General features: G+C 32.3%; 8 protein-coding genes across 14 annotated transcripts; 4 read left to right on the top strand and 4 right to left on the bottom strand.

Moving 5' to 3' along the window:
* Positions 1-7,522: 7,522 nt before the first annotated feature.
* LOC105768887 (uncharacterized) lies at positions 7,523-9,345 on the top strand. 4 transcript variants are annotated; one of them, XM_012589155.2, is made up of 5 exons: positions 7,532-7,760; positions 7,859-8,031; positions 8,472-8,728; positions 8,821-8,854; positions 8,953-9,345. In XM_012589155.2, exons 2-5 carry the CDS (start codon positions 7,870-7,872, stop codon positions 9,151-9,153), a joined length of 654 nt encoding a protein of 217 aa, XP_012444609.1. In that variant the 5' UTR covers positions 7,532-7,760; positions 7,859-7,869; the 3' UTR covers positions 9,154-9,345. The 4 variants fall into 4 exon arrangements, with proteins under 4 accessions (XP_012444591.1, XP_012444609.1, XP_052489252.1 ...); XM_052633292.1 differs by having other exon boundaries at positions 7,543-7,622; XM_052633291.1 differs by having other exon boundaries at positions 7,544-7,657.
* Positions 9,346-24,193: 14,848 nt separating this feature from the next.
* On the bottom strand, positions 24,194-27,301 carry LOC105768912 (pentatricopeptide repeat-containing protein At2g13600). Its single transcript, XM_012589183.2, has one exon. The coding sequence runs from the start codon at positions 27,076-27,078 to the stop codon at positions 24,892-24,894; it is 2,187 nt and encodes a 728-aa protein (XP_012444637.1). The 5' UTR covers positions 27,079-27,301; the 3' UTR covers positions 24,194-24,891.
* A 6,853-nt stretch (positions 27,302-34,154) lies between these two features.
* LOC105768922 (high affinity nitrate transporter 2.7) lies at positions 34,155-36,539 on the top strand. The gene is made up of 2 exons (XM_012589194.2): positions 34,155-35,702; positions 36,183-36,539. The coding sequence occupies exons 1-2, from the start codon at positions 34,576-34,578 to the stop codon at positions 36,421-36,423; spliced, it is 1,368 nt and encodes a 455-aa protein (XP_012444648.2). The 5' UTR covers positions 34,155-34,575; the 3' UTR covers positions 36,424-36,539.
* A 913-nt stretch (positions 36,540-37,452) lies between these two features.
* On the bottom strand, positions 37,453-40,014 carry LOC105768925 (sirohydrochlorin ferrochelatase, chloroplastic). The gene is made up of 6 exons (XM_012589209.2): positions 39,847-40,014; positions 39,552-39,769; positions 39,389-39,450; positions 38,757-38,867; positions 38,556-38,648; positions 37,453-37,808 (listed from the first exon to the last, which is right to left on the bottom strand). Exons 1-6 carry the CDS (start codon positions 39,894-39,896, stop codon positions 37,683-37,685), a joined length of 660 nt encoding a protein of 219 aa, XP_012444663.1. The 5' UTR covers positions 39,897-40,014; the 3' UTR covers positions 37,453-37,682.
* Positions 40,015-46,746: 6,732 nt separating this feature from the next.
* Positions 46,747-52,292, top strand: LOC105768932 (glycosyltransferase BC10). Of its 2 annotated transcripts, XM_052634053.1 has the most exons (12): positions 46,747-47,353; positions 48,022-48,135; positions 48,796-48,896; positions 49,036-49,107; positions 49,717-49,798; positions 49,938-50,018; positions 50,331-50,369; positions 50,495-50,560; positions 50,829-50,978; positions 51,271-51,399; positions 52,047-52,099; positions 52,168-52,292. In XM_052634053.1, the coding sequence occupies exons 1-11, from the start codon at positions 47,111-47,113 to the stop codon at positions 52,086-52,088; spliced, it is 1,119 nt and encodes a 372-aa protein (XP_052490013.1). In that variant the 5' UTR covers positions 46,747-47,110; the 3' UTR covers positions 52,089-52,099; positions 52,168-52,292. The 2 variants fall into 2 exon arrangements, with proteins under 2 accessions (XP_052490013.1, XP_012444693.1); XM_012589239.2 differs by having other exon boundaries at positions 52,047-52,292.
* Positions 52,293-55,688: 3,396 nt separating this feature from the next.
* Positions 55,689-62,758, top strand: LOC105768947 (zinc finger CCCH domain-containing protein 41). Of its 2 annotated transcripts, none has more exons than XM_012589252.2 (5): positions 55,689-55,935; positions 57,292-58,095; positions 59,252-60,427; positions 60,752-61,066; positions 62,079-62,758. In XM_012589252.2, the coding sequence occupies exons 2-5, from the start codon at positions 57,352-57,354 to the stop codon at positions 62,430-62,432; spliced, it is 2,589 nt and encodes an 862-aa protein (XP_012444706.1). In that variant the 5' UTR covers positions 55,689-55,935; positions 57,292-57,351; the 3' UTR covers positions 62,433-62,758. The 2 variants fall into 2 exon arrangements, with proteins under 2 accessions (XP_012444706.1, XP_012444714.1); XM_012589260.2 differs by having other exon boundaries at positions 57,241-58,095.
* A 276-nt stretch (positions 62,759-63,034) lies between these two features.
* LOC105768960 (oleosin 18.2 kDa) lies at positions 63,035-63,844 on the bottom strand. Its single transcript, XM_012589271.2, has one exon. The coding sequence runs from the start codon at positions 63,757-63,759 to the stop codon at positions 63,253-63,255; it is 507 nt and encodes a 168-aa protein (XP_012444725.1). The 5' UTR covers positions 63,760-63,844; the 3' UTR covers positions 63,035-63,252.
* A 1,128-nt stretch (positions 63,845-64,972) lies between these two features.
* Positions 64,973-70,118, bottom strand: LOC105768969 (uncharacterized). Of its 2 annotated transcripts, XM_012589284.2 has the most exons (16): positions 69,977-70,117; positions 69,783-69,895; positions 69,442-69,550; positions 69,254-69,318; positions 68,523-68,561; positions 68,221-68,317; positions 68,052-68,148; positions 67,866-67,929; positions 67,724-67,800; positions 67,537-67,618; positions 67,070-67,134; positions 66,865-66,949; positions 66,517-66,585; positions 66,370-66,437; positions 66,224-66,272; positions 64,973-65,642 (listed from the first exon to the last, which is right to left on the bottom strand). In XM_012589284.2, the coding sequence occupies exons 1-16, from the start codon at positions 70,041-70,043 to the stop codon at positions 65,259-65,261; spliced, it is 1,530 nt and encodes a 509-aa protein (XP_012444738.1). In that variant the 5' UTR covers positions 70,044-70,117; the 3' UTR covers positions 64,973-65,258. The 2 variants fall into 2 exon arrangements, with proteins under 2 accessions (XP_012444738.1, XP_012444746.1); XM_012589292.2 differs by lacking the exon at positions 68,523-68,561 and having other exon boundaries at positions 69,977-70,118.
* Between the last annotated feature and the right edge of the window lie 833 nt (positions 70,119-70,951).

Below are 70,951 nucleotides of genomic sequence, written 5' to 3'. Positions count from 1 at the left end.
ATCTAATAATTACAATATTAATGTACTGACGCCCTAACCATCACCTTTGAGTTCACCTTCACTCACACCTTCCGGTCACCATCACCTTCGAGTAACGCCCTAACCCGATAGCTCGAAACACTCACCATTGTCCAGCGTCCACCACCAGGTCACCAAATCCCCCTACTTTTCTCTGTTGATTATGTTATTCTCTTTGTTGAATTATTTGTAGGTTGTGAAGTTTAAGGAATTTTTAATGTCTCTGACTTTTCTCCTGCCTTTTGTTGGAACCTAATATGTTTTAAGCATGGCGGAAGCATAACCTTTTCTATTGCCTTTTGTCGGTCTTGTTCTGGTTTGAATCGGGTTTGCTCTTTTGATTGGTATTTTGTTTGCTTTAATTGGATTTAGTTTTGTGTTCCTATTTAGGTGTGTAGTTGCTTTAATTCTGTAGAATTTTCTATAGAGTTTTTCACAATTGCATTGTTGTAGTCCGTTACTTTTTATTAGTGAAAATGATAAACATGGCTTCAACTGTTCTATTTACTTTATTTTAAATATCATAATTATTAAATCATTTGGTTTATTTAGATAAAGCCCAAATTACTCAGTATACTACACTTTATTAGTTAATGTAGAGAATTAACCCACATATGCAATAAACAAGTAAATATAATAAAATCGAAAAGATTGAATTACACAAATTTTACTTGGAATAACACCACAAAAGGATAAAAAACCATGAGAAAAGGAGATTTCACTATAATAAAGGAGAGTAAAAAAAATAGAGAGAATTAAAAGAAAATCCGAAGCCCCACAAGAAAAAAACCCTTCAAAATAAAGAACAAATTCTCTCAATCTAAATATTTCTGTTGTGGTAAATCCTAGAGTAACTAACCTATTTATAGGTTGAAAATTGTAGCATATATGACTACAACAACTCTAGGTTAATCAGGGTTTAAGTGGGAAACTAAAAATAGAGTTTAACTGGGAGAAGAAAAGCCAAAAAACTTGGACTGCACTTCGCCACGTCGTGATGTGGCTTGATGTGTCATTGGGATGTGAAGAATCATCACATTTTTGGGACAAAGAAGTGTTGCTCGTCAGGACGTCACATACTATTTGGTTAAAATAAGAGGCATTCTCCCATAAATCTCTACCTTGACTCGTATTTGGACCAACTCCCTTGCCAAACCCTGCTACGAGCCTAACTGATTCTTCATCAGATTATCAATCTATCAAATCTGATTATGCATGCAAGAATCAACAACACTTAAACCAGAATCAGGAAGTCACACACCATTTTGACACTTATGTATGTAGAACGAAGAACACTTAAATGACTTAAAGAATAAACTAGGGTTCATCGATAATTACCAGTAAGCTAATACTAGCATATGAGTTAGCTGAATATTGTAAACCTTACTTCAAATAAGTTTTACGAACTTAAGTTTTCGAAGGGTTTTCAAAGAAAATCCGTGTTAAGAAAGACTACAGATATCATTAAATACTTAAGCTCAGAGATAATGATTAGTAGAAAAGTCAGATAATTCTACCAACTCTCTTGATTCTCGTGATTAAGTGATCTTAACTTAATTTAAGTCTTATCATCTACAGTAGTCTAGTTCCGTTTTAACTAAGTCTCAACTTAACTAGCCAAATTATCATGCTTAAATAATGAACAAATCTAAACAACTGTGAACTTACTGAGTTCGCCCAAAGCATCTAAGTTGAGCAAATACTTACATAAGAGTTTGCCAAAACAAAGAGTTCGCTAAATGGCGCATCACACCGAACCATATACTTAGTCAAAACAACACTTTACTTATTCATATCTATCCTTATTTTACCAATAACACACCAAACAGTAACCAAATACAGAGACTTCGTCGGGCAGGTTGTTATAATTCTCCCCCACTGAGAAAAATTCATCCCCGAAATTCATGCATGTGAATAACTTAGGATACTGCTCTTACATTACACTTTCTCTTTCCCAAGTAGCTTCTTCTGTATTATGATTTTTCCACAATACTTTCACTAATGGGATCCTCTTATTCCTTAGCTCTTTTACCTCTCTTGCCAAAATACGAATGGGCTCTTCTCATGATATAGATTTAGTTCTACCTCTAATTCTTCAATCCGCACAATATGATCTAAATTGGATTTATATCTTCTAAGCATAGACACATGAAACACATTGTGAATTTTTGACAACTCTGGAGGCAAAGTCAATCTATATGCCACTGGTCCAACTTGTTCTAATACTTCATATTGCCCTACAAATCATGGACTCCATTTTCCTTTTTGACCAAATCTAATAATCTTCTTCCAAGGGGAGACCTTTAAGAACACTTTATCCCCAACTTCAAAAGAAATATCTTTCCTCTTCAGATCAGCATAGGATTTTTGACGATCCTGTGCAACATTCAAATGACTATGGATGATAGTGATTTTATCTTCTATTTCACGCACTAACTCAGGACCTACTAATTTTCTTTCACTAAACTGAACTCCATCCAACATGTGGGTGTTCTGCACTTTCTACAATACAGAGCTTCAAATAGAGACATTTTCAAACTTGCATGATAACTGTTGTTGTATGCAAATTCAAATAGAGGTAGACACCTTTCCCAGTTCAGCCCAAAATATCCTCCAAAACTTGAGTACCTCTTTCAGATTGACCATCTACCTAAGGATGAAATCTAGTACTGAATTGCAACTTAGTTCCCAATGATCCCTATAGTTGCTTCTAGAATCTTAAAGTAAATCTTGGATCTCTATCTAAAACTATGGAAAATGGGATTCCATACAAGCGTACTATCTCAAAAAAATAAAGCTCAGCTAACTTCTCCAGAGAATAAATAATGTTCACTGGCAGAAAATGAGCTGACTTTGTAAGCCGATCTACTATTACCCAAACCGAATTTTTCTTTGAAGGACTGAGGGGTAGCCCTGACACAAAATCCATGGTGATTCTATCCCACTTCCACTCTAGTACCTCCAAAGGATACAACTTACCCGAGGGAACTTGACTAAATTCCTTTCTTAACTTAGATGAATCCATTTTGTATGTCAAATAAGCACTGGTGCCCTTAACAATCAACTTTCTGACGGATACAACAAAAATTATTATGTTCTCCAAACCATTCTGTACAACGAGCATCAATACTTACTTACCTCAGCAATTATCAGACGTACACATCTAGCAAGATAGTCAACCATAGCATTATGTCGATTCAACCAATCCAATCCCAAAATAGCATCGGATTTATGGAAACTCAATAACAACAAGTCTGCCAAAAATGTGTGCTCACCAAACACTAATGGAAACTTTTTATCATCTTATTCACTACAGTACTCTAACCTAGTGGATTAGTTACTAACACATTCATTTCAGAATATACCACTTCAAGACATAAACCCTCTACAACCTTAGTACAGATATATGAATGAGTGGATCTTGGATCTATCAAAGCATAAAAACTATTTTTAAGAAAATAAAATTTACTCGTTATAACTTTTGGCAGATCAACATCCTCCTTTGCTTTTATTACATATGCTTGGGATGACACTCCAGACTTTGGCTTAGTAATTTTTTTCCTTGGTGCTCCCTATACTAAACCAGCTCCTTTGCTGTCATCCACGATTTGGTCTCTTTCTGAAACTTCTAAGGTCCTCGAACAAATTGCTTGTTGGAAAATTGGGTTTGAAAAACGCAGCAAAAAATAAATGTAGGGAAAAAACCAAAGTTTTAATTTTTTTTCTAATACTAGAACTTAGTTGAGATATCTAAAGAAATAAACACTTAATCAAAATTGTATCTTTTCGATTTATCTAGGATGAACGCTTCGACCAAGTAGTCTTCTCCGCTATCCTCAAGCTTACGTCTATCGACTGTGGGATCGCTTTAAATAAGAAATTTTTCACAAAAATTATCGGTTGGGTAATTTTGCAATTTCTCTAAATTTTTGGGTCAAGTTGTAAATATGAAAAATCACTCTAGAAATTTTTTAAAATAATTTCTTTAGAGAATTTTCTCTCTACAACTTGCTCTTGAATTCAAGTGTGTATGAAATAATAACCCAAGACTCTCTTTATATAGGGAGAGTTTAGAAAGTTCAACTATGATTAAACTTAATCACTTTAATATTAAATTAATATAATACTTATGAAGATAAATATTAAATTTAACTTAATATAAGATAATCACTTTAATATTAAATTAATAAAATATTATTAAGATAAGTATTGAATTTAATTTAATATTAAATTTATTAAAATAATATTATTTTTTAAATAGTTAATCTAAAATCCAATTCTCTGGTAGAGTACCAGTAGGAGTGTAACTCTTTCACTACTCAACCACCGAAGACCAATTGCCGCAGGCCACCTGGTCACCACTCTCGCTATCATCGGCACCGCCGTGTCCGACGATGCAGGTGTGAGACCCTTACGGCACCCCAAGCCGGTTCGGCTGCTGCTGGTTCAGTCCGAGTCAATAACGACTCGATCAGTCCGCTCTAACCACTGGTTGGACTATTGACCCGGTTTCACATACTAGGCCCAGTTCGACCAGTTTTTAGGTCTTGGTCTCAATTTTGGGCTCTCGTCCCCAATTTACGATCTTAGGTCCAATTTTCAAGTTCAATTACCCATTGGGCCATTGTCTGACTTGAAAATTAATTTCTAAAACTATCTCATTAATATTAATTAATTTGATTAATTTAATTTTACGTTATCAAAATTAATTTTCCCAAAAGTCACTTAGATTTTCCAAATTAATTTTTTAAGAAAATTATTTAATCAAATTTTCTACTTGAAAAATTCTCACGATCACCTAATTTAATTACACATCAAATAAATCGACTTAATTAAATTATTTCCAAAGTCATAAAATTTTCTTCTGATCCAAATGCAGTCCGATCAAGCTTTTGTTAAGCTAGCGGAGGGACCAATCAGACATATACAATTAGGCTCTAGTAATTACAATTATGTCCAAAAGCATTGTTCCGATAATTCACAATTACTTAATCATGGAGTCAGTCCACAATAAGTACCATGATTGAAAACTCACAGTATACTTTTTATGAAAACATTTCATCCAACTATTTTGTCCAATGACCTCGTCATGTGTGTGTTACCCTTATATGATATCCTTGATTCCTTTGAGTTGAATCCGTTCACTCAATACAATCCTATTTTATCACATTGTCACCATTGTGTCTTCTTAATGATTAATATGAACACTGTCAACAAATGACTGTGATAAATTACTCATTCGAGAACAAGCAACCCGTGGTCACGTTCCATATTTATCAATCCACACAATGTCAATGAGAGGATATCATTAACTCTTTACTTGAGTTATGAATTCCATTGTTGCTAGTAAAGTCATGCCATACACAAGTCATTTACCCAACATACCGGCTATAGGCTTGATCATCTTTAGAGCATAACCCTCCACTTATATCAAAGCACACGAGTTGCATAAGCATAGTTAGTGACTAACTCAGGATTTCGGTAAACCACACCATGAACATCACAAGTGAATTAATTAACAAACGGATTCAGAATTAATTCATCTTGGGTCCAGTCCAATGTATCATTCTACCAATGAATACATCTATGTCTCTACTCTTGAAGTCAACTGCTCCGATAGCCAAGACTAGTCATTTCCCAAATTGGAATTGTAGATGACATAATAATCCTTCTCAGTATTTGAATCAAATGCTCAATTTGATTATTTTATGGGATTACTGACTCATTTAGATTATCTACTGAAGTAAGTTGTCTTTCTCGCAATGTAAATGTTCTTACAATGTCAGTTATCTTCAGTTTGAACTTAGATAGTCAATGAGCTAATATTTGCTTGCCACAATTTAGCTATGCATGCAAAATATAAAATACAGAAATACAAAAGACTTAATAATGAAATGTGAAATTAACTTTATTAATTTATTCATCGTTCAAATAAATAGAATAATAATTCCTTATCATATGTAATTGGATGTTGAAAATGTGTTTGTGATCCAAACGAATTTGAGATATTGACATTTAAAAAAAATTTAAAGTTATGAAAATAAAAAAAGATTATAAAATAGAAAATTGAGAGAAATTGAATGAAAAGAATTGAGAATAAGAGCATTGAGAGAATATATTAATAGAATTGAGAGAATAGGATTGAATGAAAAAAGTTAAAAATAGGCAAGGTATATATAGGGAAAAAAAATGACCGTTGGAGAAAAAAATTTTGTTGGTCAACTAGCCGTTGGTCCCCAATGGTTAGGAAATCAACGGTTGTGATTTTCTAATCGTTGAAAATCTAATTGTTTATATATATATACATATTTAAATCAGACTTTGGGACAGGGCAACACCACATGACAAAAACGTGCCCTGTAGGATGTGTTTTCACCCTCTCTCCTTCACATCACCTTAAAACGCGTCCTATAGAGCACGTTTTTGCCTTGCCTCGTGCCACGTCACTTGAAAGCGCATCTTACACAACGTATTTTTATCTTTTTTCTCCATAATCGATTTATTTCACTAATTTTCAACAAAAGTAACCTAAATCCCTAATTTTTTTAAACCAATATATACGCCTAATTTTGCCCGATAGATATACCTTACCATATGTATGTTAGATACATACTGTGGGGTAATAAATTAATTACATGAATCAATAATTTAATGATATAGAAAAGGAATACATGCATAAACAAATCGTAACAAATGAGGAAAGAAGAAAAATGGAGAGTTGGAGACAGCAAGGCACGTATTTTGGACCCATTAAAAGTGTGTATATATATAGTATGTATATATGTCAAAATTACAAAAGAAAAACAAAATATAATAATAATAGAGTTATTTGTATTTCATTGGAAATTCCCCTTTTACTTCTTTTGTGCCCCTACTTGCAACCTTTTTAGTAAAATATGCCACAATTTTTATACTTTTAAAATTAAAAATTTAGTGTTGTACTTATATTTCATAGAATTTAGTCTATTTATTTTCAGATTTCAAATTTCAAGTCCATCTTTTAATACTATTAATTTTTTGATTAAATTCAAGTTAATTGTAAAGTCATTTTTTAATTATATGATTACCAAATGAGTATTTTTTATTTGAAAACATTGTAGTAACGAATTTAACAAAAGAAAGTTAACAGTGTTAACAAGTTAACTTAAATTTTAAAAATTAAAAATAAAGAGACTAAATTTCATGAAATATAATACATTGTGGCATATTTAAAAAATTGCAAGTAGGGGCACAAAAGAAGTAGAAAGGGGAATTTCAATGAAATACAAACTTTATGATTTTTTGCTTTTTGTAATTTTGACATAGATACATACTTACTATATATATATATATACACACTTTTAATGGGTCCGCCTTGCTGTATCCAACTCTCCATTTTCCTTCTTTCCTCATTTGTTATGATTTGTTTATGCATATATTCCTTTTCCATATCATTAAATTATTGATCCATGTAATTAATTGTTAAGCTAATTATCAGTACATGCCAAATAAAAACAAGGGCATTTTCCTATTTTGTTTCTCTACCTAGGTAACCCCCCCTCGGGTATATTTTTCTTAGGCATCATCATTTTCTCGTTTAGGGTATCTTTGTTAGGGAATCTAAGGTGAGTTGTCTGTGGATATGAAGAAGTTGAGGAAGGTTTGATGTGATTGCTTTCACTCCATAAATGCTTTCTTTTCTGTTACCCAACGGCTCCTTTCTCACTTTGTCTCTTCATTTTCCAGTATATTTTGGCTTTTAGGTGCTGAATTTCGCCTGGCTTCTTTCCTTTTTTTTCTATAATAATCTCTTTGGGGTTGGCTTTGTTTGTTTGGTCTGCTTACACCATGTCTGAACCAGGGCTAAATAAGATGGCAGTTGGTGACACCACTTACACCAAGATCTTTGTTGGAGGTTTGGCTTGGGAAACTAAAAGGGATACCCTCAAACGTTATTTTGAGCAGTTTGGAGAGATCTTAGAAGCTGTTGTTATCAATGATAAAAGCACTGGAAAATCAAAAGGTTATGGCTTTGTAAGCTCCCACATATCCCCCTCTCTTTTCTTTTCCTCTTTAATTTTGTTGAACGAGAATCAATTCCCTTGGTAAAAATCTTTGAACTATCATCTTTTAATTGACTTAAACCGTCAACAATAAAAAATATTGTAAGAACGAATCGTGTATGGTTTACAGAAGAAATACCTTAATTAATGGAGACTGATATTATAAAACTCGAAATAAATATTAAGATTTGACCTGAATGTATCGTAACTCGAATTACTAACCTTAGTCTTATAGAAAATTTATAAACAAATTTAGTAACACTTGAGCGATTCTCCGTGGAGGCTAGGGAACAAAATCCCGACCACGATATGATAATATTTTCGATTGTAGACTACTTTAAAAAATTTTCCAAAATAGCAGATGCCTCTCAACAAATTCTATTCTTTTTAACTTGGTTTTCAATGTTGTAGGTAACTTTCAAGGATGCTGGTTCAGCGATTAGGGCTTGTTATAATCCATTTCCTGTGATTGATGGAAGAAAAGCAAACTGTAATGTTGCAGCTTTTGGTGCCCACAAGAATCCTCCAACTTCTGCATCTCACCATGGTATTCAGCCCTTAATTAGCCCGCTACCACCATCTCGAGTGATGGCGCCTCCAAGCACTGGTACCCCCGCATTTTACCGTCAACTCGTTCCACAATACGGATTACCTTACTCGGCTTACGGGTTAGATCACTCCGCAAAGCATGATTTACTAGAAGTCGTATTTTATTCTCTAGTTTTTTTTTCTAAATGTCTGCTTGCGCTTTACCATTCAGGTATCCGGGTTACACACACAATAGTTATCCATTGGTTAGTCTCTTATTCTTTCTAACCCAGTTTCAATTTATGTTTAAATATTACAGATGATGGTTTGAAATTAGTTGGTATTGTTGTTTTTGTTTACGCAGAACTGTTACAATGTATATGGAGGGCAACATTTGGCATCCCAATACACAACTGGAGTCTACTTAACTTACTTCCCACTCTATCCCCAGTATCCCAAATACCGAGCATTGGCACCCTCTCCAGTTGCTGCCGCACCAGCAAGAGCGGAAGAAGTTAAAGGTATGGTAGGAGCTGCTTCCTCTGCACAAAGTTCAGCACTGTAATTATGCCAATGGAACGTAAACAGACAAGTTAACTGCTTATGCTTAATCTACACTCTCCAAAAGCAGAAAAGAAATGGAAGGGATTTTACTCTTTTCATTTTTATATTTTTTCTTTATTTTTATTATTTCGTAAAAATCACACTTCAATATGGCAAAGACTAGTTAAATGAAAGGACATAGTTATTTACCTAATTTTTGGGAATTAGAAAATGCAATCCCTCTTAAGACGACTTTTACCCATATTATTAATATGATGAAAAATCTGATATCTAGGCCGCAATAGTGGGGCTGAATTATGAAAGAGAAGGGCAAGATGGGTTTTGGCTAGCTTGTCAGGTCATCTTGGCTTTGCAACCTATGACGAGGTCATTGTCTGTCTGTCTCTGTCGTATCTCTAAAAGAGTCAAAATATCTGACTTCTTTCTTGGGGTTTACATCTTTTAGCATCATTCTTTTTATCTCTATTATCCATATTTTGCATATTCAGCTACTGGGATTCATGGAAAATGTCGTGAATCAATGCAACCGCCCTTCTTGTTTCAAATTCTAGCAAAAATCTCAAATTTAATTGTTTGTTATTCCTCACATGCTGTGTAGAAAAAGACCTTTAAACAGCTGAACCCGCTCGAGGGAGGACAGAAGGTTAAAAGGCAAATACCAAATTTAGTGGGTTGTTCCAACCGGACATCACCATCCAATTGTATCCGAAATTTTGGACAAACAACTTAAATAATTGGTACAGTTAGATTAAATTGAATTAAAAAAATTATTTGAATTAGATTTCTATTTTTAATATTTTAATACATTTATTTCTTTTAATAATTTATTTAATCATATTGGGTCAACCCATCAAACAATTGAATTGAAAGAATCAATGATTTGATCGGTTAGATTACAAAATCTTTTTAAATTAGCCAATAAAAATACGCTTAAAATAATTTATTTATAGTTTCTTGAAAGTTACAAAACGATTGCTAATTCGTTTATAACATCTTAGTTACTCATCTGTTTTACTTGATAGTGATGATATGACATATTTTATACAAGATTAATAATTGATTTGACCCTTGAACTATAGCGAAAATATCAGTTTGGTCCTTTTAAAAATAACAATAAATTCCAAAAAATCTAAAAATATCATAAAATTCTAAAAGAAAATGTGAAAATTCAATATTGTAACAAAAAAAATGGGAGAGCAAAAGAGAGTGTATTTTATTGATCAATCGAAATATTTACAAAGCTTCACCAAAGTCTCTATTTATAGGCATAAGAAATATAAATGAAGTAGAGATCTACTTTTAATGACTATTTGAATTTTAAATACATCAAACCTTATCTTGATCTTAATGGACATCCACCTAATAAGATATTCATAATACTCTCTCTTGGATGTTTATTAGTAGATAATGTGCCTCGTTAAAACCTTACTAAGATAAAAACCCTGTGGGAAAAAAATTTCCTAGTGAAGGAAACAGTGTACGCATATCTATAATACGCATAATATGTTGCCTCATTAAAAGCCTTACTAGGAAAACCCAATGGGACAAAACCTCGGTTAAAGGAAAAAGAGTACAGCGTGTATTTACTCCCCCTCTCGAAAACATCACATACTTTCTCATATTCTACATATTCAATCTTGAATACTAGTTTTTCAAATGACTATTTGAATGTATTTGCTAAGAATTTATCACCATTGTTTTAAAAGTCATCAGTGAGGGAAAATTTGGGGTAAAATATATTTTGATCTCTTTAGGAGTTTCAACAATAATCATAGCAAACTTTAATCATGATTCTTCTATAAAAATACAAATAGGTATTTTGAATTATTTTATAATCCTCTTTCAACTACTATTGACTAAGTCAAATTTACCACATATGTTCAATTATTTCAATTCATATAAATGAACAATTTCCAGATAATTTCAATATACTTCTGGAATTCTAAATCCTTCAAGGATTTTAATATAAACTTTACTATATAATAATTCATAAAAGGTTGTAACAACTGTAACACCCCTAACCCGTATCCGTCGCCAGAACAGGGTTACGAAGTATTATCAGAATATACATATTAAAGACGGACATTTCAAATTATTTAACATTCATGTCAGAAATTATTCATAAAGTCTCATGAGCCCTCGAGGCCTAAAACACACATTAGAAACAAGTTGGAACTAATCCGGGTACTCAGAGAATTTTTCGCAAAATTTCAAGATTTTTCCTAAGTGTAGGGGACACACGTCCGTGTGGTCAGGCTGTGTGGGCATCCTGAATAGGACACACGACTGTGTTCCAGCCCGTGTCCATACTAGTGTAACTTTCTGACTTAGGTCACATGGCCAAGTCACACGCCCGTGTTCTAGGCCGTGTGTAGGTAGGTGCAGGGGTCACACGGCCAAGCCACACACCCGTGTGTCAGGCCGTGTGAAAAATCCTAAGCATTCTATTTTGAATTTTAAAGATGCAAGGGACACACGGCCAAGACACACGCCTATGTGCTAGGCCGTTTGTGACACACGGCTGAGACACACGACCGTGTTTCTGCTCGTGTGGACGAAAATAGGTCACTTTCAATGCCACTTTTCTCACCCAATTTGTCTTCCACCTACATAAACATTTTAGCACATTCACAAGTCAACCCAAGACATTTAAACCAAGCCAAAAATCAAGTCTTATGCATAACATATCACTTCATAAATCTATATATAACCAACTTACCTATTTGATCGAAAATGCATATAGACATACTTATGAAGTTTACTATCAATTAACCTTACTAAACACTCATATCATACATCAAAACACATTCATCACAAGCCATTCAATGGCTATTAACAACCAAAACATGTGTTTGCCAACATTGGCCAAGTTATCCTATACATGTCATTATACCAAAGTTAATTTACTAAATATACTGGGATGAGTCGATTGATAGTGTGATGATATCTCTGTCAAGCTTCCAAACCAATAAGCCTCCGAATTACTATAAAACAAGGAAAATAAACAAAGTAAGCTTTAAAGCTTAGTAAGTTCGTATAACGGGAAATTAACTTACCAATCATTTATATTTAAAGTAAGCATGCAAAATTCATCCAAATAAATTTGGCAATTTGCCTAAACATATATAACCTTAAGAAACATGTTAGTCATGTACTTCATGTGAATATCAAGAATCAAATATGAGCTCATCATGTAAAATTTTCATAATCATATGCTTTCCACATCATATGTCCATTTAGCATGTACATTTTCATAATAATTCATCTCAAATTCAGATTATTCCATGTCAAAACTTTGCCCGTTGAATTTATTAGAAATATCGATGGATACACAGGTAGTACACTTGAAGTGTACAAACTGTAATCTGTGAATTCATATTCGGGAGTGCTCCTTAGAGCACATAATCGGGAAGCCCTCTCTCGAGCCATATAACAGGAAGCTCATGTGAGCCATGTAACGGAAAGCTTATCCGGGCTGTATAACAGAAAGCTCATAAGAGTCATAATAAGGAAACTCATGCGAGCCAATAACGGGTAGCTCCGAAGAGCCATTAACGGGAAGCTCTAAATAGCCATATGTCGGAAAGTTAGAGCGAGCCATATTGGGAAGATCTAGAGAGCCATTAATTAGGAAGCTCACAAAGACCCTTTAATCAGGAAGCTCACGAAGAGCCATATTATGAAACGCTCATAAAAGTTACGGTGTGTCCATGACACATGCAAGATCACAACCGATCGAGATGCTCCGAAGAGCTATTAACGAGAAGCTCACAAGAACTATATAATGGGAAGCTTGAGAGCGCTAATAATGGGACGCTCTTTCAAACTATGGTGTGTCCGCAACATATGCAATAACACAACCAATACGGAAAATCCTGTATCCATCAAATTTCATTTATTCAAACGGGACTTAACATTTATTAGGCTTTGTCAGATATGTGACCGATTTTCATACATGTCAATTATACATTATTCATACATAACATTCAATTTAAACATATAAATATACACAATTTAGTTACACAAACTTACCTCGACAAGTGTTCGTGCATGCAAATTCTACTAATTCGATATTTTATCTAACTTCGTATTTGGTCTATTTGAATCTATATAAATGAATTTAACATCAATTCATATTCAATTCTATTCAATTCACATCCTAGGCAAAATTGTCATTTTACCCTTATACTTTTAATTAATGACGATTATTCCCTAGGCTCGGAAAATGAAATTCATGCAATTTAATCCTTATTCCAAGCTTAGCCTATTTTTACATATCACATTTACAGCCCATGTATTTCATAAAATTCAAAATTTTTTCGTGAATTTTACAACTGTTCAATTTAGTCCCTATATCATAATTTCATCAAAATTTCCTTTACTAAAGTTGTTTATCTATCAACAACATTTCATTTTATACCATAAATTTTATAAATCATGCTTATTCATCCATGGAAAAACCCTATTACTTTGATAACTTTACAAATTAATCCCCGAAATAGCTAGATTAAGCTATTACAATCTTGGAAATATAAAAATTACTAAAAACGGGACAAGATTACTTACCCAATCAAGCCAAGTAAGCTTGCTTGAATTCTTTTCTCTTAGCTAGGGTTTCCATGTAAAATAATTTGAGAAAGATGATGAAAAAGAGGATATTTTGTTATTTAATCATTTATAATCTTTTATTATTTCCACTTTCCAATTTAGTCCTTTTCTTTATTTAATTTTCCATGGATGGGTAAGCATACTTATCTACTAACTTCTCTTAATGGTCTATTTTTCATATAAGGACCTCCAATTTTGAATTTTATAGCTATTTGATGCTTATAACTACTAGAACTCAACTTTTGCATTTTATGCAATTTGGTCCTTTTATCAACTAAACATATAATTGGTAAAAATTTTCTTAACAAAATTTTTATACGATATTCCTATCATAATGCAGATCATGAAATAATATTAAAATAATTTTCCTTCCAGACTCGGATTTGTGGTCCTGAAACCACTATTCTGATTTCACTGAAAACGGGTTGTTACAACAAAAACCATTAGATGTAAGTTAAATCTTTTATGAACTGCCAATTTAATAATATATCTAAAGGTTATTGCATCCATTACAAAAGAATATTATATCTTTTCATAATCAATGGCAGGACTTAGTAAAAACTTCATATTTTTATATTTGTATCCTCACTGGCTTTATACCTTTGGATATTTGGACTGCCACGAATTTGAGTTGTGTTTTTCTATTTTGACCAATCTATTCCATATCTATATTTCTCAATAGATTATTTAAGATTCTCTTTTTATTTCAACAATAATATTGCATGCAAAACCATTGTCGACCACTTTTATTATTCGGTTCTACATTTTCTCGAATTGATATAACTTATCAAGATCTCTTATTTTCACTATTTTAATTTTTAGTTTCAGGTACCTGAATCTCATTAGAGTTTTAGTTATGTCTTGGGTCTCTTTTAGAACACCCGCCTCCACTATATAACTATTTAGAAGAATTTTCATCTTTGGAACCGTTCAATCTATCATTTATTCTAACTAATTGTCCTACTGGGACTTTGATTCAAATTAAAATATTAGATGGTATAAAACACTTGGTTATTCTGATGGTCACTAAACTAACTATAATTACGATAAAGGCAAGCGCACCTATCGAACAATAGTATAAATATGATGAGTAGGGAATATCGTATCCACGAGGACTAAAAGTACTAATAATTACCATTTTTCTATTATTTACCCGATAAATTAAAGTGGTTGTTTTAATCTAAATTTACTAATCTAATTTAACTACGAACACAACATAGAATGAAATGGGAAAATAATCGAAGATAACTAAAGAGAAAGACAATACCCAGGAAAGAATCCACCTAGACTTCACCTATTATTCTGAATCTGAATTAAACGATTTATTCACTTATGTCTTGATCTGTAGAAATCCCTAAATTATGTTAATATCTCTTTCAAGAGAAAGAACAACTCACTCTAGGTTGATGAATTGAAATCTCTTTCTAATTAAAACCCCTATTGTTGCATTAATTCGATCTATGGATTCCCCTATTAGATTTGACTCTAATCCGATAGATTTATGTCATCTTTTTTCTAGGATTGCATGCAACTCCACTCAATTATGCTAGATCTACTCTTAAACAGAGACCTTTGCTCCACTGAAATAAGCACATTAAACATGAATTAATATCCCAAAAATATTAAAACACGAAATAAGCATACATAATTGAGAACAAGAATCATGTATTTATCATGTAAATTAGAAATCAAATAATAAGATTCATCATAGGTTTCATCTTCCCTAAGCATCTAGGGAATTTAGTTCAAAATCTGAAATGAAAACATCTCAAAGTCAGAAAAACCACAAGACATAAAGAAATTCAATAAAACTTTGAAATAAGTTAAAAGGAGATCTTCAATCTTAAAGGAGATCCACTTCTGAGTTGGCTCCGATAGTGTTCTTCAAGTGATTTCTTCAATCTTCTCTGAGCTCTCCCTTAGGTCTTCTTCTAATTGGTATTTATAGGCTTTAGAATGCTTAGAAAGCCTAAAAATTGGGTTTTTCTGCGTATTTAGGAAGCAGGTTGTGAAATCGATACGGACAGGCACATGGGCGTGTGGCCAGCCCGTGTGGCTCACACGAGCGTGTGCCTAGGCCGTGTGGAAATGCCCAAGCCGTGTGGATCTTGAAAATAGCTTTTTTTGTTTGATTTTGGCTTATCTTTCACTCATTTCACTCCTCTATGCTCACCTAAGTATAGAAACATGAATTTAAAGGATTAGGAGCATCAAATTCACTAATTTACATAATAAATCATCCAAAAACGCATCAAGAATGGGATTAAAAATATGTTACTTTTATGGCTTATCATATTCTCATTAAGTTTGTAAATACATCTAATAGTTAACTTGTAATAAAGTGAGTTATCCTTTTTGAACTTCTGGTTCAAATTACTCTCTATAAGGATCTAGATAATGATAACTCATTACAAGTAGTGATTTCATTCACTATTATTTATCTCCCCTAATATCGGAAAACTATCAAATCAAAATAGTAATCACAAATTATATCATAATTGAATCTCCAATACATGCAAAACATTTAATAATACAAGGAGACTTGTAATTAATACATATTCCAAACTGTCTTTGAGTATTCACTAATCGTTGTTGTGGTGGAGCAATTGGAACATATACGCACATATAAATGTTCAAAGATAAGAAATATTTAACTCTTGACCAAAAATCAATTGTAATGGGGAGTATTTATAACTTATTAGCTTGATGCGTACAACACTTAAATCAACATAATTTCATGTTGAAATAGGAAGTTTAGTTCTCATAAGTAATGATTTAGAAATTAATTAGATGTGTTCAATCAATAATTTCTCTAAACCATTATGCTCATAAATAAAAAATTTTATAAAACTTTTTCAAACTCAATTAATAAAAGACTGAGATGTAAACCCATCAGCTTTAACAATATGATTTTTCTTAATTGCATATGTAATAGCCCGATTTTGGGCCTAGTCGTAACAGTGGTTTCGGGACCACAATTTTGACGTAAGAAAATTTATTTTTTATTATATTTTTATGGTATAAAATTTCACGAAATAATTTTGTGAAAATTTCATTCGAAAATTTTGACGTTTGGGCATTCAATTTAGTCAAAAGAACCAAATTGTAAAAAGTGAAAAAGTTGAGTTCTACATGTTAGAGGTGTCCAATTGTTATGAAATTTTAAATTGGAGGTCATTATATGGTAATTAAACCATTGGTTAAGTTGGTGGGCAAAAATGGACATAGTTAGGCATGTTTCCAAAGTTTTTATTAAGGGCATTTTGGTCATTTAGTTATTAAAATGAATTAAAAACAAAATTAAAAGCCAATTTTTGTCCATCTTCAACCCCTTGGCTGAAACTTGCATGGAGAAACCATGGCTAGGGTTTTTTAAGCTTCCAAGCTCAATTGTAAGTCCGTTCTAGCCCCTTTTTAATGATTTTTACGTTTTTGAAATCCTCGTAACAAGATCTAGCTATTTCTACCATTATTTTGAGCTAGGTTTTGTGTTTAATAATTTACCCATGGAAGGATTGCATGTGTTTTGATGTTTTATGGTAGAATATGAAAGTTTGAAGTGTAATAAACAACTTTTACTAAGTGATTTTTAGTGAAATTACATAAAAGGACCTATTTGTAAAATTTGTAAAATATGTGAAAAAAATATGATTTAGTGAAAATTGTGGGCTTCTATTAGAGGGAATATGAATCGGCTAGGCTTGGGTAATGAGAAAAATGAGTACTTTTCATTTTACGAGCCTAGGGGTAAAAGTGTAAACATGACAAAGTATAGGGGCAAAAATATAATTTTTGCAAAAAAATATTTTTGGGCTGAATTTATTATTATAATGATTAAATAAGTTAAATGTGATGTTTTAGATCAAGAAAAACAAGGTTCGGATCTAGATTGGGGAAATATAAGTAATTGACGAATAAGTCATTTTCACCGATTTTGCTTTCGACGTAAGTTTGTATGTAAAAAATGCATCATTTTTACTTACGTTATCATATTTTATCATGTTTTATGAAATGTGGCTGAATATTGAATGAAATTGACAAGTATCAAGAAGTGAGAAATTTCTCGGTTGAACATTAGGAATAGAATAGGATACAAGTGACATGTCACTAGTGACTCAAGTGTGGTACTATGTGAAAGCCACTTTGTGAAGAAAGATAGCTTTGGTCACAAGTGTGGTACTATGTGAAGGCCACTTTGTGAAGAAGGTAGCTTTGGCTACAAGGGTGGTACTATGTGCAGGTCACCGGGTATCCATTATTATTCCGATGTGTTCAACGGGAAATGACTAAGTGTAAATGAATACGACTATGTCACGAATAAGTGCAGGTATGTGTGTGTAAACTTATGAGCAATGTACTCGATATATAATCGAACTTTGGTAAGATTGATACGGAGTAAGTATTACAATGAAAGTTACTATAAAGAAAACATGAAAGAGTGAAATTTAGAAATAAAACAGTTTTGGATAGCAATGGTTGTGTGACTTTGAAAAACCACCAAAAATGGTGGAAACTTAATTAGAAGTTAAATAAAATATGAAATTAAAGCTTATTGAGTCTAGTTTTACATAGAAGAAATGGTGTAAGCAAGAGGGTGTAAGCAAGAGAATTTCATATTATGAGATATTTGAATTTTTATGAGACAGGGTCAGAGTGATTTCGGAATCCCCTGTTCTGACTTTGGAAAATTATTAAAAATTGTACAAAAATAGTTACGAGTTAGAATTTATAAGTTTAAAATCCTAAATGAGTCTATTTTCAAGAGAAATAAACGGGGACGTCATCCAAATTTTGTACGAGAAGATAATTAGTTTTTAGTGCAAAAAGGTCAAAATTGTCAAACAGCAGAACAAGGGAAACTTTAAAGAATAAACTGTACTTATTGGCTAAACCAAAATTTCTGAAAATTTTATGGTAAGAAGATATACGAGTCTAGTTTCAGGGAAAAATGAAACTTAATTTGGAGTTCTATAACTCAAGATATAAATAATTTAATGACTATGAATCGTGTAGACAGCTTGATATGAACATGAGTGAATAGTGAAACTATGTGCAAATATGATTGTATTATCTTGAAAACACATTATGAGGATTGATAAAAGCATGTTAATAAATTGTTTATTATTTACATACCAACTTACTAAGCTATATGTTTACTCCATTTTCTTTCATTTGTCTTATAGTGTCACCAAGCTAGCTCGGGGTACGGAGATCGTCGGATATCCATCCACACTACCAACACTCTTTTGGTATTTTGAAAGCAATATTATGAATTATGGCATGTATAGAGGACTTGGTTATTTTGTTATGTGTCATAATTGATTTGGCCCAAAATGATGGCCTATGTTATTTCATGGTTCAATTTGTATAAGGCCATTGATATTGGCTATTATTGGTTATGTTTAAGTCTGGTAATGCCTCGTACCCTGTCTCGACATCTGACACAAGTAAGGGGTGTTACAGCATAATCTGAAATTAATTATTTAAATAATTATTTTTGCAAACGACAAGTTACAAATTGATAACACATATGTGATTATTTTGTAGATGTATCTACCAAAATCATATAATATCAAAATCATCCACATAGTGGATGAATGGCCCATATTCATTTCAGAAATGCAAGACATTAAATCTCTTTAGCTAGTGAGTTTCTCATAAGCAATTTTCATTGAGAACAAGCAACAAACGAGAATTTTTTAAATTAAAGAATCTTCTGATTTTTTAATGAATGTCCATATGAATTCTCAATTAATTTTCGCATCATATATGATCCAGGATGGTCTAACTAGTCACGCCAAGTAGTAAATGCATTTGTATAAGTAAATTTTTTATTTATTTTAACATGCATTTCAATTGTACTAATAATGTCAATATAAATTGTGACAAATTTATAATTTTATTGCCATTCATTTTACTTTGTATCCACATATAAGTACTATTGTGACATTTACTACTAGAAATATCTAAATTAATGTGAAGTTTATAATGCCACTAAGTCAACAAAATAAATATAATTTCCAAACAGTTATATGCAATATTCGATTCAGGGAATATGCCATAATCTTCAAATATTCAAAAAAATGATGACATAATGAGAATATTATATATTTTTTTCCTCATTCACAATCTCAATATGATATCCATTATAATGAATATCTTTTAAAACCAATGCATTAACCATCACAAATTTTGTGTTTTTAGATATTGGTATATCAACTCTTCTAGAACTAATTTTATACCATCAAATATTGGAATAATATTTGTTTGTTTCATACCAAATAAGATAAATATTTTCTATCCGTAATGATAGAATTCGTTACTATATTCTCATATCCCTCAAAGAATATTAAAGGAAACAAAATATTTGGACATACGTCAAATATGTGACCAATAATCTTTCATATGATCACATTGATAACATAAGTTATCTTTAACCCTTGAAGAGTTATCTTGAGAACTCCCATTGTTCTCTTATTTATTACTATGTTCTCACTTTTAATGATCAATAATTATATCTTTTATTTTCTATGTTTGCATTCACTTCAAGGAATGCAATATATTTAGTAGAAGAGACTTATAAACATCTCAATAGATTATTTATTTCATAATTACCATCGCAAACATGCATGGATTTCAAATCAAAATCTATCTATTCATGTTGTTATGATTAGTCTCCAATTATAATAAACATGATATAATAAATAAATCATAGTAAAATATACCTAAAGATCTGAGCGGTTAAAGACTCTAATGATTACCCATAGTGCGCAAGCCTCAATTGAAGACTGAAATTGCAATAGCTCTAGAAGGCAATCAACAACAACTTGAGCAGCAAATTTAGAGTGACCGTATTATAAACTAAAAAAAAACCGTGCTAATAATGTGTTATAAAATAAATAGATAAAGAGTAAAGAAACAAAGAAAATTGGAGAGCAAAAGTGAGTGTATTTTATTGATTAATCAAAATATTTACAAAACTTTTCTAAAGTCTCTATTTATAGGCATAAGAAGTATAAATGAACTGGAGATCTACTTCTAATTACTATTAGAATTTAAAGTACATCAAAACTTATCTTGATCTTGATGAACATCCACTTAATAAGATATTCATAACAAATATCTTTTTTTGAAATTGTAAAAATTATTTTTAAATTATAATTATTCACAAAATTTTAAAATTTATAAAAAAATAAAAAATAGACCAAAAAGAATTTAAAATGATTTTTAAAATTGTTAGTTTTAAATGATGTAAATGCATAAAAATATTAAAAATTCTAAAAGAATCCTTAAACTATGAAATATTCCAAAAAAAACTTTAAAAATGATTTCATAAAACTTTAAAAAATCTTAAAATTTTTGGAATACCCAAGACCAAACAATACGTATCCAAAACCCAAATCAAAAGAAACATTCATAGTTTTTTCTTTTTCCTGAGGAAACCAATTTCTCATAAAAATGTAGTAGAAAAAAAAACTATCCACTTGAAAGGAAGAAAAGTACATGGGTTGAATTATAAATAAGATATGATCCAGATTTAGTTTGTTGTTTAGCATGCTCTTATTGGTAAAGAAGGAGAAAAGTAACGATCATAAAACAAAGACAATACACGATTTCGGGCAAATAGATAAAATCAAAAATTAAAGAAAACCATATCCTTTTCTCTTCTCTGCCCTAGGGACCTCTCTATATCGATACGAAATCTCAAATCACAAACTAAAATGGTGAACCAGATCAAATATGAGACAACCACTCCTCTGCTAGAGAATGAATAATACCTTTTATCTCCTCAAGACATCTATTTCGTGACACTCAGCTAGGATGATGGATGTTCTACCTCTCTGTCTTCGCAACCTCCTGAACCACCGTCGAAGCTTCTTCAATCCACCAAACATCTCGTTTTCGCCAAAATCCTTCCTTGGCTAGTAGGTGAGCCATGCTGGAACTTGAATCTTTTAAAGCCCACAGAAATTTATTTTGCTTCCCAAATAAAATTACTAATTACCGATCTGTCAATGCACGTCGGTTTAAACTTCTTTATCACCACCGAGGAGTCGCCTTCTACTTCCACAGACCGGAAACTCATCTCCGGAGCGAATTTGATTGCTAGGGGGCTTGCTAAGGTCTCTACAGTTAAAACATCAGGTATATAACCATTTCATAAGCAAACTGTGCCCATGATAAATCTTGCACTTGACACTTCCAGATCTTTATAGAAGTTTACCCAAATAAAAGGCTCCAAAAGAGGTAGTCACCCCACTGACTCTATTAGCTTAAGCTTTAATTGTTCCCCTGCCAGTATTTCTAATTCACTATCAACAGTATTACATTTGCCGATGTATACTGAATGAGCATGAATTTGCCTCTACTTTTATTATTTACCTAACATCAACAGATGATTGTCTACATCCCAACAGCTAAAAGAAATTTTTATAAATACATCAACTGGATTGTATAAATATCAAATAAAGCAGACTTTTAGTATCAATACATGTAATTGAAATCAGATTTCTTTTATCCAAAATTTCCAATCACTAATTACTCCATAATTACGCTTTGGCTCTACTCCATAAAAATCAAATTGCCTTTTTTAATGAGAATGATGACTAAAACGTTAATTACATGTACACATCATGCTAATATAACTTTATTTGTCTTTTATGTCACGTCAACAAATAATTCAAAATTATAAAAAAATAATCATGCAGACTTGTGTGTTTAAAATTTAACATTTTAATTAGTATTCTCATTAAAAAACATCATTTCGACTCTTTTTCAAAAGGTTGATAGTCAAATTTGACTCTTTTCAAAAGTTGAGGACAAAATTTAGCTCAAAAATAAGAATAATGACCAAATTGATAAAATATGTAAACGTTAAAGACTAAATTTGACATTATGCCTATATTATATTTATAAATTTTTAATATATATAAAAACCAAATCAAACCCAAATATTTTTAATCTAAAGTCCGAACCTATCTTAAACAAAACTTAAAACCCAAACCCAAACAACTCCTAAAAGTCTAACGTGGAATATAGAAATCTAAGACATTTGTCACAAATCCCATTCATTTAAAAAAAAATTAAAACTATAAAACTAGCCAGGTCAAGGGCGAAGCCAGAAAATTTTTTAGGGGGAAGCAAAATTAAATTATAATTTTTACGATAATAAAAATGTAATTTTACCGTTTTAATAACCTATGTCTTTATAATTTTTAAGGGTTGATCTAAAGGTTTAAAAATTAAAAATGCAAAACAAAGTTAAGACAAGATTTGTTTAATAATAATGTTAGGGCATTCAAATTCAAATAAAGAAACAGTCAATGCTTCATTCAAAGGTGATGATAGTTTGACAATATTCAGAAGAACATGAACTTTGTGTTATACATTTAGGATTCAGCAGCGATGGACAAATTGAAACCTAACCAGTTCTAATATGATGAGGCCAATAAAAATTTCAAATAAATTCAACCCAATCAATCAAGAATTCTAGTTTCAACATTTTTGTCCCTATAAATATCACAACTCCCATTTTGAATGCAGCAATTTTAATTTTAATTTTCTGTTTACAGCACACAAATTGAATCACATTTACAACAAAAATGTTTCAAACCATAACCTACTTACTAATACTATTATTACTTCATAATATTATTTATAAATCTTTATTCTCTATTAAATAAATATTAATTATTTCTTATCAATCATTTTCATAACTAATTTTAAAATATATATAAGAAAGGTTAATATTTAGTACACCGACATTGTACTCTCTTCTTTTCACGAATGTTCTATAGAACACTTGTCAACTCCTAATCCTACTTGTGGATTTTAAAAATTTCACTCCCAAATATTTTCCCATAAAAAAATAAACCAAATATAATTTTTTTAAAAAAACTAAAAAAGGAATTATTATTGTTTTTAAAAAGATAGATTTTTATAATTTTTCTAATTTCCATAATTCCATGACTACTTCGTCATCAACCTTCCTGAGCAAAAAGATTTAAGCAAACTCAAGACAAAGCATTAGTCGGAATCATAACATTTTGAATGAAAAACATCTGTTAATACACACATTGACAATCTATATGGAAGTCAAAGAAACAAGTTCACTTTTCTGATTATTGTTTATTTTGTCCGTAAACCGGTGTGGGAATATGACATTACAAAGATCCTTCAAATAAACGTAAAAAGGGACATATATTGTATCCAATACTTATCATGTGTATCTTTCAAATGTAAAACTTAAAAGAATACATAAATAGGTTAAACATCCCAACTGCCTTTCAATACTGTCACAAAATAACTAGCATGCATTATCCAAGCAGATTTCTAGCTAGACTTGCAGGGTACTAGAATTAGAAAAAGGAGTATAAAGAGCTCAACATGTAGGCAATGAAAAGCAATTTGATTTATGCATTGCTAATATGTTGGAAAGACTAGAAATTGCAAAATTTCTTTTTCTTTGTTTCAAGTTCAACTTTTGGCACACCCTAGTTTTTAAGTTATATAAATCTATGTGCTGGACGGCCTTATGATTAGGATTCAGATTATTTTTGCCTTTATTGGTTGCAATTGTTGAAGGTGCAGCACCTTCAAAGAGAACTACAAGTTCCCCAGTATGAAGATACAGATGCTATTGCCAGAGTCAGATCACCGGAGTTTTTACAAGAATAATTATCAAAATGGGTAGATTCTCGATTCTAAGAGGGGGAAAATCTCCTCCTGTCAGTGATTACGGTTTTTGTCCACGGTCTTCTTCAACTTGTGCAACCCTCCACCTGCTTACTCAGACCGTTCAACCTTGCTTTCTACAATTGAAACCCGGACTCTATTTCCTTTGTAAACAAAATTCTGATTACTTCGTAGCTGAGATGAGCCTAAACTTCGACAGTTTTGAGTATGAAGGTTTGAGTAGAGAGGCTAGAAACCAAGATATAATGCTCTGATATTGAATCAAGAACTGTCAACCCTTCTTTCTCTCTGATGTTTACGATGCAGTTGCAACCACCATATATTATGCACCCTTATATACTGCCTTTTAACTGCCTGTACAGCATATAATTCCCATGAAATCCCAGATCATTTCCACAAGCAAGAAAGGGTAAGACTGTAAGTTAAAGAAGTTACTTTAAGGAGTCATCATTTCAGATCTCAAGAGCTCCAAGATATCGTAAATCTCAGCTAATTTTGAGTGTGTTCCATCTTCCGAATAAAAAGAATATAGATGGTTTCTCACCTCAACCCAACTGCAGCCGCCACTCTTTTTGAATCCCTTCTCCCTCATTAATTTCCTAACATTTGAAACATCAACCCATCTTCCAGCTGAAGCATATATGTTTGACAACAAGACTAATCCAGCGGAGTTTTTCTCAGCAAATTCACCAAGTTTTCGAGCCGTTCTCACAGCTATCTCCTCATTTTTGTATGTCTTGCAACCACTTAGTAGAGCTGCCAGTGCATTAGCTTCAGGCGGAAATGGCATGGAATTGATCAACTCTTCAGCTTCATGTAAGCGTCCAGATCGAGACAGCATATCTACTACGCACGTGTAATGTCTTTCTTTTGGCTTTAGACCATATACTGACTCCATTGCACCAAAGAACTCAAGTCCTTTATCAACTAACCCGCAATGAGAACACGCAAATAAAACTGATAAAAGCATGAACTCATTAGGAGCAACAGAGGAACTTCTTTTCATTTCTTCAAACAAGAAAAGAGAATCATCTGCAAAACCACTTTCTGCAAGGCCTTGAATCATAACAGTCCATGAAAATTCGTTTCTCTCTGACATTCTATCAAAGACCTGCTTAGAGCTTTCAATATCACCAGATTTTGCATACATATCAGTTAAGGCAGTCCCCAAGTAAACATCATAATGGAACCCTAGTTTTAAGATCTTTCCATGGATATCCTTGCCTTTTTCCAACGAAGCCACACTAGCACAAGTAGAAAGCACACTCGAGAAAGTGAGCTTTGTTGGAGTTTCCCCAGACAAAAGCATTTCATTGAATACTTCAAACACCTTATCAAATTGCTTATTTTCTACATAGCCACCAATTATAATACCCCAAGAGACATTACTTCGAGTAGGCATGTTATCAAAGAAATACTTAGCTTCATCCATTTGTCTATTCATACTATAGCCACCAAGCATAGCATTCCATGAAACCACATTCTTCTTTTTGATGGAATTAAAAATGAATTGCCCATCTTTAGTATCTCCACATTTACAGTACAAGTCAACAAGAGAACTACTGATGAAAACGTCTCCCTCGATCCCAATTTTCTTAACATGAGCATGGATGTTCCTCCCTGCTTGTAAATTCTTAACGTTAGACAATGTACTAAGAATGCAAGAAAAACAAGAGACAGTCGGCCTAAGGCCTTCTTGAACCATTTGTCGAAAGAGTTTCAAGGCCTCTAGATGATCACCACTCTGACTATACCTAGCAATAACTGCACTCCAAGAAACTTCATTTCTTTCTGGCATCTCATCAAAAATCCTCCTTGCCTCTCCCAAGTCCCCCATCTCCACATACATATCCAAAATCGCTGTCCAAGAGATGACATCTCTTGTTTCCATGCGATCAAACACTCTCCTTGCCAAATCAAATTCACGCATCCTTAAACAAAATGTTATCAAAGAGTTACAAACCGAGACATTATCCTCAAACCCCGCTTTCACTATCAGTCCCAAAACACTCATTCCCAACTCAAAGTCCCCAGTTTCTATACACGCGCTAATCACAGAAGTAAAAGTAACTTGATTAGGCTTAACCCCAGATTCAAGCAACCTTAAAAAAAGTTTCAAACCACGAAAACTGAACCCGTTTTTCAAGAACCCACTTATCCCAGCGGTCCAGGAAACCACATTCTTGAATGGGTTCATTTCAAAATACCACATTGATTCTTCCCATCTTCCATATTTCATGAAACCTGAAATCAACATAGTCCACGTAACCTCGTTTCTTTCAGGCATTTCATCGAACAGTTTTCGAGCTTCAACCAAATTTCCCCATTCTGTATTAGCTTTAATCAAACAGTTTTGGACAACTAAATCAAACCTATTAAACTCCTTCACTATCTGATTGGCTTCAGCTAATTTCCTAAAATCAAGGTACATTATTAACATCTTGATAGCTATAAATTTCACAGAAAAAATACCCTTCTTCAGTAAATGGCTATGGAGGACAGTTCCTTCAGTGACCAAGCCTTTTTCTGAGAAATTCTTTAATAAAGAAGCACATTCTTTAATATAAGAGTTGAAGTTTTGGCTTGGGTTTGTTAAGAAAAGGGCTTTCAATGCAGTTTTCATGCTACGAAATTGGAAGGGGAAAGAGATCGGGAAGGAGAAGTATTTGACGAACTATAGGGGATGGAGGCTATAAAATACCTAAAAATTATAGGGGAAGTATTTGATGAATATTATTTAAAAAATTACTGGATTAAACCCCCCCCGGGTCTCATTTTTCTCCCTATATAAACCTCTCTCTTTTAAATTTCTCCCCATTCTCTATTTCATTCTCACTCAATTTTTAAGAAAGGTGTCCCTCGGTTCAATGTTGGATGACATATCATTGGTGAGTCGATGTGATTAGTAATTTTGTATTCGGTCCACCGAAAAACAAATTGACATACCAATAAAGTAAGTAATTGGATCTATCAAGGGAGTTGATAATCAAGTTTAAACAACCCGCACAATTGAAACTATCAATTTTCGTCGAATTCTTCTAATTTGTAAAATTGCCAAGGAATTAAATCATGGCTGTTGATTACAAGGTTATTCACTTGATAATGGTTAATTTTCGATTTGTTCTCACAGTTAATTTACAACTATGGAAGGACTGGTGTTTGAGGCTATTCCTCAATCGCTATAACTGATTTATCGATTGGAGGAGAAAATTTATTATCTGGGATCAATTCAAAACTGGAGTCAATGCCTATTTCTTCAAGTGTAATTTCATTATACTTATTTTTGTTGAGTTTTCATTTTTATTTAATTTTTATTATTTATTTTATATTCATATTTAACCCTCTTTCTTTTATTTCGTGAGTGAATTCGTATAAATCTTGGTAGTATGAAATCATAAAATAGGTCAGTCCAGTCTCTGTAGGATCGATCCTACTTCATATACTGAAAATTTTAAATTCAATTAATTTTAGGCGTAAGATTTTATTTTTGGTGAATTCAACACCCATCAATAAGAGAACAATAATCCCACTGATAAAACTATTGGTAATTACAAAATTTACGAATTAGTAGAATTAAGGAGATCCAATTGGAAAAGAAAACTAGTTATTTTTATAACTTATTGTATACTTAATATTGTCTGATTTTGATTTAGACCTAAAGATTTCATTGTTTTTATAAGCCATAAGGATTGGAATTATGAACTCCGGCATGATAGAAGAGATGTGTAACGACTCGATTTTTGTCAATGTCGGAAAAATCTATTTTAGGATTCAAACTTATTAAACCAAACCATCCAAAGATTTTTATCGAGCAATTACAAAAGGAGTATAGAGTTAGAAAATTGAAATATGAATAATTAAATTAGAAATAAAATTATTTAAAAATTAATTAAATAGAATTTATTAGTAATTAAATTGATTAAATTATTATAAATGGTACTGGGACTAAATTGCGTAGTAATTAATCAAAGCCCTTGTTAGCAATTAAATCACCACATTATTTAAACTAACGGACATAAGTGGTCTTAGCCATGAAATTCCACTAAGAAAGTTGACATTAGATGAAGATAATTATAAGGATTAATTAAATTAGGAGTCCTTATGTTGTAATTAAGCCAAAGGCCTTAATGAACAATTTTATCAAGTAAAGAATTCGATAGTGGATAGCCTGATATAAATACTCACCATTGATCTTCACTTAAATTACCATTAAAATCATCACCACCATTGGATCCCACGTACAAGAATTTATTAGCTTAATTAGTAAGGGAACGTAGATAAGAAATTGAGAAAAACTCATTGCCACCGTCTCTCTAATTCGGTTTTTGCAAGAGAAGAAAAAAAATGAAAATTTCATAGTTTCTCTTCTTCAAGCCGAGGGCTTTGCCATGGAAATTGGTAGAGAATTTTCAAGGAATTGCCAAATTTGTTGGTGGAAATTTAATTTAGAGAAGTAGCCCATTTCATCGATGTCAAAATTGTGAGGAGAATAGCTTAGTTAGCCGTGGGTTCTTGGTAGGAAGCTTGAAGGATAGGCGAATTATTATTGGAAGGTGAGTAAGCTTCCATTCCATATTTAGTTAAATTACTTTAAATGATAGCTAGACATGAACTTTCAATAAAAATGATGAATATTATTAGTTGGAGGTCCGTAAAGTACGTTTACATATATAGGATTGCAAGTTTCCATTTTCATTTTTGGAAACTTACATTCATTTTTAAATGATTACATTTCTTCATTTAGGAGAAACATGTAATCATTCCTGAATGTTTTTCATTTCTCTTTTTCTATTCATTCTGTTCATTTTTATTCATTCTGTTCATTTCTATTCAAACACAAAATTCATTTTTGGTTTTAACAAGTTAGCGGGGGGACCGATTGGACATATGTGGTTGAGGCTCAAATGATTTATAATTAAGTTTCAACTTTTCACCTATTAATTATAAACTCATTTAGTCATAAAGTCATTCCATTATAGTATCGTGATTGAGCTCTCCTAAACCCGACATACCATTACGAAAGCAACTACTCAATGCTGATCCAATGACTTTGTCATAAGTTTGTTACCCTCATAAGATATCCTTAATCTCTTTGGGATAATATTAGTTCTCCCAATATGATCTATTTTATCTTATGATAATTATTACATTTTTCTTCATTAAAAGTCAATCACTATTAAATAACGATCAAGTCATCCATCACAAAGACGAACAACCTGTGGCCACATTTACTTTTCATCAACCATGCAATGTCAATAAGAGGATATCATTTACCTATGTTTTGGGTTATGAATTCCACTGTTGTGAATGACGCTACATACTGCAGAAGTCGTACACCCAACGCACCAGCTTTCGATTCCTTATCTATTTGAATTCAAGTTTTTACTTACATCAAAGTGTACGAGTATGCATACATAATTCGCCATCCACTTAGGATTTAGGTATGTCACACTATGAACGTCACAAGTGAATAAATCCATAAACGAATTCAAGATCAATTATGCTTGGGTCCTACCCGAGGTATTGTCAGTCCAGTCAGTCACATCTATGTCTCTATCTTGCAAGAGTCATCCGCTCTGATGGCCAAGAGAAAACATCTCCCCAATTGGACTTAATAGACGACATATTAGTCTTTCAATCTATTTGCTCATTTCTGATTAAACTAAAGACATTTTTAGGTTTTTCTACTAATACAAGTTGTCTTATGGTATTACGATTTGGCCACATAATACCGATTAGTATTAGTTAAACATTAGACAACCAATGAACAATATTTATTTTCATTTTGCTTTACATGCAAAAACCATGTGAGGACAATATATAAAGTATTAATAGGAATTCTGATTGGAGATCATACGAGTAAATTTATTAGTGTGCGCACTTAACGCACCGCCCATATTCCATCCACTTTCACAACTTAGGTATATGTTGATTTTTGAGCTTTCGCACTAGAAATGGGTTTTCAAAAGATTATATTAGTGGGAGATAGTTTAAGCGTATAAAGTGTTGGAAAATTTTCAATATATATATAGTGTTCCAATATTTGTAAATGAAAAATTATAAATAACCAAAAGTTATGTCACGTGGTTATTAACCAAAAGTTGCCACTATTTATAGTGATGAGTTATATCTCTTAAATTCAATAGTTTTATTGCTTGCTTATTAAAAATAGTCATAATAATTCAAGTAGATATCTATTGAATAATTATGTTTATTGCTAAAGATATGGTTATCCATATAAGTAGTTATGAAGAGACATGAAACCTCCTATAAATAAGAGTGAACTTACATTTGTATGACACACCCAAAAGCATAGAAACAAAGTTTCTTTTTATTCTCCCACCATATTGTATGTTCCTAAATTGTTCTATAAAGAATTATTGCAAACTTTTTTTATAGAAATTGATATCCTTGCTATGCTTCGCTCAATGCTCAGTGGATTGTTTCCGTCAATACAAAATGTAGACAATCATTAGGCTTCATTGTATCCTCGAGGTTCATTTTCCAATAACTCTTTTGCACATCATAATATAGGTAGGGGTAAATAGAACTATAAAGAAAGTGGCATTGATACACACTTTGAAGCTTTCGTTAATTTCTTATAAGTTCATTTTTATCCCCACGCACCAACAATTTTAAGGTTCTAAATTAGCAATTTATGATAAATTAAAGAAGGTGTGTTTGTTCATCGTGCATTCACATGCCACTACAAGCATGGAACTATGAGGATGACTATTGACAAATGTGATTGCATTGAGGTCAATGATCTTGTCAAATTTTTATCTAGAAGAAATATTTATCGCGAGAACAGATATGTCAAATTTATTATTTTACTCATGTTGCATGAATTGGATTTCAAAGGTTGAGTTATATTGAACTTATTATATTATGCCAAAAGTATGGTTGTCTCGTGGATTATTTATTTGATAGAAATCAATTTCTAGTTTATCATTTACATGATATTTTAACAGGCATAATTATTATTGGCATAAAATTATATCATATATATTAAATATCATGTTAGAAAGAAGGAGGATGGATGGAATGAAAATGAACGGTTGGGAAAAGATCTATTAATGGATCAAAACAATACTTTTGTTTTGAATGGTAATGACATTGTTCAAATATTAGTTGAACAGTTTTCTATCAAATAGAAGCATTATGACCATTTCGGAGAGCTTTCTCAAATCAAAAAGTTGTGTTATTGAATCCAACAGTTACTTTCAAAAAATTTGGTTGAAATGATTTCTTGAAATAAAAAAGTGCAACTTGAAAAGTGATATCATTTAAAAGAGTCATTTAGGCACCTATTGGTGCATTATAAATGGATAATATATTTGGAGAATTTAAATTTAATTCATTCCATCTAATTTTTGAATGGAACTCTTTGGTACAAAAGTACATTCTTTTTCATGATATATATATTTAACTTGAGATATGAAATTATTTGTTTATTCAAATCATTATATTAGTAACTAGCATTTGGATGATATTGATGAGGCATTATTTTCATTGCTAAAAATGAAAGTTTGTAGATGATCATAACCTTAAGCTAAATGAGTTTTGTATAGTTATAAAGTTTGGACTAGAAGTGGTTTTGACTAGAAATGAAATAAGTCAAGCATATGCATGGTTCATTTTTCTAATCAATGTAGAATAGTGGAAAGCATTAGCCTATATAATAAGATCACTATTCTGGCATGAAATCTTCTAGTGAGAATACATAACGTGATAATCATATATTTGAAATTGAGATCACACTATGCATATTTACGATGGTGCATGTGGTTTTTTATATATGGCTTGGATATTATCTATAATCTCATGGTTCTATAAAATTTTGAGATGTAGCAAATTTTGAAATTTACTTTGGAAGTCATTAATCAAAGATTTCGTGAGTATGAAAATAGCAATATGAATGTTACTTGACCCATTTAGGTGATGGACATGATTTTGATCATAGTTAGAAAATAATTGATAATGTTCATGGTGAAGGGTGAATAAATGTGTGATTTTATGGTTACTTGGTTGGACAACTAATGATCCTTTAATATGACTATATATGTTTCACCCTTATATGTATATGGTGTGTTAAGAAAAATAATGTTATTTGACTATGAATGCAAAAAAAAATTAAAGTCATGTATTGACTTTGAAAAGAAGCTATGACAAATAGCAAATATATTGTCTAGTTTCACCAAGGGATTCGAGGCCTCTTTACAACAACTTACTTGGTGAAAAAAACATGATGTATGATTTCATATATTTGATGATTGTGAAACTAATTTCTTGGATATCAAGAAATAAATAAAGTAGTCAAATATGAAATTGTCATGATAAAGAAAGATAATGTGATTATTGTTATTTGACAATAGTAGGAAGGATATCATTGATATCATTTTTTACGAAAGAATGGGTAATTGAACATGGTGGGGATGATGGTCTTGTGAATTTTCAAAACACAAATAAATATAAATTTTCACCATATGGTAAGATAATTAACATAGCTATGTTGAAAATTTAGAAATTTAGGGATGAGATACGAGCCTCTAACATTTGAGTCACTCATGATAGAAACTCAACTCAACGCTTGGTATAACATCAAGTCTTGAGTTCAATGATACAAAGTACATCATCAGTATGTAACTGCTAGCACTATAAGATAATATATAATATATCATCCCGAGGAAAAAATGCTAGGTACCCGTAATTATAAGGAAAGGATGTTAGTATTATACTTTTAATAGACCCATAACATAAATATGTTAGAGTGTTATAATTATAGAAATAATCTTGATGGGATCTACCTATGTGAGTAGAAGTTATAAATAGTGTTCGAACATTTTCAAAATATATATAGTGTTCCAATAATTTTAAATAAAAAGTTATGTCACTTGATTATTAACAAATAGTGATAATTATTCAAGTAAATATCTATTGAATAATTATATTTATTGCTAAAGGTATGGCTATCCATTTGGGTAGTTATGAAGAGACATGAGGCCTCCTATAAATAGGAGTGAACTTTCATTCGTATGACACACCCAAAATCATAGAAACAAAGTTTCTTTCTATTCTCCCACCATCTTTTATATTCCTAGATTGTTCTATAAAGAATCACTACAGAAATTCTTTATAGAAATTGATATCATTACTATGCTTCGCTCAGTGCTTAGTGCACTATTTCCGTCAGTACAAAATGTAGACAACCATTGGGCATCATTGTATCCTCGAGGTTCATTTGACAATAACTCTTTTGCACACCATAACATAGGTGGGGACGAATAGAATCTTAAAGAAAGTGGCATTAATACACGTCTTAAAGCCTTTGTTAAATTCTCATAAGTTCATTTTTATCCTCACACACCAAAAATGAAGCTCGGGTGCTAGACAATTCACTTATCATCGATGGCAGACGACTCATTTCAGGCTTTAGGTATTATATTCTTTATCATTCTGCCGTGAAATCAACCAAGAAACTCATCTTCATGCTAACAAGGTTTATCTCTCATAGGTGACTAGGTTTGGATGGAGGATTACTCTAGGAGCATCTCTCAAATGATTGAAAAGGAGAAACAAGATGGGTTTGTAAGGCGGATTTAGATGGACGGTGTGTTTTTACAATCTTTTCAATCTTTTAAGTGGCCGTTACATGAGCTGAAGGGATAAGACTTGTTTTTATTCTGTTTCTTCTTTCCCGAGGATTGATGCATTGAATGAAGGGAATAGTCCAGCTCTGTGTTTCCTTAGTACTTTCCAATTGTCTTTCATCATTCCTGGTTTTTTCAGTTGGGGTTGTAACTGTTACCTATTCTTTACTAATGAAATTTTAAATTATATTTTTAAAAGGTTAATCTCTGTTAAATTAAGGGATAAAAATACGATCATCACTCTCTACTTTAAATAGCTAAATTTAGCAACAAAATCTCCAGTCGAGATAGTTAATTAAACCATTCCAGATTTTTTTTATAAATTTTAAATAGAGAATCTTTTTTATTTTTTCACAAAAATCCAGCAAAATCCATGCCATGCATGACAGATTAGAGATTAAATTCCATGACAAACCCAATTTTCATTTCGACTTTGTGCTTTCCTTTCTTTTCGTCGTCAAGCTCCTGTAATGGAACATTCTTCCCCAAGAAAGCCTCACTTATCTTCTTTACCTTTAGACTCTGAAAACAAAGCCACTGAATTCCACCCTTTCTCCACTTCACCACCTCACATGCTCGCCTTTCACCTCGCATGGCTCTCCTTGTTCTCTTGTTTCTTTTCCACTTTCTCAATCCCTCCCCTCATACCTATCATGCGCCAAAACCTCAACCTTTCCGCCGCCGACGTCGGCGCCGCCGGTACTGCCGCTTTCGTCGGTTCCATCTTTTCCCGCCTCGCTATGGGACCTGTATGTGACCTCGTTGGCCCACGTATAGCCTCCGCCGCTCTCTCCCTCATCACCGCCCCAATAGTTCTAGCCACCGCTTTTATTTCTTCCCCGACTTCTTTCATCCTCGTTCGTTTCCTCATCGGATTTTGTTTAGCCAACTTTGTAGCTAACCAGTTCTGGATGAGTTCATTGTTCTCCACCTCCGTCGTCGGCCTCGCTAATGGGTTCGCCGCCGGTTGGGCTAACATGGGAGCTGGGGTTGCTCAATTGACCATGCCCCTCTTATATTCCTTCGTCAAATCCTTTAACGTACCGGAAAACACCGCATGGCGAGTCATTTTCGTTGTTCCGGCGACTTTCCAAGCTATAACAGCCATAATGGTCTTAATTTACGGCCAAGAACTGCCATGCAAGGACTCCATAAAGGTTTCTAACAAGCCAAAGGAGAGTTTTTTACGACTTCTGTTCAATGGGTTGATGAACTATAGAGGGTGGATATTGGGTTTAATCTATGGCTGCTGTTTTGGGGTAGAAATGACAATGGATAATATAGTAGCACAGTACTTTTACTACCGATTTGGAGTGAATTTACAGGTTGCAGGGACGATTGCGGCTTGTTTTGGGCTGACGAATTGGTTTGCACGGCCAATGGGTGGGGTTGTGTCGGATCAGATGGCGAAGCTGTTCGGGGTTAGAGGCAGACTTTGGGGGTTGTGGGCGGTGCTGACGGTGGCAGGTTTGCTTTGTGTATTGATGGGACGAGCTAACTCGGTAGGTGGTTCCATTGGTGTGATGTGTATGTTCTCGGTGTTTGTTCAAGCTGCTTCCGGCCTTACGTTTGGCATTGTCCCTTTCGTTTCCAAAAGGTGACGTTGTTTAAACTTTGAACCACAAACGCCCAACACGGTATCACATGGACACAATCTAAGTTAGATTAAAAAAATTATAAAATGGTGATTAAATTATTTAAAAGTTTTTATTTAATTCATTGAGTTGTTATGATTTTTTTAAGCGATGATCTAATTATCAATATCTATCGATTGGTAGAATAACATAGTTAAATTTAAATCGATCTAATGGTCAATATCAGATATAGGAGTGAAAGTTATTTGAATTTTGGTTAAAGTTATTTCATAAAAAAGAAATTAAACTATAGAAAAGAAAGGAAAGAATAGCTTAAGATTAGTGCAGACAAGTACATATGAATAAAAGTATACAATAACAATTTTAATAATTCATTGCATTATTTGAAAATTTTTAAATAATTTATTGATTATTTTATATTTTTTTAAAATTAAATAATGTCTAATTTAATTTTATATATAAAATAATGTGATGTTTTGCAGGTCATTGGGAGTGATATCAGGGATGACAGGAAGTGGAGGGACAGTGGGAGCTGTTGTGACACAGATGCTATTGTTTTCGGGTGATAAATTTTCAACACAAACAAGCATTTCTGTAATGGGGCTTATGATGATCATTTGCACACTTCCAATCTCTTTAATCTATTTTCCTCAATGGGGAGGTATGTTTTGCACTCCCAATGAAACTTCAATAGATGAAGAAGATTATAGCTTGCTGGTTTAAGATTTACAACCAACTATGAGATAGTAAGAGAAATGCAAAACTATTTATCAATTCTCTCCTTTTTGTAATGTATTGCATTGTAAAAAAATATATGGTTTTAAGAAATATTCTTCAAATGGATTGTAAGCACTAAGTATGCAAGGGAAGTAAAGAGAGGCAATGTTGGAACCGGATCGGTTAGACTGAAAATCGGTCGGTACGATGATCTGAATTAAGGGGTTGGACCAAAAAAAAACGGTTTAGGAGACGATTGAACCGGGTCTAAAAGTATTTATGAATTTTAATAATTTATTTAATTTAAATCCGATCAACGATCGGACTAAGAATAGGTGACCTAATCTATTAGACCACGGTTCGATTTTGAAAATCATGAATTAAAACCAATAAGAAAATTTGATTGGACCTGTTTGATTGGTTGCTTCAATAATTAAAAAAATTAAATATTAAATATAGGTATTAAAAATATACATTTAGCTAAATATAAAGCGGTCAATTGGTTTTGGTTTGGATTAATCAGGTCAAGTCAATTCGAGTTTTAAATTTTTAACTCGTTTCAGATTCATTATACTTTCGGGTTAGGAACATTTCAAGTTTGGGTTTTTTCTTAAGCCATTTTGAGTTCAAATAATTTAAGTTTGCCACAAGTTTTTAAATTGGATCATTTCAAACAATTTGTATGAAAGTTTTTGGGGTTATTGAAATTCGAATCAATTTTGGAACAAATCATATTCTAATTTAAATTGGACAGGTTCAAATTGTTGATTTAAATAATAAAATCTAATTAAGTTAAGTTTGAATTCAAGTTACTCGGATTAAATCTTCATACTCGAATCACAGAAGTATAATCTTAAAATTCCATTTCATAGCTTAAAACCTAGTTTTTTTACCAATCTTCTAAATTTCTGGTTCTACTAGATAGAATAGACCTGATTCTTGATTCAATTGGTTCAACTAAACTAATTTTATTTGATCCACCGAGAACTTCATTGTCTAGACCAAACATGTCATTGATAAAAAAAGGGAAATATGTAACAATGAAACTCAAATATGTATTACATCAGATTGTACAAATCATATATTTCGTTTAATACATGGAAAAATGCATCTTGGCATAAATTATGGACGGAACATCCTGAAAGATAAGAAAAACTACTATATATGCAGCCTTTGCATGAACCGTTGGGTTATATTTCATATGCTCAGATCTCAACTTTCGTACAATCGGAACCCTTTGATTCCTACATTCAATCCCGAAAACTTTAAGTTTTAATTACATCCACGAGTCCGTAGAGCTTGCATTTGCTTGTTCCAGCACAAGCTGCACACTCATCGGCATCTCCAGCTACATGGCTCAAGCAGTGTTTGATCCTATCATTCATGACATCCTTCAAAATATAGAAAAACAATTAGAGAAGAAAATATCTGGCGGTCAAGTAAAGCCAACGTACGAGGAAACAGAAACTATCTACAATGATGTTATTAAAAACCCGAAAACAAGACATGCAAAGAGAGATTGATTTAGGGCCAATCATTTGGAAAAGCTAGCAGAGAAAACTTCATAAATTTAATTGAACACATAGTGACCAAAGAGGAAAACAAGAGAGTTCATAGTTCATACAATAAGCAGCTCGAGCAGGTTATGGAGCGTTATTATATACGAGACATGTTTGAGCAATAACAAAGAAAGTTACACAACAATCATCAATCATGTCCTTGACAATGACTTACAGGCTTCTTCATTTCAAAACCCATACGAAATCGACAATTACCAATAAGGAAAACAGGGTGTTTATATGCAATACATGTTTGGACAACAAGAAAGAAAGTTTCACAACAACCGTGCACTTGACAATGACCTATGAGCTTCTTAGTATCAAGCTCGTAAGAAACCGATGGTGAACAATGATGGAAACAAGAGAGTTCGTATCACAAGCAGGCCATGGGGCAGTTATTATATATGACACGTATTTGAGCAATAACAAAGTTTCACAACAATCATGTACTTGATACTGACTTACAAACTTCTTAGCATCAAAAACCATATTACTTGAACTAAATATAATAGCCAGAGAGAACTATACAAAACTCGTACGAAATCAATGATGACCAAAGAGGAAAACAAGTGTTCATACCACAAGCAGCTCGTGCAGGCCGAGTGGGGCAGTTATTATATACGATGCACCAGGGTGATCCCTTGCAGCATCAGCAGTTAACAATGGGATATCCTGTGAAATAACATAGCAACATTCAGCAAACCGGAATTACCCCCAAACTTCTATAGACACAACAAATGTTCTTTGTTGAGTTTATCAGAAGCAAATATATTGAGTTACCTGGTACCAATGCCTTCCAGGGAAGAGAAAGAATGGACTAACAATCACGCGATTTGCTCCTCGTTGAACACACAAACCGAATGCATCTTTTATCGATGGCTCGGCCAACTCCTAGTTAAATTAACTGAAAATGTAAGAATTCAGTGCCCAAAATATGATACTATAACATCTTAAAACCAGTGAAAACATTGACATCTACCTTAAAAACACCAAATACAATATATATATATATGCCTATGTTGCTAAATACAGTGAACCAAATAAAACAGACAACTTCAAAGCTAAAACTACTGTTATCAAATTGCCATCAAAGTTCTAACAGAACACCATCAACATGGGATTCCTTGAAAACTCATGGTTAAAAAAAAAGGGTAAACTATAAAATTAGTCACCCAACTATTAGTCTCTGTTTTGATCACCAAACTATAAGAATTTTCAATTTCAACACTAACATTTTAGATCGTTTCAGTTTTGGTCACTTGAAAATGATGAGGTGGCTTTTTTCTAACTGGTATAATAATACATTTAGTCCTCAATAATTCAATAAATTTAACCTCCACATTTACAAATTCTATCAATTTGATCCTCAAACACATACAATTAATATTTTTAATGGAAAAAAAAGGAATTACCATATGAGCTGGTTCAACAATTGGGTACCCAGATTTTTCTCGAAACATGGCTACAAATTCATCTGAAATTCATTAAAATTTAAGTATAATTAGCTCAAAAAAGTGGTATATTTTTAAATTAATTACCAGATTAAGAAAAAATTAAAGTTTTTTTAAAGCTTACTTAGCATGAGATTGGATTCTTTACGGCGAGAACCATGGTCCACGATGATAACTCCATCTTTTTCACCGACCCCATTTGGGAACTGTTTGAATCCACCATTTTCGAAGCCCAAACTTGACTTCGCTGAGAAATTTCTGATCCTTGAAGGGCCCGTTTGAAATTTTGGGGACTTGAGGGACGCCCAAGTAGATTTTCTTGCAGTTTTGTCAACTGAAGAACTGCAATTCCAAGGACTGAATTGAAAAACAAAGAGTATATGATTCTTCAAAAATGAAAATTCAAAAATATATATTACCTTTTAAGAGGGAGAGTTTGAGGGATGAATAATGATTCTATCGACATCATTGGAGCTAAGTTCTCAATACTTGGGTGAACGCTTTCAATACGAACAAGAAGGACCCAACGATGTCGTATCGTGTATGAATACTTTAGCCCATCTTAAGCCTGAAAAATGAAATTTTTTTGAGTGATGGCCCAGAGATAAGGTAAAATTCAAAGAGGCTGCCCTTAACATAAAGGTTGCTTTATGGCTTATTGCTATAATAAGCCCTCAAACTTTTACCAAAAAATCAATTAAGCTCTTCCAAATTTTTTTAGCTTAACAATTTTGACTAAGAGACCTTTTGATCAACATTACCATTAGAAATTAATGACCATTAACATACGCCACGTCAACCAACAAATATTGATGTAACATATCTAATAAATTACTTTTTTTTATAAATTATATACAATTTATGACTTTTAATCAATTTCTACCAATTTTGATGCTTATTTTTATACATTTTTATATTTTTTAATTTTATAATGTATCTCAACAAATGATTGTCCCAAAAATAAATGATAAGTCAAATTCAAATAAATCTAGACAACCATTTATTTTGTGTATTTATTTTAATATATTTTTTTATTTTAAAAAATGTATTTCTTATTTTTCATCGTGTACTTATTTTTTATTTGCTCATATTCATTGTGTCCATTTATCCTTGTACTCTTTGTAAATTTAGAATTCAATACATGTACTTTTATTTCTATGAATTTAGTCTTTTACTTTTCAAGTTTCAAAATCCATGTCCAACTATTAACACATTAAATTTATTTTGTTAAATTCAAGTTTATTACAACGTCATTTTTAGTTACATGGTTACCAAGTGAGTTTTTTATTATTTTCAAAATATAGCACCAACAAATTAAAAAATGTTAACAATTAATCCTAAATTTTGAAATTTGAAAAGTAAAGTGACTAAATTCCTAAAAATAAAAATATAAGGACTAAATATCAAAATTTGAAGAGTACAAAGACCAATAACATATTTTAACCTTTCTTTTTTTTTACATGTCGAATCCAAGTTAATTTGGTAACTTTTATAACATTTGATACCTAAACTTGGCATTTTTTTTAAAATTTGGTACCTAAATTTATGAAATGTTATACAAGTTATGCAAAATACTAACGATATTAAAAAATTTGTTATGCTACAAAAATAGTCAGTATTAGAGAAAATTCATGTTAAAAAAATAGATATTGAACTATGTTTAACAATTAATATTAAATAAGAAAAAATATTTTAAAACTCCAAATTAAAAGAAATTCATTATTTTCAATTAATAATTAGTTAATTAAAATAAAAGTAATTGAACATATAAAATATAAAAATATATCATATCATCTATCACATGTCGATCATACATTGATTATTTTTGCTATCTCATAAAAATAACATTTTAGTATATTTAAGTAACTTGTAAAACGTTGAAAAGTACCAAATCGAGCAAAAAATTAGATACTAAATTAGACCCTAAAACGATTAAGTACCAATTTAAGAAAAATGTCAAATTTAAGCACCAAATTAAGAAAACGTGACAAGTTCGGATACTAAATATTATATTAAACCATAATAAATTTCTTCATGTTTCAAATTTCTTTCACATGTTTAGAATACACTCCACATGTAAGCTAATATTTAATACCCAAATTGATGGAAGAATCTAATTGATATGATATTACTATTTTAAATTTTAATTATATTTTTAATTTTAAATCACACTTTACTTCCAAATTAATATTTGATACCTAAGCTGATGAAACAATAATATTTTATATAATTAATTATAATTTTAAATTTTAAATCATTGAGGACATGTGTTGCACTTAAATGAAAGAGTTAAGTTTGAGGTGGCCTTTACCTTAACCTGGCTTACTTTTATTTGGAAGTGTATTTAATAAAAGAGTGTAGTTATTGATTTTTTCTTATTAGAGGTGTCCATGAATTAGGTTGAGCACAACTAAAATTTTAGATTCGATTAGTAAGTTGGGCTCGACTCGGCCCAAACAAAAGGCTTAGATTTTTATCCAAGTCCTCTATCCTTTCTCTTTATTTAGATAGATATTCATTTCGTGTAGATTGCAGATGTTGTCTGAATGATTTCTATGAATATTAACGGCAGCAAAGCTAAAACCGTAAAATAATGATCCAGTAAAGTTGGTGTTGCAGTTTCTATTAAAATCAGCAGTCCTTCCCTATTAATCCAACAAATGCCATAAACTTGTCACTGTAAGATAAAGTGCACAGTCTCGAATATATGCATAACATATATTCATAGAAGAAACTAGATTGGTGAGGGGGTGTCGTCTCTGTGAATGAGTGATTAGGGATTGGGAAGGGGTATTAGGGGTTATAATCGGGAAGGGGAATTAGGGGCTGGGAGTGGCAATGTGGGATCGGGTAGGGGAAAAGGGATATGGTTAAAAATTTAGGTTAAAACATTTGAGTCAGACTTAGATTAAAAAAACTTTATCCAAAGTTGGAATATTTGGAATTATAATTTTATTCAAACATTTTCATAATTTGAACCAATCTTCGAATTGGTTCAAGTAGCGTTGCCCATGGAAAGTTGTACATTTGTGGCATGTGAGTGTCAATAATTACTTAAACTCAATCTTGGCAACACAATTAACTTATTCCAATTCATATGTGTGAAAAAGAAAAGGTTAACCGTAATTTTCATCCTTATTTAAATAAAGATACACGAGATTTAGCGTGGTAGTTTCTCACTTCATTTTTAATCTTGTGGTTGAGGGTTCAATTCTCGTTCGTGAGAATGAAGTACATTCTATGGTCAGTTGTTTACCTTTTTTGAGAATACCCACATTGAGCAGATTAGTTATTGCTATCCGTAGTGGATACCTTAATTTCAAAAAAAAAATAGAAGATAAACTACATCTAAGAGCACTAAATTATTCGTAAGTTTACATTTTGATCATTTAACTTCAAAATTTTACAAAATTGTCACTAAACTATTCAAAAGTTTTCATTTAAGTCATTGAACTATTTGAAAATTTTCACTTAAGTCATCAAGCTATTAAGTTTTTTTTTCTTTAAAAAGTCCATATAGCAAGCTTCAAGCGACGATTTGATGACCAATATAGTGGATCAGTATCCATTGACAAGTAGAATAACATAGCGTAGATCCAAATTGATTTGACGGTCAATGTCGAAGATCAAAGAAAAAAGTTGCTTAGATTTTTGTTTGTGGATTCGTGAAGTTTAAAGTTGTTTCGTGAAAAAAATGAACTATAAAAAAAAGAAAGGAAATGCGTGTTTTCGATCGGTACATGTGGTGTGAACAAATAAAATCATATAGCAACAATTTTAATAGCCTAGTGACTTAAATAAAAAATGTTAATAATTTAATAACAATTTTTAACAATTTTCATTAAAAGATTGCAAAAAGATGATGATTCAAAGAGACAAAAAAAAATGGTGTTATTGTCTAAGGTTGTTGAAAGAAAAGGATGAAAATGGAGGTTGATAAATCACTATTTTGGCATTGATCTCTAATGATTTTAGAGAAGACACATTGCTTAGCCAATACCCCACTTTTAGTAGTTGCATTTCTTTAGGATTAATAAACCACTTTTGACCCTTTTTCATTTATTGTTATTTAATAATCAAGTCCTTATAATTTTATAACAACCAGTTAGTTAGCACTTCTTTTTCTCAAACCATCCTATTTTTTATGTTTATTTCCTTCTTCTAGGAATATCATAACATTTCCTTTTCTTTCATCTATATTTCTCATCATATCTATTCAAAAGTCATAATTAATGCCATTTAATTTTTGCTTTTTAAACCATGTTTTTATCAATTCATTTTAATTAATTTAAGTAAATAAATATCATATGTTTTAAATAAAGACACATGATAGTTTTAAATTTTGTTTGGAAAATTTAAAAAACCCTAAACATTAGTATACTAAATAATTTTTATATATTATTAGAAACCCATCCCTACTTATTTAATTTGTAGTAAATGGGAATAAAGGGTATTTTTAAATTTTATTGCAAAATGATGAAAATATAAAAAATTATTTGAATTTGGATTTTGGAAGCCTTTACAATTGCCTTTCAAAATTTTGAAATATATATATATATATATATACTTTTTTCTTGATTGAAGCAATAATTCACTATAATTATATTCAATTATTGGGGAAAAAAAGAAAAATATTCTCATTATGTTTATCTGTTTAAGCTATAGAACATGAGATTTTAGTGCCACAATGTAGGTGAAGCATTCCACTAGCAAGGTAAATGGATAATTAGACATGGGTTTTTTTTATGGAAATTATAATTAATAACATGCCTATTTTATTGAATTATTATTTTATACACTCCATAAGCGAGTGCTGATTGATGCTACCCTATTTTACATTGTTAGTGGAGTTTTTTAGATTCTATAAGCACGTGGAGGGTTATTTATATAATTTTTTTTACCACACTTTATAATACATTTGTCAAACCCTTAATTCGTTTACAGAGTTTAAAAAACTCTACTGACGATGTATCAAATAAATTTCTATAGAATAATAATTAAATAATACACTTGACATCATTCTAAACCCGTTTATAAATTTTTTTACTGCACTGTCCATGGATATAATAATTACCCATTTTATTTTCATGTACAATATATATTTCTTTCAAGACTAAGTGTGAATTTTTATTGAACTTATATTTTAAATAATTCATAGTAATTTTTGTTTGTTTGTTGGGATTTTTGGTGGATCAAATCTTTAAAATATTATTCAATTGATTTATATTTAAAAATTAATTGGCATAATTTTTAATAAACAATAAATATTATTATAAGGGCAGTTGTGTCTTTTAATAATTTATATAAAAATTTTAAAATAATTTATTTAAAACACAATATTAGGGTTTAACCTTAAAACCCCAGCCACTCTTTTAAAAATGTTGTTTCCTTTTAAAGTAATTTAAAGATAAAATATAAATCTATCTCTTTTTTAATTAATTTCACATACATAATAAATATGAAATAATCTAATAGTTTAAGTCCATTTTTTTTGAATTCCTTAATTTAAAAAAATACAAGGTAAGAGATGATAGAAAAATACAAGCTAAGATGGAGATAATTTAGATTAAAAAATGAAAAAAAGATTTAAACAATAAAAGTACATAGACATATTAAAATTCTATATAGTTTTGGAAATTTATTATAATTATATTCTACAAAAAAAAGTAAAAAGATAATTGATAAAAAAAATTAAAGTTGAAACAAGAGCAATGTTGGAAGAATTATTCTTAGCTAGGGATAAAAGGTTTCGGAAAGTTGAAGTTGAGTATGATAATGCTTTGTTTGGTTGAATTACTTTTGTCTGGTGGAGGAGCTAGTAGTAGTTTAGTGAAACTACAGCTGTTACATCAAGTTTTGCGTCGTAAATGGGAGATTCGTATCCGACTTATCTCAAGAACTCTTAATGGTGTTGCTGATCACATGACTAAATGTGCTGATACAAGTAGCTCTTTGATACGTTTATTTAGATCCCCACCGGCTTCGGTCATGAACTTGTTGGGAAGAGATCGCAATATATTTATTTACTCTTGATTATAGTTTTATCTAATATAATCGCTTAATGCTGTCATTTTCTACAAAAAAATTAAAATATACTCTGAGTTATTATATTTTTCATAGATTTTAAATTTAGTCCATACTTTTATTTCAAGTAATATAATTTCTTTAATTGTTGGATTTAAAAATGCAAGTCCAATTGTTAACGACATTAAAATTATTTTGTTAAATTCAGGTTTGTTGCAACATCATTTTTTTAATTTTACGTCTACTAAGTGAGTATTTTTTTTATTTAAAAATTAGGGGCGAAGATAAGAGTAGGTAGTCGCCTTGCCCCGCTCCAATGGTAAAATTTTCATTTAGATCCTTTAAAATTTAAGAAAATTCAAATTATTATAATGGTAAAATTGCACTTTGACTCCTAAAATTTCATAATTCATAATTATTATAATGGTTTTGTCTCTATTCAAAAGTCACACCAACAAATTTAATAAAAATTTATAATGTTAACAATCAGACCTTAATGTTGAAATCTAAAACTAATGAGACTAAATTCCTAAAACAAAAGTATAAAGACTAAATTTTAATTTATAAAAAGTACTTGAACTTATAGCATATTTTAACCTTAAAAACACGATATGAATAATTAATGGTTAAAATATGCCATAAATCCAATACTCTTCCTAAATTTAGAATTTAATTCTTATACTTTTATTTTTAGGAATCTAGCTCTCTATCTTTCAATTTTCAAAATTGATTCAATTGTTAACACTGTTAAAATTATATTGTTAAATTCAGGTTCATTGTAATGTCATTTTTTAGTTAGGCTACCAAGTAAGTAAATTTTTTGTTTCAAAAAGTCACACCAACAAATTTAACAAATAAAATTAACAATCTTAACATTTGACCTAAATTTTGAAATCTTAAAAGTAGAGTGACTAAATTCTTGAAAGTCCTTTTATTTCTAGGAATTTAGCCTCTACTTTTAGATTTCAAATTTAGGTTCAATTGTTAAGATTGTTTTTTTTTTAGTTAAATTGGTTGGCGTGACATTTTAAAATTAAAAATATTCACTTGCGAGGCATGTAACTATAAAAATATGTTGTAATGAATCTGAATTTAACAAAACAAAACTAACAATTGAACTTAAATTCTGAAATTTGAAAAAAATATAGGGACTATATTCCTAGAAATAAAAATATATAGACTAAAATTTAAATTTACAAAGAGTATGGGGACTTATGGCACATTTTAACCTTTAACCAAAATAATAAAAATACAACAGGAATAATTAAATTAAGAGGGAAAAAAGAAAAGAAAAGAGTAGGAAAATGAGAAGGCAACTGGAGTGGGATCTGTGTTGAAAAGGGATCTGATCTCCTTCTTCTCACGCAAACTTTACTGAACCAAAAAAAAAAAAACCTGTCTTCCCTTTACGACTCCCACATCAGTGGGCGAATTCGAAACGTTCTTTCTTTGCCTTCACTTTCATCATCACTTCACCATTTTCCTTTCAAACTTTCTCTCCAACCAAACAACAACTGGAACGTCAAATCCTCTCAATTTCTTAACTGAATTCAACTCATTTGCAAGAAAAAGAAAATGGTGTTTTCGTTGTTGTCTTTCGAGTGATAGAAAGAAAAAAAAAACACATAAAGTAATTAATTAAGTAAAAGAAAGAAAAGAATGAGTGCCATGAAGCGAAAACCGGTTCAGCAAAAATCACAGATTAGATGGAAGAGGAAAGTTTTGGCGGCGCTTTTAGTGTTGCTTTGTTTCGCGAGTTTAGTGTTAATGGAGACACAGTACCCTCAAGTTGTTTCTTTGTCTTCTTTACGACATCGTTTCATCGTTAAACCGAAGATCGCCTTCCTTTTCATCGCTAGGAATCGGCTTCCTCTTGATATGGTTTGGGATGCTTTCTTCAAGGTACTTCAATTAATTTACTTAATTATTCCTGAATTTAGTAAAGCCTGCTTAATATGGATGCTTTGTAGTTTGCTTTACTATGTTTCTAATTTTAGCATATGTGGATAAAGTTTGTTATCTTTTCTTTTTAGCTACATTTTTATCTTAAATTAGTTACTAAATATTTCTATAGATTTGAAAATTAGAGAAATTACTATGCCTCTTTCTGAATTATGATCTTGATCATCATAATCATGAAGTGTTTCTGTTAATCTCTTTTTATATTCTTTATTAATTTATTTTTGCAGGGAGAAGTGAACAGGTTTTCAGTTATGTTTTCTTTTTAGCTAAATTTTCCTTAAATTAGTTACTAAATCTTTCTATAGATTTGAAAATTAGAGAAATTATTATGCCTCTTTCTGAATTATGATCTTGATTATCATAATTACGAATTGTTTTGTTAATCTTTTAAAAATATTCTTTGTTAATTTAATTTTGCCGGGAGAAGAGAACAAGTTTTCAGTTATCTTTTCTTTTAGCTACATTTTCCTTAAATTAGTTACTAAATATTTTAGATTTGAAAATTAGAGAAATTATTATGCCTCTTTCTGAATTATGATCTTGATCATAATAATCATGAAGTGTTTTTGTTAATCTTTTTTTTCTTTTTATTTATTTATTTTTTGCAGGGAGAAGAGAATAGGTTTTCAGTTTATGTTCATTCTAGGCCTGGTTTTTTATTAAACAAGGGAACAACGAGATCCGCTTATTTTTTGAATCGGCAAGTTAATGATAGCATTCAGGTTAATTTTTGGACCATTTATTAAGACTATAATATCTTTTTTGTTACTATATAAGAAATTTGAACTTGCTTTTTTAATTGTCAGAGTTCTTTGTTTCGGTGTCCACATCCGAATAAATGTGTTTATGTTATCCCCTTGTCCTCATTGTGGTGCTTATGTTGATATGACAATTTTAAATGGCATTGGGATCTTGATTTTCTGGGGCCACAACCTGCCTAGTGCTTCCTTAAGGTCACTGTGTTGTTGCATGGACTTTGTATACATGCATATATGTGCATGCATCTTTTCCGTTAAGGGAATATAACTATACTATATATGTTATTAAATTATCAATTTGTTTGCAGTCCTTCATCCGTGGAGGAGTTGTTAAATTGCCAAAGGATCTGACTCTTCACACTTAAGATGTAGGATAGCTAAGCCTGAATATCTGAGAGTAGAATATTTCATAACCAATAGAGTTGTTATAATGACGAGTTTGTTGGTTTAACTTTTGCTGCATGTATCTAAGATATTTGTGGACCCTTTGGTCTGAAATTCATTCATGCAATCGATCATAAATAGTAGCCTAGTGCATTACGAAAATGCTGATGATAGATTGTGAACTATCAAATTTTAGTGTTTCTTGACATGAAAAGATTTCCTTCATGTGTTCTATTTCAGGTAGATTGGGGAGAAGCGACTATGATTGAGGCTGAGCGTATATTGCTTAGACATGCGCTGACGGATCCTTATAATGAACGCTTTGTTTTTGTCTCGGATAGGTGAGGATTGGTTTCTATGATGATTGTGCCGTTAAGACCTTTCTTTATTTGCATTATTTTCAGTTTCGAAGCTAAGAGAACGCTACTTTTTTGAAAATTTGGTATCTAAAAATACTTCAGTTACTTGGTTTCTTCTCAGCTGTATACCAATTTATAACTTCAGTTACACGTATGACTATATCATGTCAACATCAACCAGTTTTGTAGACAGGTTAGTGCACCTTTGAATTTTAATTTGTAGATGTATTTTTTGTATCTCACATGCCATCCATTATTAATATCTATTTGGACAAATTGGCTACTGAATATTGGACTGTTCAAATGGTCTATTGACAGAGTTTAGTTTTAGGTCACCTATAGAGAGAATTGGTGATTAACTATTAACTTTTCAGCTGCATCTATATTTCTTATTTATCTTTGCTTGCGTAAACATTGTGATGCTTCCTCAACAAGCTACAAAAGCTAAAAACCTGCTTCTTGACTGGGAAAGTATACCCTATATGGACTTATGTCATTCTGCCCGTGCCTATTATACATACTTTGCTGATCTCGAATAGCCCCTTTTTCTCAGTAAGACCTTGCTCTGGGGAATAGATACCAAATCAAAAACGAGTTTGAATGCTTAATTCTGAACTAACTTTAAGATGTGCCTATATTGTCGTTAAATGATTCCGTTTCCTGTTAGCATAAACTGGAATCAACTGGTATAAACTTATATGATGCCTTCTTAGGTCTTGTAATATTTTGCTATGCACCAACCTTTATGTTAAAGTGATTTTAAGATTCTCTTTCTCTGAGTGCTCCAATTACTTGTGAGCAGCTTCGCTGATACAAAAGAGGGTCGCTACAACCCAAAAATGGATCCTGTTATTCCTGTTTACAACTGGAGGAAAGGATCTCAGGTAACAGTCAGGTTTTTTGTGGTTGACATCTCCTTATCTTTTCATTGATATAAAAGAAAGTAAAATAGCATTTATTTTTGCTGCGGAACTTTGCAGTTCTAACAACTTATAGTCACCTTACAATTTGCTTATCTTGCAGTGGGTTGTGCTAACAAGAAAGCATGCAGGGGTGGTTGTAAATGATACTACAGTCTTTCCCATGTTTCAACAACACTGCAAGGCAAGTTGTCTTGCATTTATGACTGCTGGCCATTTTATTAATTTAAAAGGATCATGATCTTCGTAGTCAAGAATGGTGTGAACTTAAGAATTTCAAGCTAATGTCAGTGCTTTCTTCACATGTTTTGAGAATAAATTTTACAAAATGGACGGTTATTTTGACTCCATTGCAAGCTTAGCATGTGAAATTATGGTTCCTTCTCTCAACAGGCCGAGTTTTTTAGAATACACTAAAGCAAATTATCTAAAAAGATTTTCATGGTTGTTAAGGATATGCTATTTTCTCATATTTTATCTAATCAATATCATGCAGAGGAAATCATTACCGGAGTTTTGGCGAGATCGTCCATTTGTAAGTATGAATATGTCCTTTTTATGTATTTTTCAATATTATTTCGAGTCAATTTGCAGGAAGTTTCTTTATACTTTTTAAGTGTTTTAATAGATAAAACGATCTCATGCATTTATATTGTGCAGCCAGCTGATCCAGCAAAGGAGCACAATTGTATACCAGATGAACATTACGTTCAAACATTACTTGCGGTAAGAACTTACCTGCAACATTGCCCTTCTCGACCTTTTTATTCAGCTCTTGAGTTGATATAAAAAGTTTCCTTTTTTTGGGAAAAGACATTCAAAATTGCTGTTCTCATCTTCATACTCTTTTAATCAGTGAACATTTTGATTTTGCACTTGAAATTTCTTCTAAGGCTTTGCACTAAAGTGCTAATCATACTGCTTTTGTCATTCTTTCTTTTGTTTTTCAAATTATTATATCTCTTTGAATAACAATCTTATTCAAAATATTCAGCAAGAAGGCTTTGAAGGGGAAATTACGCGCAGATCATTAACCTATTCTGCATGGGATCTTTCGGCCTCAAAAGATCGTGAACGCCGCGGATGGCATCCTGTGACTTATAAGTTTTCTGATGCCACTCCTGTGCTAATCAAATCCATAAAGGTACCTTTGCCCTTCCTTTGAGCTCCTAGATGGTAATAGATTATCGATCTCCTATATTTAAAGCTAAAAGAACAAGAATCATATTTGATAGGCATTTGTACCGGAAACTAATAAGTTCAACTAAAAACTGTTGTAATTCTTCATTTTTCTTGAACTACTTGTATCTGACACTCCAAATATATGGAAATCTTGAATGTTCGCATGTTGTATGCTCAGACCCGAATCTAAGTAAACATTGATTGTATTTCATGAAGTGATCGGGAAAACTAAAGGTGTTTAATGACTTATGCAGGATATTGACAATATCAATTATGAAACTGAAAACAGAAGAGAATGGTGCAGTAGCAAGGGGAAGCCAGCCCCTTGCTTCCTTTTTGCGAGAAAATTCACCAGGCCTGCGGCTCTCCACCTTCTTAATTTGGTAAGTTCTAATTTTACACAAATCTTTTTAGCATATAAAGATGCTGAGAATAACCCGGATGTCTTTTGATATGCATGACCATTTTATGTAACTCGGATTTTATTTTTGGTTGAATACCTTTTTTGGCCCTTATACTATAGCTAAATTATCACTTTGGTACCGGTACAATCTTTTATCAGTTTGACCCCTGTACTATCATTCTGCATACTTCGTTTCCCCATTGTTGATTTCCATTTAAAAAAAAGAAAGGCTTATTATCTCTTTTGGTTCATGTACTGTAACTAAATTATCACATTGGTACTTGTACAAATCTTTTATCGGGTTGGCCCCTGTACATCCTTGTGTATACCCCGTGTGGAAATTAAGTTGTCCACATGTTGACATGTGATAGACTTTAGGGTTTTTTTAACAAAAATGAACAGTGGGGTAGCGGGTATACAACATGATAGTAGAATGGCTAGAGTGATAAAAAAAATTGTACAGATACCAAAGTAATAATTTAGCTATGGTACAAGGACCAAAAGAGGTAATAAACCTTTGTTTTTTTTTTCCCGAAGTACCTTCATCCAATACATATCCATATCCAAAACTCACCTCATAAAATAACATTTGCTTTTTTGTGGTTCTTGGTTTTTGTTGTTGAACAGTCGGTTCTGGGAGCTCGCCGAGGAGCAAAAAGTGAAACATAACAATACAAAGGGTAATTTTCTGTACTTTGGCTAATGTTAGGTAGGATTTGTTAGGCTTAACCTGTTGTATTTTTTGCAGTAAAAAATAATAGAGGGAGCTGTAAATTTAGAGAGGGGGAAATGAAATCCAAAGTTTGTTGTTGTATAATAAGAATATCATTTTCTAAATAAAAATATACATATATGAAAATTTTCATTGTTTTATCCATGGATATTTAATTTTTATTTTTATTATTTTATACAATGTATGTTTCTACTCATACCCTCAGCTTATTACTTGGAAGAAAAGAAACGGTGCAGTTAAGCGGGTTTAAACATATGTTCTCGTATATTTTAATAAATATATATCTGTAATAATTTATTTTAATTTATTATGTACAAATTAAAATATTAAAAATATTTCTTTGTAAAATCTGTACTTAAATTTACATAAAATTGTTTATTATTAAATAGATAATTTGAGATGATCGAAAATTTTAAAAATAAAATGTCGTTGGGTTCTGGACCTTCGGGCCTATCGAGCTGGATAGGTAATGGACATATATATATTGAGGTAAATAACGGAATAATTAAACGAAATTAACTAGAAATATTTAATGGACAAACCTGTATTCTTATTAAAAGTCAATTTAGTAATATCATCTGCTTCAATTCTAAACAAAAATTTCAATTACAAAATATTAAATACTTTAAATATATAATTTTATTAAATAATAAATGAATTTTTTGAGTCGTATGAGTCGATCTTAAATTGTGGGGACCCGTTTCAAGCAAAAATAGAAGTTTAACTTATTCATTGTTTAGTCTTTAGGGGGTTGAAAGGAAGTGGATGTACATGTTTGCTGCTCCATTGTTGAAATTGCAAATAAGAGAAATAAAGCCTTTACCGCATTATTTTGTTCCCAGCATCTAGATTTGTTATGATGTTGTAACAATTAAGTGGATGGTTAACACTGTAAGGGATGCAACTTGTTTACACTGGTATGAAGAGTTACTAAAATGGGGACGGTTCACATTGCAGATGATGCAAAGAGCCGCTAGGATGATGATTTGAGAAAGTTGGGTTTAAGTTTAAGCAAAGTATGACAACATAGACTACTTGTACGTCTAATCCTTACCCCCCCTCCCCAGTCTTAAGAAGGAATATTTGATTAAATGCTAAAGTTACATATTTTATGTAACTTAAATTGGTTGATTTATTAGAATACACCACTAATTTTGCCATATTTATTGAATTTTGTGCAGGAATGTAATTTGGGGCTAAATAGAAGAAAAAGGAAACAATTGGGCTGAATTGAAGAAAGAAGCGAAAAAGGAGGGCCAAAGAAGAATTTTTCCAAGATTAATTAGCTGAAATTTTTGAGTTAGTGGGAGAATATTTTGGGATTTATTTTATTTTGGGATATTTTTTCCTTAATTTCCTATGATTAGTTGGCTCCTAATTTAGTAAATCAACTAGTATAAATAGAGCTTGTATTGTTCATCATTTCATCAATCAATAAAATATTAAGCTTTCATCTTTTCAATACATTTTCTCTCTTCTTGTCACGAATTCATTTGTTGTTTCTTTAGTTTCTTTTCTTTTAATTTATCAAATACCAACATGTCCCAAACCTTAGCCAATTAAACTCATTTTGCAGCTTTAGGTCGGAATTAACCTCGTCAAAACCCGTGAGTTACGAACCTGAGCCATTTAACTCCTAAAATTCCAGTACTTATTACTTCTCCGGATTAAGAGTATGATTTTGTCAGCTCATAAAGTCAGATCAACACTAAGTCAAAAAAGACGTCGTTTGATTTAGTGTGATTAGACTTACAGTTGGAATTCCGAAAGGAACGTTTCTAATCGGTTTTCTGTGAACACATTGGCGTGCCAAGTGGAGATAGCTGTTTGGTTCCGTCAAGGGAAGTAGTAACCGGATTTGAATACCCCACGCGGTTGAGGGTACTGGTTCGAGCTAGGCTCTTCTAGAACGCAAGCTGCCGGAGTTCTAAATCACGAACGTTTCGTGGTTGTTCGATCGGTAAGGGTTAGTTATTGGACGTTCCATAACTAATTTACACAAGGAAGAGTTGGTGTCCGAGGCGTCCTTGGTAGCTATAACTAGCTTATTGGAGAAGAGGAGTTCATTTAATTTCGAGGCTCGGTTCAAAGACGAGGGAAAATCCGTGCCTAAGGCTGAGCTTATTTTAATTAATTCTTTTACATATTTTATTTAACTGTTTTTATTATTTTGTCTTCAACTTTTACTTTTTACGATTTTTATTTATTTATTTCAGGCTCCAGATTTTCGACTTTATCCTCCCCCATAATATCTTGGGCACGACAACTGCCCCGACATAAATATGGTCAAGAGAAGAACAATTTACAGTAAACCCAGTCTCTGAGGGATCGACCCTACTTCCTATACTGCTGAAATCGCAAATTAGGCGTAGGTTTATATTGGTGGATTCGACACCCATCAATATTTATAGAGGGAAGTTGACTCAGCCTATACCTTAACTAGGATATCTTCCTCATATATCTTTTGAGAATTGTGTGCGCCTACTTAGTGTGATAAGATGTTTAAACAAAATTTGTTACTCTCTAGGCAAGGCCGTAAGGTCAAGCTTTTGCAATGTTCTTGTGTCACAAGATCATTATCCTTTTCTCAAAAGAAATGTTTGATAAGATGTGTAGCACACCCATTTATATACATTAAACCCATTCATTTCCTCGTCGATGTAGAATTAATACACTTTACCTACTTATTTAGAGTGCTTTATATGACACTTAGAACTATTAAATAGTTTGAGGAGGTATGTTGTCGCGACGATATAAAAATTATAAATAATAAATGGATTAAGATAAGCAATGTTAAATCCCAAGCTATACCTATATTTTAAATATGTCTTCTTCTTTTTTACCAAGCCTACTTTAAAGCTTATTTGTCTCTATCCCTTTCAATTCAATTTGACTTTTAAATTTAGACCAATAATCCGATTCTTAGACCATTCTAATAATTTAGTATATGAACAAATTTCTATCTTTCAATTTCATGTACCTAGCAATTTAAGGAACATAAGAGAGTATCAAAAGAGAAAAAAGGAATTCTGAACAAAAAGAGAACATAAGGAGAGAAATGTAAATGTACAAAAATTTAGTCTCGAAATAAAATTTTATGGGATAAATATTAAAATTATACATTAACTTTAATCTAATGTGCAATGTAATATATGAATTTTAATTTTGTACGCTTTTATACATAAAACTTTTATTTGATTTAATTTTCACAAATCACTAATAATATGATCAATTAATACCACTTTATGTTGATATATTAGATACACAAACAACTATATTAATCGATATGAAAATAAATATATATTTATTTATTTAAATGCCTATAATCGATCAAAATTAAAGTTTCATGCATATATATATAGATCACAATTTAAAATTTATATATATAATTACATTAAATCAAAGTTTATACATCAAATTGTAGATCAACCCAATGTTTATGTATAAATTTTATATTTATCCCAAAAACTTTTTTCAGCCTTTTTCGTCTCTTTCCTCGTCTCTCAAAAATCTCGTTTCCATGTATTTATATTTGTCTTTTTTAAATTAGAAAAAAAAAATTATCACTGCTTCTTCAAACCCTCTAAAATTCTCTAATAACCCCGCCCTCGATTAACCCTTTATTACGATCCTGACCCTCTCTCCGGCCGACGTATTCTTTTCTCTTTTCCCGAAATACCCCTCCGCCGCCTCATAAAGTACCTTCTTCACGATTTCAAAGTCGGGCCGGATTCAAATGATAGCTCCGAAGACATTCCTCCTTCTATTCGTCTAGAATATTCTGTAAGTTCTTTTTTTGTTAACTAAATATATAGTTTGTTTCTTTTTTTGGCGAAACAGGGATTATTGATTTTTTTGGTTAATTATTCCAATTTCTTGGATTTAAACTGTGAAAATATAGGTTTAGGAGCTTAATTATTATTATCTTTGAGAAATTTTTGGGATTAGGTTTTGCTTTTCTAGTTATTGTTCTTGATTCTTGTTTAAATTTGTGTCTAGATTTTCGTCGATTATAGCTTTATTGTAGTTTAAGTGGAATATATGGTTTTAAGCAGTTTGGAGGTTGTTATTGAGCTTGTTTTTTTTAGGTTTGAAAATGAGAAATCACAATTTATGACATGCTCAAGGAGTAAAGAAATGAGTTATGGATATGTTGCAGAATGATATTTGAGTTTGAGGTGACTGACATGTCTTAGGGTTTAGATTTACCTTGCTCGAGCTTGATAGGCGGTTTATTATTTGGTTTAAATTATTGTTTATTAATGCCTGGACATGCTTGATTTGGTATGTGTTAATATGATAGCTTTGAAGCGTGCAAAAAAACAAGTTCCATTGACGTTATGCAGTAGTTTTTGCTGTAATATTAGTTTGCTATGAGTTCATGGATCATGAAAACCTTATCAATGTTGAAATAATGGTTTTCTTAGATGCATTTAGTTTAATCTGTATGTTCTTTGGTATTTATGTTAGTGTTAGCTGTAGGCAATTGATTGGCTTTTTTTTTTTAGTGTAAGGTCTTCTTTGGAGTTTATGCTGGTCATATTTTGTAGAAAAGTTAACTCAGAGAGGTTGATCTCCTGAGTTTGTGACAAAATGCTTTTTTATGGAGACTGAAGAGTATGGTTAGATGTCCGTCATTCTAACTACCCAAAGTCAAATTATAGTGGCAGAGCTGTGGATCTGGTTGGTTTGTGTTCCATAGCATTGTTAGATGGATTTCAATTTGAAATGACTTCTAATGTGGGATATGGATGGTTTCCGTCATAAAACTAGAGAAATTTAGTTTGTTTGCATTTAACTTTATATGCCTTAATTGACTCATGGGTTAGAACATGGATTTATTGCAATATCAGAAACCTCATTATGAGGCATTAGAAATGCAAGTAAGTTGTATATATGCTAGCTTACTAGGCATGCGGCCAGAAATTTGTTTATAGTTTTGGGACCATTGGTTATGTGAACTTCCATTTGGACATGAGGTTGTTGTAGTGAGTGCATAAGAATTTATGTAAAAGGTCTATTTATTGCTGTGTCAAGTACTGTTTTATGTTGTTATTATATACCTTAAACTCTTTCCGTTAATCTTAGATCTTCCTTCGAATGGCTTCTCATGTTGTTTGACTGCTGCAATTTTGATAGAGATTGGAACTCTGCATGCGGTAAGGAACAATTGTTTGTTATTTATTTCGAAAGGGTCCAATGGAGCTGAAAGCTTCATCACCTAAGCTTGGTGGTCTTTCTCCTCCTGCTTATGTTAGTGGTCCTGAGGATAAGGAAATCAGTGATGAGGAGGATGATGACCGCAACCACAAGCATCGTCGGCATGATACACGTTCTCAATCATTAGAGACAGATTTTGTGGATCCAGTTTTTACAAGGCCATACAAAAAGCACAATAAGCCTTTTGAAAATGGGCATCCTATCAGAGGAAATGAATCTCGAGCAGGTGAAACCTGGAAAAATTACAACGGTTTGCCACTTGACAAAGACTTGACATCCAAGTTTGGCAGAAGACGCCCTGGATTTAGGTTGAACCAAACATTTAGCGGAGATTATGGTCCTGGTAGGGCAAGAGGAAGGGATAACTCTTCTTGGAAACAGTGTGATCCTAGGTTTAGTTCAGTTGATATTGCTTCTCAGATGGTTCAGCCAGGATCTGTTGCTCCAAGTCTCTTTGCAGGAAGGGGATTACCAAATGTTTCAAATGCACAAAGCTCATCATGGACTGCCTTTGGGCTTATGCCTGGAATACCAAATGGTGGCCTAGATACTCTCCATCCCATTGGCTTACAAGGTGCACTCAGGCCTCCGATGAATTCTTCATTGAATATGGGCATTCCTCGACAGCGTTGTAGAGACTTTGAGGAGCGTGGATTTTGTCTAAGAGGAGACATGTGCCCAATGGAGCATGGTGTCAATCGCATTGTTGTTGAAGATGTTCAGGTATGCATTTTTGCTGATGTCCAACTTAATTCTGACATGTGCCTTATGCAGTTGTCCTTGAACATCATACTGTGATGCAATAGAGGTGTTCACCAGTTGACCTAGCCTGCTTCGGGCCGGGCTTGGGTTTATTTTTTTCAACCTTGAGCCACCTGGCCTGTGCCAATTTCCTGTTCAATAAATAAAATATATTAAAAAAATTATATTATATTAAAAAATTAATATTAATATTAATATTAATATTAATATTAATATTAATATATTTTTATAGCGAAACAGGCCATTTGGGCAGGCCAGGCTCAGGCCTGAGCCTGGAAAAAGTTTTAGAATCAAGCCTAGGCCTGTCCGAGCCCATGAACACCTCCAGATGCAATAGGTTCCAATGTTCATCTGGATTATCTTATCTGGCTACCAACAAAAAGTATAGGATGGACAATGTGCTAAAAAGGTTTTTTGGCTGTTAATATTTCCTTTTTAACACCTTTCAAAAGCTTGTTGCAATGTACCTTCATCTCAATGCTGCACTACCACTGAAAGCTAGGCTTTTTTTCTTGCTGTTTTAAGTTCATTTACCTGGGTTTTGCTGCTATATTTAGAGTGTAAATATGCTATACTACTACAAATTATTCTCATGTTACTTCCTAATATATTCATTTGATGTTTCCTTCCACTTATGTTGATCCTATTTATTTTTTAACAACCTCCTAACCAACTAAAGCGTGAATACCAGATAGATTTCCTGCTTTGGCTCCTTCTGGTAGATTAGCTTCAATTGCTATTGATTTTTAAGTATCTTCTTGAAGGGAAGCCCCCTGGATAGTATAATGGGGTTACACAAACAAGAAATTTGTTCCTATAAAAAATATTCTGCTTTAATCATTGACCAAAAATATACTACATGAATTAGAGATCTCTGCAATTAAACTTCTTTAACATAATCAATATTTGCTTCATGGCCTATATTGACTGGTGGAGTTGCTTCTTTTCCAATTTATATTGTCTTCTAAATGAGGATCTCTTCCATAATGTGCATGCTTCTGAAATCCAAATCGCCTTCATAGGAGAGTTCCTTCTTCGACTTTGATTCTTTATTATCACCCTGAAACACCTAGCATTCCTCATGCATTAAAGTTAACAGTTCTTTTCTGATTTGCAGAGCTTGTCACAGTTTAACCTTCCTGTAACAGTTTCAAGTGCACAGCTATTGTCAACCCCTGCTGTACCTGGACCACTGCCTTCAGGTGTTCCTCCCTCAGCCTCTTTAATGAACAGTGATGGTATTTATAGAAAAAGTAGCAAACCTGGAATGACTGGCGATGCCTTAGGTTCAAATGGCACATATACTGTTTCTACTAGTGCTAGTGAGGCTGATTTATATGATCCTGATCAGCCTTTGTGGAATAACAATGGCTCAGAAGCAACGGCAGCTCTCTCAGGTCTACATTCACCCAAGGTTCATAAAATGGAACCCTTGCACGATAATGAGTTTCCAGTTAGAAGCGCTGGGTCACAGGGCACAAATTTGTCTGTTTGGGGTAGAATTGCTAGCTCAAGAAATAGAATAGATACAAAACAGGAAACTGGTCTCACACCGTCCGACTATCTTGAGAATGAAACCAAGGGAGAACAAAAAGAATTTCCCAGCTTGCAAGGCACTTCGTGTCAGGTAAAGCCAATCAGCACTGAGGGTGATGGCACCAAAGTTATGGATTTGTCACTCAAGTCACAGACTGATAGTAGACATAATAGCAGAAAACCAACTCAGAAGGCATTTCGTACACTGTTTGTCAATGGAATTCCCCAAAAAAGCAACAAAAGAGAAGCTCTTCTTTCTCATTTTCGTAAGTTTGGACAGATTATTGACATTTATATTCCATCAAATAGCGAACGTGCCTTTGTCCAGTTTTCAAGGAGGGAAGAGGCAGAAGCTGCTTTGAAGTCACCTGATGCTGTCATGGGAAACCGCTTTATTAAGCTCTGGTGGGCTAATCGGGATAGCATACCTGATGATGCTGTAAAAAGTGGCAGTGGCATAGCAGTAAATCCACATGGTCTAACAGCTCCTGCTTTTCAAGTACAACCTGTTGCTACAAGAGGAAAGGATAATCTTCAACCAACTGCTCAAAAAAGCAATGTTATCCATGATGCTGATTTGTCGCCATCTCTGAATTCCCCTAGGCCTGTCAATTTGAATGGTCCCAAGGCTTCACCTCCATTGCAGAAAAAGTTAGAGACTCTGGAGCAGATGAAGGAGGAGCTCCGCAAGAAGCAGGAAATGCTGGAGCAGAAGCGGAATGACTTCCGGCGCCAGTTGGACAAACTTCAGAAACAAGTACTGAGAATTTTCTTTACTTTTAACATATACTTCCCGAAAACTGTCGTGTTAGAAGTTGCATGTTCCATAGCATGGTACTTTTTTTAATGAACCAGAATTCTATATCCAAGTGATTTCAAAAACGTCGTCAGCGGGAATGCAGCATTTCCAGTTTTCTGCACATGTATACTCGTTATTTTCCAATAGTTCAACTACATATTACATTCACATGCTGTCACAAGTTGAGAGATAGCAAAACAGAACATCAAGGTTATAAATATTGATATGGGATAATTACTCATAATTTTAAGTTGATTTAATGTGTGTTTCAACCTCATGCAGTCTAGTGGTGCCAAGGGCGACCTACATACCGAGCAAGCTGCTAAGAGGCAGAAGGTGGGAATTGCGGCTGACCCCGCAAAAGCTTCAACTTCAAGTTCCTCCGAACCAGCTGCTTTTGTAGCAACACCGTGCACTGTAGTGACAGATAAAAACAAATCAACGGAGAATCTTGCATTGCAGGAATCTACAAGCTCAAAGCATCATTCTCATCCATCAGCGGTGGTAGGGCATCCAATCATGATAAATAAATACAAATTGGACAACCGACCTACTGCTTTTCAAGTTATTCCACCATTGCCTGCGGGTTTTGCAGATGTGAGTATTTTTCTCGCCTTTCCTCTAAGAAACATATTTGCTCCGTCATTTATGATGATAGATTTTACCAGAATTACTCTTTTATTCCATTTTGAAAATGATAAAAATAAAAAGAAGCGCATTTCACTAGAAGACTTTCTTGGTATGTCTAGTACTCTAGTTATTTGTAGTGATGAATTATTCCAAAGGTGAAAGGCATAACATAGCATGTGATATTTTCTTGCTCGCACAAAGAGAGTTTAATAAAATATACTTGTGCTATGTTGCTAAGACTTGAGTTCGAGTCTGATGCGAGGATGTCTTTGATATTGGTGTATTCTCTAAGTTTTTCTTTTTACGTCAAGGGTCCTTTTAGAGTCGCATGCCCATATGCATATCTAAAAGGTCAAAATATGCTATTAGTCCTTGTACTTGGACAAAATTTGAAATTTAGTCCATGTTTTTAAAAAGTTCAAAATTAAGTCCTCTCTCTTTTCTGATTTAAAAATCTCAGTTCAATCATTATTAGTATTTCCGTCAAGATTTGTCAACTTGGCATGTTCGGCGTTGCATATAATTGACAGTTGAAAATTTTTGACAGAAATTGTAAACAACGATAATAATTGAATTAGAATTTTTAAATTAAAAAAATAGGATTGAATTTTAACTTTTAAAGTAGAGAACTAAATCTCAAATCTTGTACAGGAACTAATAGCATATTTAAACTATCTAACGTGTATGGGATACGAGTACTTTACGAAAAAGAATGGTCGGAGCAACATAGTATTTATATGCTCTTTAGTCTTTACATGATATTTAACTGAACTAAATTGTTTTACTTCGTTTTCTGAACCAGAACATTTTGATCTAGATCATGGTTTCATTCTGAGGGCTCATGCTCTTGGCCCCCAAATTTACCTAAAAAATGTGTAGCTCCATCTAGAAATAAAACCATACCCAATGCCATAAACTAGGTATTTAACATTTTTCTTTGTAATCAATGAGAGGTTGCTAAAATCTGTGTGTCAATTAGGTTGATGTTTTGAAGCAACACTTCTCACAATACGGCGATCTCGTCTCTGTGGAGCTGCAAGATGTGGAAAAAGATGATAATACGGGATCAGAGGCATCGCATAATTGCTCGGTTCTTATAACTTACAGCACACACCACTCCGCAGAGAAGGCGTATGCAGATGGGAAATGCTGGAAGACACATAATTTACAGCTTTCATGGCAAACATCTAGCAAAGACCAACATAGTAGAAAGGAAACCGATGTGGAGACCAATGAAAAGTTAACAGCATGCTGCAGTACTTCGGGTAATTGCGAGCATATGGAATGTTTAGTACCGGAAGATTCAAAGCATAATCCCATCCCAAATGTCTAAGCATGAAAGAGTGGCTTAAAAGGCTTAAGGGTGCTGTTTTGGGGATTTGTACAGTTGAGGTAAAATGTTAAAAAATCCTATTGAAGTATAAAATTTTGTGAAAGTTGAAATTCCATTTGTTTTTTTTACAGTATAATGTTTGTTTATGATATTCTCATATATTAGTTGTTGCCACCACAAGGATGATTAGGGGTGGCAAATTTGTTTAGAGCTTTAGGGGACTAACATTCTCCTTTTCCACGAGTCTTTGGGAACCTCTTTTTTTTTTTTTTTTACTCTCTTTGATTCTCCTTATAATTCAAAGGTTAATTTTTATTTTGGTTTTATTACTGCTTATGGTTGTCCAATTTCATCTCTTTAAATTAATACATTTTATTCATTAAAATCGAGAAATGTATATAACTTCCTAAAATCTTCTTATTGTTTTAAGATAATGGTAAGATTAAAATTTTATATTCGAAATAAAAATATTTTAAAGATTAGATACAAAATATAGAATTTAAAATAATAATAATATTTTTTAAAAATAATTAAATGAAATTTAGGTTCTTTTTTCCTTTCAATATATTAGCCATGCTCAAATGTTGCATCTCGGAAACTGATTTCCTAAAAAAGTAGAGTATATTTTATTTAGAGTAAAAAAACAAGCGTGATTAAGACATAAAAAGGAAACATACATGGAAATGGAATTGAAGCAAAACCCACATCATTCACTTAACCACACATGCACACTAACAACATAATACAACCCCCAAAAAAAAAAAAAACAAAAACAAAAACCTACATTCTTTTTTTATTCCCAAAAGCCCTGTTATCATCTTCAAGTCCTTCCAACTTGACCTTCATGTGCCTTGTTCTCAATCTTCTGCCCAACTTCCTTTGTCTTTTGCCCCACATACTCTGCCATGTCCTGTACCCGTCTCTTTGCATGGTCTAAATCTAGCTGCTCCGTCCCTGTTGCATACCTCAGCCGGTTAAGCACGTAACTCAACGACGACAACCCTGTTAACCCAAACGCCCCCGACGACAAGAACCCCGTCACTGCCATGGCAATGGCAATGGCAGCTGGGACAAGAACTGGGCTGAAGATGATGAACAGCGGTGTGGCTAGCATCAGCCCAATGACGGTGCCGGCCAGTGTTAACCCGGCTAATGCAAGCAGTGTACCACCAATGGGGAGAAGTGTAAGGACTGCTAGAACTTGGCTTGTTGATGGTCCACTGTGATAGTTCTTTGCACCGTAACCGCCTCCGGTTGTATTGTCGAAACGGTACTGTGGGTGAACTTGAACTTGGTGAGGCAGGTTGCGGTCACGGACTTCAGCCATTGATACAAAAGCTTATGAACTTCAACAATAGAGAGAGAGAGAGAAACTTTGACAGTTGACAGTGAAAGAAAGAGATGGAGAGAATAGGGGAAAAGGGGGAGGGTTTTATAAAGGAATAAAGAGGTTTAATGGGAAGACACGTAGGGGATGACATGGTGAGTTGAGGCTTTGCATGGGGAACAAGTTTCATTGTGATTCCTTAGCAATAAAAATTAAAAAAGAATCTTAAAAGACAAGATTTAAAGAAAGTTTTAAAATTTGTAATAATTTCTTGTATTTTTATCAATTTTAAAAAAAATAAAAATTGAATTTCTAAAATTAAAAATATAGAAAGTAAATTTGGGGAAAGCATTGCTGGAATTGACATGGTATTAGTTTTGTAGTTTATGAAAATCGTAGATTCAGTCCACATACTATTCAATTGGTTGAGTCCTGCTATTAATTTTAATCTTTACTAAACAATAACAGTTAAATTTATTAAATTGAGTCACGCTATTTTTAAAATTTAATGCAACAAACATATTATATATGTAATGTTATGTCAATTTGTTATTTCATATATTACTCACCAAAAATATAATTAACAAATTAATTGTCATTTGCACCAAGATCGAAATTTCAAATTTTGAAAGTTAGAATGATCCAATTAGAAAATATACATCAAATTTATAACTATACATATATTATAAGACAAGTAATTAAGCTTAACCAAATGAATTTAACTATTTTTATTTAAATCAAACTAAAATTAAAAAATACAAAAAAATTAAAATTAAACAAATTAAAATACAAATATTAAAATTTTAGCAAAATTTAAATCTATAAAAATGTGTTCTTAATCTATACACCTGTCCATCTTTGTCCTTTTACCTTTTACATGAGAATATTATGGGTAAATATTAATCCCAATCCTCTACTTTTTAAACTATATGAATGGTTAAATTTCAATTTGATTCCTACATCTCACTTAAATTTCAACATAATTTAATACCTCAATTTTATAATACCATTAATTAATCTAAATATTTTATTCTAATTAAAATGATTATGTAAACTTTTAAAATTGTTAACCGTTAAATTCTTTATTAAATTCAAATCTATTACAATATTATTTTATTTTTTGTTATCTGAATACAAAGTTTATTTTATTTTTTCAAAATAGCACACCAACACAAAAAAAATATTTCTAATAATATTAATAAATGAATCTAAATTTTTAAAAACTTAAAATGAAATTAATATTTAAAAAAATCATATCCAACTTATATAATTAAAAAAATTAAAAAATTATCTTTAGTATAATTAAGTAAAATTCCCCGGCATAGGGCGTAGACAACCGTAGCTATGTTTAAATTCGGTAACCAATTTACAAAACCAGAATCTATACCCATTAACCAGGTTATTGGTGTTTAAAGTGAAAGGAGTTTGAACAACTTTACTCAACACTACTATTTTTATACGAAGCCTTTTTCCTCAATGAGAAATTTACCGCCAAAGTTTCATGGAGCTGCTACAAAGTAATCTTTAATGGTTTTTCTTTTCAAGGAAGAAGGTGGGTTTAAAACTGAAGACGGGCTTTTCATTGCAGGTTCAGGTGTTTGCTCAAAGCTGCTTGTTTCATTGGTGTCTGAAATTGATGCTAATAACTTTTTCTTATGCCCTTCTGGTGTACTAAGCAAAAATGTAGTGGTTACCGGGTGTGATGGTGAGCTCACTCGGATTTGGTGTAATGGTTCATTTGATGAATCTGAGCTGCCGCTTTCCTCATTATCATTCATCAAAACTTTTCTACTTTCTGAACTTGGAATCGCATTTACTCTTCTTCGGATGCTAGATGATCTTGAGGTGGAGCAATACTTGTTTTCAATGTTCCATATCCTTACCTGACATATAAATGCGGATTTGAAGAATGATTCAATAATTCCAACTGGTTGCAATGGGAAACACTACTTTAATTTGACTCATTTCACATCAAAAATCCTTTAAATTCGATAAAAGTATCGTGAAAATTGCTAGTCAGATTGCATTTCCTATGCTGTAAATTAAATAACAAACTAATACTTTTTATTAACCATCTATTTCTACTATTAAAATTAACCAAACAATTATACAGAGCATGTTACATATACCTCATGCTAACATACATGAACTAATTTTAACAATAGAAATAAATAATTTTTGACAGAAAAAACATTTTCATTTAATCTACTGTAAAAAACTAATTTATCCTCTCTTTTTTGAGTAAAAGAGACAATGCAATCTAACTCCATAATACTCTTACACTTTAAATTCATGTGAAGAGATGCATACTAATGTTTGATACCCTCAAATTCTAGTAACATTGAATACCCTGCTCAACTGTTATGTTAGACATCCAAAGACCCTAAAAAAATGAAACACATTAAATATATTCATAGACACTCACACTCAAATTTAAGTAACAAAGCTTAATTCCGACACATACCGTGAAATCATCTGCAGTAGTTGCTATCTTTCCTATCTCAGATGGGCACCTGCAAAGTACAAAAAAAATATATTAACATTTAAAACCGAGCAAACAGCGAATGGGAAGCATAATAGAAACTACGGTTGCAGTGAAAGGAAATTTACCAATCTACTGCAGTGACTTCGCCGTGATGATTTCTCAAGATGATAGGCTCCGCTTGAGGCTTGTTTACCTGGTTTCCATTGCTAACTAGATCATGTTCATGTATCAACATAGAACAAGAAAAGTTTGTTTTTAAGAATATAACCAACCTTCCATATATGAGCATTTCCATTACTGGAACCACTCAGTATGTGATCTGCATCTGGACTGATTGCTGCCTACAATTGCATATAAATTCAAAGTTAGGAGAGATTATCAATCTAACAAAATTAATGGTGTGCATGAGCTCTATCTTACTTGAACTTGAATGTAAGTTTTGGATGCAAATATGCAACTACTATGTTCAATTTTTTCCCTCAATTTGAAAGATCATATCCTTGTACCTAAAATATGTTCGGATGCAAATACTTGAAGAAAAATGAGAGTCCGAGCAAATAGCTTGGTCTTATTAATAACATTTAAAGGATGAAGCGGACATAAAATGAAACAGAATATACCTTCACATAAAAAGACTCTATTTGGCATCCAGAGAAAGTTTGCATAGGTCCCTTATCAAGCTGAAGTACATTATACAAATATACTCTAGTAAAAGGAAAAACAAAATGAGATATATAGCAGTAATTAATGATTTTTTTTTTTTTTTAGTGTACAAACCACCAAAACAGAAATTTTGGCTCTATAGTTAATCTCGTCGATCAGTACCTATTGTCCATGCATGATGCTGTGAGGAACACTCCTTTCGAATCCTGAGACAAGCTAGATATACCCTGAAATCAAGGACAGAATTAAAAGAAGCCATGTTACTTAGATTTGAGTGTGTCACATGTAGATATATATATATCTAACACCAGTTTTTTCATATATTTAGGATCATGTGCTTGTATTCATATTGAACAATGGTTTAAGTTTGGAAATTGCGGTTAAAATAAAGAACTAGAGCAACATTAGCATAGTAAAAAAAATGCCATGAGACATGCATGATATATGTAACTCTAATTAAAGCTCTAGATTTTCGGATCAATGTCAATCCTCATGCACGCATCTGGACCATTTTGCAGCAGATTATCGGATTGGACAGAATGCTCAATTATCTATGAATGGCTTTTAATTTCTCATAATCTCATGCTAAAATAACCATTTCAACATATTTTGAAGGAGAGAAAGGCAACCTTTTTAGATGAAGACTCTGGCTTGGAACATGCCCGAGTGACATGAGATTTCAGATTTCTGGTATCCCAGAACTTCACAACGCTGAAATAACCAGGGTTGGAAGGAAAGGATATTAAGTCCACATGAATTTATGCTTAAGTACTCAAAACTTAAATCTTAGGAACCTCAGAGGTGCTTCTAATTTACCTGTCTGCTGCTCCAGCTGTAGCAATGGAAACCTCGTCTTTGAGATAAACAAGTGATGTAATGCTTGCAGCAGCAGCCTGACAAGATTAAGGTATTAAGAACTGCTTATGAAATTCTGAAGAAACCTCAGCAGTGAACAAACCTTGCCATGCCTACCCCGCCTTGCTTGAGATGAAGCATGAGCTCCTTTGACCATGGAAGTTGCTCTGAATGAAGTGACAGTAACAGTAATCAATGAAGTGACAACTTACTACCAAATATTAAAAATACAAAAGGCCGACATATTGAGATATATATGTACGTGTGTGCATGCATAGCGATAACTTACGTAAGGCAAACCCCATCATATCTACTTCGGGAGTTAATCTTGCATCTTAGATCCCAAATAGCAAAGGACCCATCTCTCGAACCAGAAACAACAAGATCTGTTGGAAAATTAATGCTTAAAGATCATATCTTTCTGCACCAAAAGAAAAAAGATTTTAAGAAAACCTTACCAGAATTTGTTGGATGAGAACTCAAACATTTTACACTTCCTGTGTGCAACATCAAGACTCCAATGCATTTCTTTTCCAGAGCATCCCATACTTTTATCTGCAAAATGTCCAAAAGAAAAGGCAATTCATTTACATCCGTCGTTTCTCTCATTGAATTGAAATACTAAAGATGCACTTTTGAAAGAAAAAGTGAAGCCAATTTTATAAATAAATAAAAAACTCAAAATAAGGGTCACGTAGCACAATGTAAAAGAATCAACTAAACAAAGCCTTAAACAGTCTTTTTATGCATGGCTACTTACAGTTTGATCTCCTGAAGCTGTTAAAATGTGACTATCTTCCTGCAAGAAATATTCACCGGCATTGAGGGAAAAAAAAGCATGGAGCATAGAATCATTGACTAGAATAGTTTGCAGGGCAATGATGATAAAGAATTGTATTAAACAATTAGGTCACGTTAGCTTTATCTTTTTTCTTCAAATCATGACACATAATTCATCAAATAAGAAATAATTGGTTTAAAATCTATGGCATAATTTGAATGAAAAGAGATATAAAATGACGTGATATATAACAATTCCATGCAATCATTTCTTTAGCAATGACCTCTTCATATTGTTTAAGGTAAACCAAAAAACTGACCCAGATAAATTTTAACTTGACAAAAAATGTTCTTAATTCGTTTCTATTGTGTTCAAGAAGTCGGTATGCACAATTATTAAATAATGCTTCCCCAACCAATGCACTCTTTTCAACCATCCACACGAATCTAAGTCCTCATCACAAGCTCAAATAGCATCAAAAGGAAGAGCACTTCTGTCAAAGGGTACAATTCCACACTAGTGCCAAAGTGAATATATTTTCACTCGCATTGTGTTTACAAAAGTAATAAATACTATCATGGTCGATTAGACCGTGAATATCAAAAGCAAAGAGAGCCAAAACCACTAAAAAACAACTAGAGCGTCACATTAGCACCGCGATTTATTCGCGTAATCTTCTAACAGTCAAATGCAGAAAATCGTGGGATTACCTTTATCCAGCATACATCAAATATGGCATTTTCATGAGCAACCCAATCACTGATTCTTGCTTTTTCTGCACAAATTTTTTTAGATTAATTACATACATAGAGACAGATAGATATACATATCACTGTTAATAAATTTGAAAAACTGAAATTGTCATTCTGAAAGAAAATACAAAATTAAACAAATGAACCTGCATTTTCCTGGTGAGATGCAGCGGAAGAAAGCTTCCTACGAGAATCAAACAAGCTTACATATCCAGCCTCATCAGATACCGCAAAAATATGAGAATTTTTACTCGCCTGTAATTTAAGATTTCACAAATGAATTTTTTAATGCAATCCATAAAACGAAGGCACACACAAAAATGAATGCGGATACCAAGTCAGATTCAAAAGCCAGCCAGATTTGAAACATAATGAAATACTAATCCAACTAGTAAAACTAAAAAATTATACCAACATTGTCGTAGAATAAGAAACTTATTTATAGTATATTTATATGATTGATTATTTAAAAAAAAAAAAAGAGCACCTTGCAAAAAGAGATGGCCAAGGGAGGAGTCGTGTCAGCATCGTGTTCAATGGCAACAGCACCGATTTCAGTAAAATCCGAAGCTAATTCATCAATAAATGATCGTTTTCTAACTGAAATATATATATATATATATATTAGATAACAAAAAAAAAAGGCAAATAACAGAGCGAGAGACAGAGAATGTGAGTTACCTCGAAAGCTACTGAGTTCTCTGGAACTGATGCCATGGAAACAAGATTTTGATTTGGAGGAATCCATTTGGATTTCTCAGAGAGAGAGATTTGAAAATCGAAAATATTAAAAATTAAGAAAATAATAATAAAGAATAAAATGAAATGAAACGGAGGGGAATGTTTATATATTTCCTTTGATTTGGCGCGAGGAGTGTTTGGCTGTTTTGAGATGACGCGGGAAAACTCAAATTTCTTTCCTTGTATTTACCGGCGGCGGCATCTTTTGACTTACCTATATAACAATGCTACTAAACAATAAAGTTAATTGTATCAAAAGTGACTAAACTATTATTAATTTTTTTAATTTGGTTTTTAAATTTCAAAATTTTTTAATTAAGTCCTTAATTTATTATTGTACCAGTTAAACCTACACTTATTCATGGGTCAGGCTACCCGCTCAAATTTCGATGAAGTTTGGGACGGCCACGCCCCAAGTCACAACTAGCTCGAGCAAGGAACCTTTAGAGCTGCCCCAAGGCCCTATCACCCGATCACAAGCCAAGCATTTCAAGGAGGCTTTTTCGGCTCTAGTGGATAAAGTTTGGGGCGAGACTTTAGTTGGACACATCGACGAAGCTTGGGCCAATTATTTGAGCTCTCCGTGCAACTTGTTGCAAACTGAATTAAGCTCCATTTCAGCTTAATGAGCTCGAACCAGCTCATTTTCAACTCAATAACTTTTGATTCAGCTTAATTAATTCTCGTTGTTTAATTGGTCTAAAGTCTGGACGAATTTAATTATGCATGTTAATTGTGTTTTATTACATGTTATTAAGTCATCTTAATTCCTACAGCTTATAAATATGTTTTTATTACATGTTTTTAATATGTCTTGTCCTAACCGAATTAATTAGGTCTTAGTTTAATTAATTGTGTCTTGTTTTAATTATTTGAATTTAAATTGTCCAGATTATGATTTAATTATGTTTCAGC

Source organism: Gossypium raimondii, chromosome 7, assembly GCF_025698545.1.
Source record: "Gossypium raimondii isolate GPD5lz chromosome 7, ASM2569854v1, whole genome shotgun sequence".
Classification (NCBI taxonomy): Eukaryota; Viridiplantae; Streptophyta; class Magnoliopsida; order Malvales; family Malvaceae; genus Gossypium; species Gossypium raimondii.
The sequence above is the reverse complement of the archived record's forward strand: the minus strand, read 5'-3'. Positions and strand labels throughout refer to the sequence as shown.

What these genes read in the sequence shown, in the direction of transcription:
- LOC105768912 (XM_012589183.2), bottom strand. Translation starts at nt 27,078, where the DNA reads ATGAAAACTGCATTGAAAGCCCTTTTCTTAACAAACCCAAGCCAAAAC.
- LOC105768960 (XM_012589271.2), bottom strand. Translation starts at nt 63,759, where the DNA reads ATGGCTGAAGTCCGTGACCGCAACCTGCCTCACCAAGTTCAAGTTCAC.
- LOC105768969 (XM_012589284.2), bottom strand. Translation starts at nt 70,043, where the DNA reads ATGGATTCCTCCAAATCAAAATCTTGTTTCCATGGCATCAGTTCCAGA. An exon ending in GCATCATGCATGGACAATAG is followed by an intron (nt 66,950 to 67,069) that starts GTACTGATCGAC and finishes TCCTTTTACTAG; the next exon opens with AGTATATTTGTATAATGTAC. An exon ending in CTACTGCAGATGATTTCACG is followed by an intron (nt 65,643 to 66,223) that starts GTATGTGTCGGA and finishes TTTATATGTCAG; the next exon opens with GTAAGGATATGGAACATTGA.
- LOC105768922 (XM_012589194.2), top strand. Translation starts at nt 34,576, where the DNA reads ATGGAACATTCTTCCCCAAGAAAGCCTCACTTATCTTCTTTACCTTTA. An exon ending in GTCCCTTTCGTTTCCAAAAG is followed by an intron (nt 35,703 to 36,182) that starts GTGACGTTGTTT and finishes GATGTTTTGCAG; the next exon opens with GTCATTGGGAGTGATATCAG.
- LOC105768925 (XM_012589209.2), bottom strand. Translation starts at nt 39,896, where the DNA reads ATGATGTCGATAGAATCATTATTCATCCCTCAAACTCTCCCTCTTAAA. An exon ending in TTGTTGAACCAGCTCATATG is followed by an intron (nt 38,868 to 39,388) that starts GTAATTCCTTTT and finishes TAATTTAACTAG; the next exon opens with GAGTTGGCCGAGCCATCGAT. An exon ending in CTGGAAGGCATTGGTACCAG is followed by an intron (nt 38,649 to 38,756) that starts GTAACTCAATAT and finishes GTTATTTCACAG; the next exon opens with GATATCCCATTGTTAACTGC.
- LOC105768887 (XM_012589137.2), top strand. Translation starts at nt 7,846, where the DNA reads ATGTCTGAACCAGGGCTAAATAAGATGGCAGTTGGTGACACCACTTAC. An exon ending in AATCAAAAGGTTATGGCTTT is followed by an intron (nt 8,032 to 8,471) that starts GTAAGCTCCCAC and finishes TCAATGTTGTAG; the next exon opens with GTAACTTTCAAGGATGCTGG. An exon ending in TTACCTTACTCGGCTTACGG is followed by an intron (nt 8,729 to 8,820) that starts GTTAGATCACTC and finishes TTTACCATTCAG; the next exon opens with GTATCCGGGTTACACACACA.
- LOC105768932 (XM_052634053.1), top strand. Translation starts at nt 47,111, where the DNA reads ATGAGTGCCATGAAGCGAAAACCGGTTCAGCAAAAATCACAGATTAGA. An exon ending in ACGTTCAAACATTACTTGCG is followed by an intron (nt 50,561 to 50,828) that starts GTAAGAACTTAC and finishes CAAAATATTCAG; the next exon opens with CAAGAAGGCTTTGAAGGGGA. An exon ending in TGCTAATCAAATCCATAAAG is followed by an intron (nt 50,979 to 51,270) that starts GTACCTTTGCCC and finishes TGACTTATGCAG; the next exon opens with GATATTGACAATATCAATTA.
- LOC105768947 (XM_012589252.2), top strand. Translation starts at nt 57,352, where the DNA reads ATGGAGCTGAAAGCTTCATCACCTAAGCTTGGTGGTCTTTCTCCTCCT. An exon ending in TGGACAAACTTCAGAAACAA is followed by an intron (nt 60,428 to 60,751) that starts GTACTGAGAATT and finishes AACCTCATGCAG; the next exon opens with TCTAGTGGTGCCAAGGGCGA. An exon ending in TGCCTGCGGGTTTTGCAGAT is followed by an intron (nt 61,067 to 62,078) that starts GTGAGTATTTTT and finishes TGTGTCAATTAG; the next exon opens with GTTGATGTTTTGAAGCAACA.